This window comes from Panicum virgatum, chromosome 4N (assembly GCF_016808335.1).
Source record: "Panicum virgatum strain AP13 chromosome 4N, P.virgatum_v5, whole genome shotgun sequence".
Lineage (NCBI taxonomy): Eukaryota > Viridiplantae > Streptophyta > Magnoliopsida > Poales > Poaceae > Panicum > Panicum virgatum.
In genome coordinates this window covers 40743396-40813902 of record NC_053148.1, presented here as the reverse complement: position 1 = coordinate 40813902, position 70507 = coordinate 40743396, and the positions used below count along the sequence as shown (strand labels likewise).

The window sequence follows — 70507 nt, the reverse complement described above, 5'->3', positions numbered from 1 at the left end:
AGTAGCCCAAGTGAGGGTTAGTGTCATCCATGGTAAGCACATCGAACTCCCTTTTTGCAATGTTCGACATGACTGCACAATTAATGCATAGCACTAATATAGGTTGATCACCTGTAATCTTCAGGTTTACAGTTATGTATAGTCTTCAGGACTACACAATACTTTTTCTAGGTGTAATCTTCAGGATTACCTTTGATTGAATAAAATAAAATGCAACAAAATAAATCTACAGAATTTAAATAAATGCAATAGAAAAATTGCAATAAATAAATTATAGTAAATAAATAAAAGAAATATAGTTTGTGCATCTGATCTGAAATAGACCTTAGGGTTGGGTAAAAACCCTAACCCTAGTTTCTCATTTTTTTCTCTCAGCTCCACCCCCACGAGCAGGAGGCGGCGGCGGCTGCCCCTGGCCGGCTGCACGCCCACGCGTGGCCTTCCTTGGCACTCGCCGAAGGCCAGGGGCCGGCGCCCGGGGTTCGCACCCGCACCCGCACCAAGGATCGGTGATAGGGTGTCGCGCCTGCACCCGCGCCAAGGGCCGGCGGCCAGGGTGCCACGTGCCAGGGCCGGGGGGTGCCGGTGTCGGGGGCCGCGCCCGTGTGCCTGCATCCGAGGCACCAGTTGCACCGTGGCCAGGGCGGCGGCTGGTCACCCTGGGCACGAAAAACCAAAAACCGAAAATCGAATCGAATTTATCGAGAACCGAACCGAGTTTACGGAAACCGAAAAAATCGGTTCCAGGTTCGGTTCCGACTTCTCAGGTATCAATATTACCGAGGTATTTTCGGTTCTGGACCTCAGTAAACCAAAGTACCGAGCTGTTACTGAATTTATCTAGCAGCCTGGCAGCCCACAAAGCCCATCAACAAAATAATAGGCCCACAGCCCACTCGCTCGCTGACAAACCCTGAAACCCTAGCTTTGCGCCTTGCCCCTCGCGTCTCTCACCTAGTCACCCCTCACCACAGCCGCTGACGCCGCCTCTCTCGCGGACTCGCGCACGCGCAGGTGCGCAACCGACCGGCGACCTCTCGATGCCCCCCCCCCCCGCCCATCTCCGCCTCCACGGCTTCACGGTCCGCGGCACGCCGTTCGCCCCTCCCCCAAGCGGCTAAGCCCCAGGTCCCAGCCCCAGCCGGCCGCGCCGTCCGGCGTCCCCCACGCGGGCACGCATCGTCCGGCATCCGGCGTCCCCCACACGGCCGCGCCGTCGTCGAGTTGTTGCCCGGCCGAGCAAGGACCCGCGAAGATGGCTACTTCCATTGATTCCTGCAATGTAAGTCAGATTTAGTGATTTCAGTGTTTGATTGATTTTTAACAGAGCAATTTGGTCCTCTTTATTTTGACTTCACTTCCAATATTCCACAGATGTCTCAGTCGGAGGAAGACATTGTACCTGTTCGGTGGTTTCGGTAAATACAGAACCGAACCGAATTTACCGATACTGAATTTTCTAGGTACCGAGTTTTTATAGGAACCGATCGGTACCGACATGTTTAGGAACCGAATTTGCATGGGTACTGAGGAACCGAACCGATTGTTTCGGTAATACCGAACGCCCAGGGTGAGCGGCTGGGCACACGTTTGCGCTGCAACCCGTGTCGATCTGTTCGCTTGTCTTCAAGACAGTGGTGATCCGGTTCAGTGCAATGTGTTTGTGTGTGTTCTTGTTCAAAGCAAATTAGCATAGTGTATGAACAACTATTATCGCCATGTTTAGCTAGCTTGTCAGCCAGCCAGCCAGCAGTTTTTTCTCTCACACCAAACAGCATCAGCCAGCAACAAGCCAGCAGTACTTTTCTCTTACAACAAATCAGCACCAACTACCAGCCGCAACCAACTGAAGAGAGCATTACTGATTCTTGCTGTGAAAAGAAACTGATTTCTCACCTTCTTACCCTTATCTCGGTAGAACTCATGCTGATAACGAGTTAGAAATCGAATTCTTTTGTTGGACACAAACACACAATAGGAAAAACACTGATGTCGAGAGGAAGAGCTGCTTGTATTGCTTTCACTTTCTCTGAGTTACAGCTGAGGAAAGGGACATCTTATTTATGGATGGAGAGGTTCATATGAGTATAATATTTATAGTGTATGAACATTTGAATCTCTTTCCGTCTCTTCGTTGACTTGGCCACCATTTCAGAGTCACTTTCATATACTGTTTTGGACATTGACTTTGAATTACAACACCAGTGAGGCTGGTGGATCGGCGATGTGGGGCACGTACCGAATTAGAGGGCGACTCCCGTTTCGACCGGAAGAAGTGAACAGGGGATTATAGTATTCTTCGACTTGCACGGGACGGGAGGTGGCGCCGGCAGATCGGGGAGGAAGAAGAGTGCTCATCTGCAATTCTGCAAGTAAATAGCTAAGGGTTTATGTAAAATAATTGATCGTGGCCATCCATTGCGACGCAATGTCAGACCTGAGGCGGCGCTGCCGCATGTGAACCACCGTGATCGTTGCTAATCAAGTAGGTATAGCAGCCCAATTCAAACGCTTGACAAACACGGCGCTCATTTCTAGGGCCCGACCCCAGATGCAGCTTACCCCGGATCAATGCAACCATACCAAACAGCTGTTGAAAATGCATCTTCATCATCCTTGACAACTATATAAACATGGATACTGGTACTGCTGAAAACAACACGCTGCGCACAATCGAGAGATCGAGATCGAGAGAGTGAGAGAGAGATGGCCCAGAAGGAGGACACCATTAGCCACTTCTCCCACCCAGGGCACGAGCTCGTGAAGCGGCACTACATCGGGCCGTCGTTCCTCTGCGACATGTGCTGGGAGCACCTGTCCGGCCCCGGCTACGGCTGCAGCGCCGGCTGCGACTTCGGCATCCACGAGTCATGCGCCGGCCACCCGCAGACGCACAGCTCCCAGGCGCACCACGCGCACCCGCTCGTGCTCGTCCAGACCCGCCGCGACGTCGTGGCTCACATCTGCGACGTCTGTGCCGGGCGCTGCGCCGCGGGCTGCTTCCTCTACCGCTGCCCGCCGTGCGGGTTCGACATGCACCCGCGCTGCGCGCGGCTGCCCCAGGTCGTGCGCAGCTCGCGGCACTCGCAGCACGACCTCACGCTGGTCGTCGCCGACGGCCGCTGTGCCGCCGCGTGCGGCGGCGGCGCGGGGCGCGCGTGGTACTACCGCTGCACCGCGTGCAACGTCGACTTCCACGTGTCGTGTGCGGCGACCGCCGGCGACAACAACGATGGCGCTCGTCAAGACGCCGACACCGTTGTTGAGCAGATACATCAGGCAAGTGCGGCGCAAATGAGAATTCAGGCTGCGATGATGCAAGCAAGGCTCCGAGTGCAGGGTTCCAGAAACGCGTTGGACCTAGTCAGCCCTTCCTGTAAGTTCCCCTCTTGCATCCGTATTTTGACTAATAACGTTGCATTTCTTCATAGATTTCAGCATATTCATTGTGTTCTTGGAGGAGCCTGTTGCTTATAATGTTTCTAATATTTTTTCCATTGACCGTGCAGATCCTGAGTCGTATACGATACGGAGAGACTACTTCTTCTAGATCCGAAACTCTCGACGCATTTGCTTGGAAAAGCCGACGTGAATAAAGTGCTTCAGCAACATTTCGTCACAAAATCTATAGCATGCATGCAGAGGCGGAGCCAGGAATTTGTTTTTTTTCATTATTAGGGGGCTCAACCATGCTAATTTATATAAAAATTTAATCAAAATTCAAATGTTCAATACAAATTTGGGAACCATAACGGGGCCACGCCCCTGCCCCCGTCTCCGCCCCTGCATGCATGTATCAGATTGGGTGTGTTTATTATGTTTACAGCTTGAGGCGTCATTGTTCTCTGTCTGTCTACGTGCGTGTTTCTTTTCTCATTGAAATTGTAACCCCCTCTGTTCTTTCCCCCTGTCATGTTGTAATCCTAGTTAATCATGAATGTTAAACGTCTCAATTATTTAATTTTCTGTTGGAATGTTCGCGGCCTGGGTTCTTCCTGGAAATGTGATGACATCCGAGATGCTATTGCCTCCTCCCCACACATTGCCTGCCTGCAGGAAAAACCAAACTCCGTGACATCTCCCCCAGCGCCACCCACCTTTCCTCCCTCCCTCTCTTGACGGCCACTTGGCCATCTCGGCTGATGGTTCGCGCGGCGGGATCATCACAGCGTGGAACACCAGTTTTTTCAAAAAAAACAGAGCTACATCACTCGTCGCTACTCCCTCACCATCTCACTTGCCTCCACCACGTCCGACCTCTCTTTCACCTTGACTAATGTCTATGCCCCTGCCGATCACGGCTTCACCGCAGCCTTCCTGCATGAGCTCCAGGAACTTTCAACCCACGTGACTGGCGCCTGGATCCTCCTTGGCGACTTCAACCTCCTGCGGGTCGCCTCTGACAAAAATAACACCCTGTTCAACCAGTCGCTGGCCGACTCTTTCAACTCCTGCATCAACTCCCTCGCTCTCCTTGAACTCCCCCTCCTCGATCGCCAATTCACCTAGAGCAATAATCGGCAGGAACCCACACTCGCTCGGTGCTTTCAGCTCCCTATTCCCGTCCAGCACGCTAACCTCTCGCATCCGCTCCACGTCTGACCATGTCCCTTTGCTTGTCACACTCGCCACTGATATCCCTAAGCCAAACCTCTTCCACTTCGAAAACGCCTGGCTCAAGCATCCCCTTTTTCTGGCCACTACTCTACCTGCCTGGTCGGCAACTCAACCACGAGCGGATGCAGCCTGCAACCTAGTTGCCCGCGCCAAAGCTTTCCGGCAGGTGGCAAAGGTATGGAACAAACAACAGAGAAACGCACCCATCATTTACCACAACTGCTGATTCCTTATTTTGCTTCTCGACCTTTTGGAAGAATTTCGCTCCCTGTGTGCAGGCGAACAACTCCTCTCACACAGGCGAACAACTCCTCTGCACCCTCTGCCAAAGCCGCCTTGCCCTGTTCGTACAACAACGTGCTGCCTACTGGAAACAACGAGGCAAATTCCGATCCATCAAAGGAGGAGACGCCAACACAAATTTCTTTCATGCCCGTGCTTCTCAGCGGCTGCGCAGGAACAAAATCCAAGTCATTGAGATGGATGGCATGCGGCATGTAACTCATGAAGCTAAGGCTGCAACTCTGACTCTCTACTACACCAACCAGCTGGGCAATGCTGTAGTCACATCGTGGGCGTTTGATGTTCAGCATCTGTATGCCCAGCGTCCACAATCACAAGGCCAACCCCTGACTGCACCTTTCTCTGAAGAAGAAGCCAGGCAAGCAATGTCCGCTATGAATGACAACAACGCGCCTGGACTTGACGGTATCGGTCCAGAATTTTACAAGGCCGCTTGGCACGCAGTGAAGGGGGACATCATGAAATTTCTCGCTGATTTTCATACTGGCTCCGTCGATCTCGAGAGCATAAACAGGGCCCTCATTGTGCTGTTGCCAAAGAAAGCTGGCGCCACTGCTCCTGCCGACTTCCGCCCAATATCCCTGCAAAATTGCCCAGTGAAGATACTCACCAAGATCCTTACCACCCGGCTGCAAAACCAGATTCAATCTCTTGTTGACATTGACCAGACCGGCTTCATCCGTGGGAGGTCCATCTCGGAGAACTTTGTCTACGCAACTGAGTTGGTCCTGTGCTGCCATCGACGTCGCCAACCAACAATTGTTCTCAAACTTGCTTCGCGAAGGCCTTTGACTCTGTCAATTGGAACAGCCTACTTCAAATCTTGGATGCGCGCGGTTTCCCGCCGCCCTAGTAGAACTGGATGCTGCAGATACTTAGTCCTCCCGTTTGGCCGTCCTCATTGAAAGCGATCGGGTGCTCTAGCTTAAGAGGAAGAGGAGGTGAATTAGCCACTATTAAAACCTAAACCTATGGCTCCAACTAGTTTGCACAAAAGTTAAACTAAAACAAGCTAACTAGATGTGCAACTACGGCTCACCTTAGTGTGTAACTCTCATCCCAAAAGAGTTTTGCAACCTATAGTCAATCCTAGCAAGATACTACACTAAGAAAGTAAAGGCACACAAGTTACAAAATGAAATGCGAAAGCTTAAAGAGAGGGATGAGAGGAAACGAACTCTCGACACAAGGATTTATTCCGTGGTTCGGATTGCTACAAAGGCGCCCCTACGTCCACGTTGTTGAAGCACTCACGAAGAGTATCGCTTCCCGGCAATCAAGTCTCTTCCGTGAACACAATCATGGTCACTTTGATCCCGATCTTCACTAAGAGAGATTTCCCACGAAGGAGGGGTCTCCGTCTCCCGCACAATGTCGTCGACGCCACTCCACACCAAGCCGGAGGGTCGTTGACTTGCCGGCGAGCCACCAATTGCTCCAAGGGGCCGGCGCACCGTAATACAAGTGTGGTTCACTCTATAACCAGCCACAAGGATCTCAACCTTGCTTGTTCACTCACTCAAGAGCTAATCTAGCACTCACACTTTACAAAGCTAGTGCTAAAACCTAAGGATATGATCAATGAGCTCTTGTATGGCTTGGAGGTGTTCTTGGGTGTGTATGAGATGTCTTGAGACTCCAGCTATCTTCAAATGGCAGGGAGGAACACATATATATAGGCCACCAACTCAAGAGAGCCGTTACTAGCCGTTAGCCAGTTTCTGCGTAGGCATCGGAACTTCCGATGCATAGGGCACCGGTTCTTCCGGTCACTCTGCGCTCTAAAGTAGCCATTGGCAACTCTGACACTTCTGCAGTTGAGTTGGCAACCACCAGTTTAACCGATGACTTAGTGTCGGTTCAACCGGTGCCTCTTGATCTCCATGTAGCCATTGGCAACTCTGACGTCATTGCACCGACGCCTTGCTCCGATGTACCATCGGTTGAAACGGTGCTGAAGGCTTGGCTCCTGTGTGCTTGACATCATCTCTGGAACATAGTATATCCAATGCACCGATGCCTAACTTTACGCCGTCGGTTCAACTGGTGACGTGGCAGTCTTGACTTGGTCTTCGCTTGATCTCCATTTGGTGCTCAGACTTGCACCGATGCCAGGGCGTCGGAACTTCCGACAACCATCGGATGCACCGATGCTACAGGCATCGGTTCTTCCGGTGCTGCTGTTTTCTGCAGAACTCATCCAATTCAGCATTTCTTTGAGTTCTTTCTTCGTGTATTGCTTTGCATGGCCTTTTTACTTCATCCCGGGGATCTAGAAATGTTCACTTAACAAAACTATTAGTCCCATTGATTGCGTTGTCATACGATCACCAAAATCATTCGAAATAGCATAAATGGTGCCATGTTCGTTACACTCATCAATGGTTCAGCTGGTCCCAGGTTTGCCTGTAAGTAGGGCATGCGGCAGGGCGATGCCCTGTCGCCCTATCTCTTCCTCCTTGTAGCAGATGTGCTGCAATGCTTAATCAAAGATTGTGCCACGGTCAGACACCCCTTGGTCGACGCCCCGTGCCCGGTGCTCCAATATGCCGACACCACTCTCATCCTGGTGCGTGCTGCATCTGAGGATGTCATTAATCTCAAGTCCATCTTGGACTCCTCCTATGCTACCAGGCTTCGAATCAACTACCACAAAAAGCACTGCTATTCCGATGCACGTACCTGAAGCAAAACTCTGTCGTCTACTGAAAGTCCTCCAATGCCAGCAAGCTCAGTTCCCCTAGGTATACTTAGGTCTGCCTCTGTCCAATGTGAAGCTCAACCTCAACGCTTTCGCCCCACTGATTGCCAAAGTTGATCGGCAACTATCCGGATGGAAAGCTCTCCTACTGAACCATGCAGGTCGCCTGGTCTTGATCAACTCTGTCCTCGATGGCCTGCCAGCTCACCTCATGTCTATCGTGCTCCTCACAGCCAGCACTGTCGATGCCTTGGTCAAGCAGAGAAGGGCTTTCCTCTGGTCTGGTCAAACTGATGTTAGCGGCGCACAGTGCCTGGTTGCCTGGGACAAAGCCTGCCTCTCCAAGCTTGAGGGCAGGCTCGGCATCAAGTAACTTTCTGTCCAGAACTCGTGCTTGATGCTCAAGCTGCTCCACCATCTTCACCATCCGGAACACTCCTCTTGGGCTACCTGGGTACGCCAACTTGTCGATCTTCACACCCTGCAGGGTAATGTTGATGGTGCTCACTGGGATGGCTTCCATTCCCTGCTACAAGCATACCATCAGATCACCGCAGTCACCGCTAACAATGGCTCAACCACTGCATTCTGGGAGGACAGATGGCATGACGACGAACCACTGTGTTCCCTCTATCCAAACCTCTACAGCCATGTTGCACGACACGAGGCGTCAGTACAAGAAACAGCAAATCGTGGCCTGGCTTCGTTCCTTGTTCCTCGGCTAAGCCGTCAAGCTCGGACTGAACTTGCTGCTGTTGGCGCCGAATCAGGGCCAACACATGATTGCGCTCGAACATGCGGCGCGAGGAGCAGCTCGTTGCAGCTCTCCTACACAGGGCAGTCAGACAGGCCAATAGGACCGATCAGACCGGTCGCCGGTGAGGATCGGCGACGACCGACGAACGCTCGTCCGGGAGGGATCCTATCAGGACAAACGCACGCAGGGTGGGACCCTTTATATTTATAGGGTTGGATAAACTTATCCTGCAAGGAATCCCTTTTACAGATCTGGATCTACAAAAAGGCTAATTCTACTCGGACTTCTCTTGGACCGGTCAGACCGGTCGGGCTCCTGCCGGATAGGTCACAGTACCAGACCGGTCAGACCGCTTGGTTAGACCGGTCAGACCGGTCACGACCAATTTTGGTCGTCAACATATGCCTCTCTATTTTTTGATAAAGCTTGCTTGCCAAAAAAATAACCTGCTGGACCAAAATTGTCTAAGGACGATGATTAACATGCATCGGCCATATTTTGTTCTAAGGGCGATAAACTCTATCGACAATATCTTGCTTCTTCTTCAAGCTGATGACGAAACAACTCGCTTAGGCCTCCATACCTGCTTCACGGCCGCCGACCTTGCTGGTATAACCTCCACTTGTTGTTCCATGGACTTCTTCTTGCGCATCCGTTGCAGCCTTCTCTTTTGGGTATGAGACAAGCATGAAGGACACTACTTCGGCTGTAAATACTTTGAGTCTTGTTTTGCGCCTTTCTCATCCGCTTTGCTGCAATCAATATCCCGTTTGACCAGATCGTTACTAGAAACAACCGGTCTTTGTGGTAAAGCATAATTTGGATACATAGGAGGATATTGAATATAATATGATTGCATATGAATCCTACTATAATCCATAGGCATACAAGAGTAAGGAAACCAACAATATTACGGAGTAATCGGTCCATTGGATGGCGCATCACCTTGTCTTGGATGAGAATCTGATTGCTCCTGATGTTTCGATGAGGGCTTCATATATTTGACTTTGCTTGATCGTCCTTTCTGGGTAATCTCCTCCTTCTCATATTTGGCCAAGTGTTCCTTAAAACTCGGCATTGTCTTGCTTCTGGAGGAATTCCCAGACTTACTGGGCGCACTGGTCAGACCGGTCCTAGAACCGGTCAGACCGGTCGGGCCGCTATCTGCACCGGTCAGACCGGTCGACTTACTGTCGGACCCTTTTTCCTTGTCCTGCCCCCCCCCCCCCCGAGCGTTGAAGCTTTTGCTGGGGGCATATGATGATTTTGAAAAATACCAGCAACACTAGACATAGGAGCACTACTATCATTGGCCAAGGGTTGCTTTCCTAATGACTTATCAATCATGTTTTGGACAGTAGCAACCATCTTTTCTTGACCATCAACTGGTAATTGAGTAAATCCAAAATAGCAGGTGATGCTGAAGTACTTACATTATTATTTGTTTTGGCTTGTTCTTCTTCATCCGAAAGAATGACCACCTCCTTGTCCTTGGAGACTTCACCCTTCTGGTTCCTGGAGAAGTGAGATAAGAACCACCGACACTTCTCTTCGATTTCTTTCTCTTTGCGCCGTTGGTTCTCCTCTTCACACTCCTTGATGAAGGCTTCATAAGCTTGACGATCTTCAGCCGACAATTCATCAACAGACGGCCTAACAATGTTGCTGGCATCAACGTCACCACTTGACAGCTTCACCATGGTAGTAGATGGAGTAGATTAGATTGGTTTTTAATAACCAAGATCTTTCTTCCCCAGCGGAGTTGCCAAAATATGTTGGCGCCGAATCAGGGCCAACACACGATTGCGCTCGAACGCGCGGCGCGAGGAGCAGCTCGTTGCATCTCTCCTACGCAGGGCGGTTAGACCGGCCAATAGGACCGGTCAGACCGGTCGCCGGTGAGGATCGGCGACGACCGACAAACGCTCGCCCGGGAGGGACCCCGTCAGGGCAAGCGCGCGCAGGGTTATTCTAGGATCGGCAGATCACCTAGAACACCTTCAGACGTCGCGGAGACGCAAGAAAAACAGCAGATGGAGATTGGAAAAGCTAATATTTGAGAAAGACAAAAAGTAATGCAAAATAACAAAAAATAATGTATTGATATATTTTTGATCGATTGGATATCCTCAATCGGCCGTGACTCTTTATATTTATAGGGTGTGATGGACTTATCCCGCAAAAAATTCTTTTTACAGATCTGGATCTACAAAAAGTCTAATTCTACTCGAACTCCTCTTGAACCGGTCAGACCGGTCGAGCTCCTGCCGGACAGGTCACAATACCAGACCGGTCAGATCGCTTGGTCCGACCGGTCACGACCAATTTTTGTCGTCAACAGCTGCCGTGCAAACTATCCTGGAGAACTGGGAGCCAAAAGCCGGTAATGATGAACGCCACAACAAGTCGCAGCGAGCAGACAACCGGCTGGCTACAAGCAAAATTTACAAGCTCACAACCTCCTCATAGATCACCTGGGAATCATACGGGTTCGTCTGGAAGAACTACGCCCCACCAAAGGTCAAGTTCTTTGCTTGGCTACTCGTCCAAAATTGTATTCAGTGCAGCTCAAACCTGAAGAATAAGAACGTCTTGGATCATGATACTTGTGCGCTCTGCTCACTTTCCGCCGAGACCGCTGATCACCTGATCACGGGCTGCTCCTTTGCACAAAGTTTTTGGAGGCACATCGGTTGGAACCCAGCACGCATCCCGCCTGTCACCGACCTCTGGCAGCTAAAGGCTCAAGTAGGAGCTCCCCAGCAATCACTGCACACAATGTTTCTGCTCTGCTGCTAGCACCTCTGGAACCGCCGCCACGACGTGGTCTTCCGTCGCTCCCCGCGGAACCTGTACCGCCTCCTTGCTGCCTGCCACGAAGCTGCTGATCTTTGGCACCGGCGCCTGCCCGTTCCCCTGCGCGGCGATGTAGACTACTGGAGCAACAAATTTGTCATGTAATCTCCCCCTCTACTCTGTTTTATTGTGTGTGGTAGTTCTATACTCCCCCCCCCCCCTGTTCCCCCCTCAAAAAGAAAAAGTATGGCCTTGTTTAGATCCAAAAACCCAAAATTCAAAATTTTTGTAAATCATTTGCATGGTGTACTAAATGTAGTCAAAAAATAAATCGTATTACACAAATGGAATATAAATCGCGAGACGAATCTAATGAGCCTAATTAAGATGTGATTAGACACTAAATTGCTACAGTAATGCTACAATAAACATGCTCTAATGATGAATTAATTAGGCTCATTAAATTCGTCTCGTAGTTTACAGACGAGATTTGTAATTAGTTTTGTGGTTAGTCTACATTTAATACTTCCAATGTTGAAGATTCTCTTCCAAAAATCCAAAAATGCAAAATGCAAAGTGTGCCTATGTTTACAGCTTCACATGTGTGTTTCTTTAACTGTCTCAAACGGTATGGTTTAATTTGAATACTATGCTCTGAATTTGTATGATCTGAATTATTCATTCTAGCCTTGGCCGGCAGCAGAAAAAGGCTGACAATAATTGAAGTACATTCCATTGCATGTTGAAAAGTGGGGAACGAAATTAGCATTGAAATGAGCTGCTCGAAACTTTGTGAAACAGCGTATCGGTGTGTAAAACTATGCTTCTCTGGTTCCTCTCAACAACAAAAAAAACCTATGCTTCTCTGTTTTAGAAATGATAACACTCAGACAGGAGAAGCCAGTTGATTTTTAGTTCATTCCGGCGGTGGGGAACGACAGGAATTTAAACGGAGACAGTAAAGTGTAGTACTCCCTCCATCCTTTAAATTAATGATGATTTTAATAAAAGGTCGAAGCTCTTGCCTTGTGGGTCTGGTCTGTTCGAGCTTCTGATGAAACACTTCCTCGCGTCTTATGAAAGGGTGTGCAGGTCAGCAGTCAAAGAACGAGGGAAGCTTCTGTTAAATCAAGCAAACCAGAGTCTTTATCCCATCGAAATTTCTTGTTGATTCCTTGCTCTCTCGCCTCGAACCTGAAATTTTTTTACAGTACCCTGTACTAGTAAAAATTAACCCTAGTAAAAATTAACTAAGCCTAGAGGAGTACTATTGAGCATTGCTGCGTGGGATTTGTCAAGCCACGTCGGGTTATAGGATTCGACTGAAATGGACCAAATTTCACCGAAACATTACTACACTATTCTTTTCAGAGATGGTTAAAAATCATTTTCAGATGCGGGCAAGTGTAAGCGCCTCAAAGCTAACGCCTCTGTTAATGAGGCATTTTTAGAGGTGGTTTCGTGCCCGCCTCTGTTAATAGAACAGAGAAAACAAAAAAGTGAGCCCGTCAAGCCAATCACGGGCCCGGCGAACCCATCACGAGCCTCCGCGCGCCGCCGCCGGCAGCCACTGCCTCTACGCCCCGCCGCCCCCGGCCTGCCGCCGCTCCAAGGCCTGCCGCCCCGTCCTCCGCTCTACCCCACGGCCTCCGCGCCCCGCCGCTGCTCCGAGGCCTGCCGCCACATCCGCCTTCGGGCCCCCCGCTCGTCCGCCACCCCGGCCGTTCGCGAATCTGGATGGCGACGCGGGGGGTGGGGCTGATCTGGCCGGCGCCACATGGAGGGGGCCCGCGCGTCTAGCCGTCACACAGGGAGGGGGCACCGCACCGGCGGCCGTCGCGGCACCCCGGTCGCCGCGCATGGGAGAGAGAGGGAGGGGAGGAGAGGGGGTGGTTTGGCCGGCCGCCGCGCGTTTGAGAGAGAGGGAGGGGAAGATAGAGAGGGGGGAGGAGAGTGAGAAGAAAATCATAAGTGTGTATATATATACTTGGAGTTCTTTATGAGACTGAGTCGGGCTTGAGCAGGCTGGGCTGTTTAACTGACGCGAGCTTCTTACAAATAACCACCTCTGAAAATAGTAGTATTAACTGAGGCGGTCACTTTAACATTGACCGCCTCTGTTAATCAATTTTGAGAGATGATTTCTTTAACCGCCTCAGTTAATAAAAGATGACTGCCTCTGTTAATGCTAGGCATTAACTGAGACGGTTATTTTCTATACCCGCCTCAGAGGGGTTTTCAAAAGGCCCCTGTAAATGATTTTTTGTAATAGTGAAATTCGCCCATCTTAGAAGGGTTAGAAATGAATTTAGCGTTTCAACTTTCAAATTTCGAATATTCCTCGGAATCTATCCAAAACCTTATCGAAATTGATCGAAATTTGCCCTTTTCGTCCGAGATTGAATTGTTTCCCATGCGTCAACCTCGCTCAGGAAAGCAACACCAAGCGAACCACTGAAAAAATCGTGTCGGTTTTTAATTGCCAAACCCACTGAGGGATACCCCTGAGGTGGTAAGATGTAGGCAGGGACTCGTTGAAATTTGAACTCGAAGGTGCAAGAAACAAAAATTTTAGGTAGGTTCAGACTGCCGAGAGCGTAATACCCTATGTTCTTTTTATTGGTTTGTATTGCCTTAGATGATTGTATATTTTGGAGGAGTCCCTGTTCGCCCTTATATAGTCTGGGGGGTAGGGTTACATAGAAATCCTACCCAAATACATGTTAGTAGTCATACTCGAGCCCGGTCAAGTAGTTTCCTTCTATTGCGACTAGTCCTAATGTTAATCGAGTTGGTACAAGAGTATAAGGTATGTGTCAGATCAGGGGCAATGGGACTGCAATGGGACCCGCAACATCTGTACCTCATGTTGCGCATGGATTCTAATTTGATGAGATGCTGGACATTGTAAGTGTCTACAAACTTTGAAGTATGTTTATATAGATACTTGATTTTGTTTGTAACCTAATTATTTTTACAATTATAGGTACATGTATCAAGAAGTCAGAGTCTATGACGCACCAATCGGATTTTTGGACCCATGCACAATCTTCCAAACATACCTACGCTCAAAGCCAAAAGCTATTGAAAAATGTTAGACTGATGTCATGTATCATAGCCAAAAGAAGAGTCACATAATTGGAGCCTACAACTTTAAGTGAGTGTTTCCGATATTTACCTATTTGATCTAGATCAAGAACTAGTACTGCTAGTTAATGCTTGTTAGCTGTCTAAAAGTTTGTATGCAGTGACCACTGGATACTAGTAGTTTTAAGATCTTTGGATGGCCACATGATATTTTGAACCCCTTGGACTACAATCGTGAGGACTACCAAGAATTTATAGATATAATCCAGAAGTAATTCAAATTCCTTTCTATATTGACTTAAAGCATTATATGGCAATGTTGATTAAAGCTTTTCATAATTACTTTTTTATGTTCAGAGCTTATAACAGATACGTTAGGGAAGGTGGGCTGCATGAGAAACAAAGAAAAGGTTGGCTGCATGACAAACAAAAGAAAGAGACGGTCCATTTTCCGGTAAATGTTCACTTATATACGCTTGTGATTTTAAGTGATCAATGCTACTCTGTGATAATTATGTAACTTTTTTTAGTGCCACAAGGAACCCCTTACACAGTAGTATGCGGCAATTATGTCTGCCATTACATGAGGAAATTTGTGGAAGACCCTGGTTTTGAATCTAAGGTTTGTCACTATATAACCTATCATATGGGTTGGGAATTCAAAAAAGGGATGCTAAAGATAGATAAACTATGTTACTTCTTATGCTTACTTCAACTCTTACCTTGTAGTGGGGATTTATTTTCATAACTGTTTCATGGATTCATGGCAAACCAACTGACTAGATAAGTTCAGACATACCATTAGAAAATATGGCCATCGAGTGGTCTGGAATTTATCAAGTCAGCTATATTTTGATGATTGAAATCACTGGGCTGTTAAGGATCCTATTTCATGTGGGCTGGAAGCCTGGAAAGGACTGGAGACATAGCTGAAATTATAACTAGGCATTATGCAATCTGAATATAGCAGCGAGGGTGTGGTGAGTGATATTTACTTGAGTTTCTAATTGCAATCAGTTAGTAGTTCACATGCACAATAAATAAGTTTATTGAGTGAGTTAAACAGCTCACCTGCTTTGGTGTTTTTTCATTACTGATGTGATGCTATTGGTTTTTTGTTGAGCCTCACATTGGCTATCATCTATTTACCTTTGTTCTGGAACTTAATACAGAATATTATGTTCTTGTATTCTTGCTTCTTTTCAGCAATAATGCTTTGCTTATCCGCATTCCTGTAGTTCCTGAAAATCTTTTTGCATGTTTACAGTGCGAGACCCGCTCGAATCAAAATGCACTTCCTCAGTCTGAGCTCACCAAAATCAGAGGCGAGCTATGCTTCTTCCGGATAAGTTAGATCATCAAGAAAACTGGTGAGTTTTATGATAGTAGCTGAACATGATTTATTTTGAGTGTTGTAACTTAAATGAGCAAATAGAACTCTTGTAACTTTCTGAAATCTATCTGACTGCACCTTAATATATTCTGCATGTGAACTGTGGTCATGTATTTCTGTTGCGTGTGCCAAATCTATATGTGTGCCTAATTGAAATAGCGCCTAGACTTTTTACAGGTGGTTGTTGACCAGAATTTTGCTAGACGTAATATGATTTTTACTGGAGGTTCATGTTGAAAACATCAGATATAGATACCATTATAATGGAGGTTCGTGTTGCAAACCTCGGGTATAAATACCATTTTTAATGGAGGTTCTTTACAATACCCACCAGTGATAATGAATTAACACCGGCGGTTCCGAAACCGATAGCGCTAAGTGCTATTTCTACAGTCACACGCATAATGGAGGTTTGAAAACCTCCACTAAAAAAGCCTCTAGAACCGCTAGGAATTATACCTTTTGTAGTAGTGCTGGAGCAGAAGAACGGTAGATAGTTGGAATTTTCACACTCCTGCCTATCTATGTGGAAATATTTTGGCTACTGTGAACTGTGGAATTCACTCATAACCCCTTTGGAAAGGAATGTTGATCAGCCCCTATATGAGCTGTCTTTACGGAGTTGAGTTGCATATTCTGACCTGAAACTAATAATCCTATAAAGTCAGAGATTCTTGCAAGTAGGTAGCTGACCAATTCAAACGCTCGACGAACCAGTACTCGATATTCTACAGTTTATGCTCATTTCTAGGGGCGATCAGTTGGCTAATTAAGTATAGAAGATACCTTTTTTCTCATCCTCAGCATCTTCTGTAGGGAAACGGGTAGGCTACGCTAGCATCACTATCGCATAAACCCAAGATACTTGCGAGTAGAAGATCATAGATCGTTACCACTAGACGCGCAGCGCAGCGGAAGAAGTCGCGCGTTGATGTAGAGGAAGTAGTCGATCACGTCCCACGAACCGAGCTCCTCGTACTTGATCCCAGCAGCCGATCAGCGCAGCAGTCGCAGCAGTCGCAGCAACGCCTCCACGGAGTCCACACGTACGGGGATGAAACGCCGGGCGTCGGTGTGCTAGCACCGCACGCACGGCAAGGGCGGCGGCCGAGAGAGAGGGAGGGGCGGCGGCTAGGGAGGTGGCGCGGCTCAGGTCATCGCCCCCTAGCCCCTCCCTCATATATATATAGGGCGTACTAATGGGCTTCTATCTCATAGGCCCATTAGTAAACCTAATCCCTCTTGGATCAATATCCACTTGGGCCTTTAAACCGTATTGTGATGATGGGCTCTTGGGCATATCACCAACAATCTCCCACTTGCACTAGAGACAATCATACATGCAAGCTTTCCAACATTCCAAACCCCTTAAGTGTGTGACCCGTTAGGTTCATGTGTAGGTGGTCGTGATCGGAAATCATTTCCGAATCACAAGTCAATAGCGGCACCTAGCAGGGCATAGTGACTCACAAATACACATAAAGATCATATCGGCCGAACCATAGATATACTCATACACCGATCCCTTTGCCACACGATACCAGTCAAGCTCAAACCGAGATGCGTGCCACCTTTGTGATAGCTCGACCATTCTCTCGATCTAATAGTGGATTCTATTCATAACTAACCTTTAGTCATCATGATTAACTCTTTAATCACTTTGGCATGGCCATGCACTTTCAAATCCAACTATCTCGAGGGGCCCAGAGATATCTCTCCCGTTATCTAGGAGGGGCAAATTCCATCTTGATCCGCTCACATCTCATTCCATGTTTCATGACATACCTGTAAGCTGTTTTTGTAACTACCCAGTCACGGAGTAGCGTTTAGCAGCCCCAAGATGCACCACTACACACAGTGAGAAACAATGGCGATCTCAGGTCTAAGGATTCAGTAGGTATAACACTCAAGAACAACTGATGGCACATACAAAATAACAATCCCAACATTGTCTTGGAGTGGGTCAATCCAACACCATGTTCACCAACATGTGTCCACATCATTAATCCGATATCTCCATATCCATGATCCGTGAAACATGATCATCAATTAATGCATGTGCTAGTCTCAACGTCGTTGTTGTCCCACACAACGACATAAACTAGGGATAATTTAGAATCATATCATTTTCAACAAAGAGTTTCACGAACAAGTCACATACTTGATAATCAATGTAAAATAATCATCCATGGAATAAATAACAATTATTTATCATTACATAAACATACTCATGACACAAAATCTCCCACGCACACTAGAATCACTGATGTAAGTATCTAATACCCATAGATCTCATGTGCGCCTCATGCTTTGATTGTGGGAGAGGCTTCGTCAACGGATCAGCAACGTTTGAATCCGTGTGCACCTTGCAAACCTTCACATCACCTCTCTCAACAAAGTTACGGATGAGGTGATACTTTCGCAGTATATGTCTGGACTTCTTAGTTGTTCTAGGCTCCTTTGCTAGTGCAACGGCACCACTATTATCACAATAGAGGTCCACTGGACTGGACGCACTAGGAACAACACCCAAGTCAGAAACAAACTTTCTGATCCAAACAGCTTCTTTTGCAGCTTCGGAAGCTGCAATATACTCGGCCTCTGTCGTCGAATCAGCCACCGTATCTTGCTTGGAACTCTTCCAGCTCACTGCCCCACCATTGAGGCAGAAAACAAAACCGGATTGCGATTTGGAGTCATCTTTGTCTGTTTGAAAACTAGCATCGGTGTAACCCTTTACAAGGAGCTCATCTTCGCCTTCAAATATTAGGAACATATCCTTAGTTCTTCTCATGTACTTAAGGATACTCTTTACAATTGTCCAGTGAGGTTCACCGAAATCTGACTGATATCTGCTCGTAACACTTAGAGCAAAGGAAACATCTGGGCGCGTGCAAAGCATAGCATACATGATCGACCCTATGGCTGAAGCATAAGGAATCGTACTCATCCTCTTTTGCTCATCAGGTGTCGTAGCACACTGACTCTTGCTTAGAGTAATGCCATGTGACATTGGCAAGAAACCTTTCTTGGAATCTTGCATATTGAACCGATTCAATATCTTGTCAATGTACGTGTCTTGGCTCAATCCAATTAGCCTTTTTTAATACCCAGAATATAAGCCGCCTCTCCTAAATCCTTCATCGAAAAACTCTTTTTCAATGAGGTTTTAACGGCTTCAAGCATTGGAATATCATTTCCGATCAGTAATATGTCATCCACATATAGGACCAGAAACACAAGTGCGCTCCCACTAGCCTTTTTGTAAACACAAGGCTCATCTTCATTCTTGATGAAGCCAAACCCTTTGACTACTTTATCAAAACGAATATTCCAACTCCGAGATGCTTGCTTCAATCCATAGATGGACCTCTGAAGCTTACATATTTTCTCAGCATTTTTAGGATCGACAAAACCTTCAGGCTATGTCATATACACATCCTCACTTAGATGTCCATTAAGGAAAGCGGTTTTGACATCCATTTGCCATATCTCATAGTCATAATATGCGGCAATTGCTAGGAGAATCCGAACAGACTTTAGCATTGCGACGGGCGAAAAGGTTTCCTCATAGTCAACACCTTGAATTTGTCGAAAACCTTTCGCCACCAATCGTGCCTTATAGATGTGAACATTTCCATCCATGTCTAATTTTTTCTTAAAAATCCACTTACAATCGACAGGTCTTACACTGTCAATCTGATCGACCAAGTTCCAAACTTGATTATCATGCATGGATTTTAACTCGGATTCCATGGCTTCAAGCCATTTGTCGGAGTCGGGTCCCATCATTGCTTCTTTGTAGGTCAAGGGCTCATCATTTTCCATCAATAATACATGGCGCTCCTCCGTAATAAGGAGGTTGAGCTTGTCAGTAGCGCGACGTGCCCTTATAGACCTTCGTGGGGCTGGTGCCTCAACTACGGGTTGTGCAACATCTTGCACATCCCGTGGATCTTCAGTGGGTGCTGAAACAGTTTCGGGTGTTTCCTGAATTTCTTCAAGTTGCACCTTGCTCCCACTAAATCCTTTTGAGAGAAACTCCTTTTCTAAGAAAACACCATTGCGAGCGACAAACACTTTGCCTTCCGCCTTATTGTAAAAATAATATCCTTTGGTTTCCCTAGGATACCCCACAAAGAAACATTTGTCTGACTTTGGAGTGAGCTTATCTGACATCAAACGTTTGACATAAGCCTCACATCCCCAAACTTTGAGAAAAGATAATCCGGGATGCTTCCCAGTCCGTATCTCATATGGTGTCTTCTCAACAGACTTACTTGGAACCCTATTCAATGTGAACGCAGCAGTTTCAAGAGCATAACCCCAAAATGACAATGGAAGATCAGCTTGGCTCATCATGGACCTAACCATGTCCAACAAGGTTCGGTTCCTCCGTTCGGATACCCCATTCCATTGAGGCGTTCCGGGCGGAGTTAGCTGCGGAATAATTCCACATTGCTTCAAATGATCACCAAATTCAAGGCTCAAATATTCTCCTCCACTGATCAGATCGCAGAAATTTAATTGTCTTGCCTAATTGATTTTGTACTTCATTCTGAAATTCTTTGAACTTTTCAAACGATTCAAACTTGTGCCTCATTAAGTAGATATAGCCATGTCTACTAAAGTCATCAGTGAAAGTAATGAAGTACTGAAAACCACCTCTGGCTATTGAGCTCATTGGTCCACATACATCGGTATGTACAAGTCCCAACAAGTCACTCGCCCTCTCACTCTGACCAGTGAAAGGCGCTTTGGTCATCTTTCCAAGCAAACAAGACTCACATGTGTCAAATGATTCAAAATCAAATGAGATTAACAATCCATCTTTATGGAGTTGTTCAATGCGCTTCTCATTTATATGACCTAAGCGACAATGCCAAATAAAAGTGGGATTCAAATGATTTGGTCTAAGCCTCTTAGTATTAATGTTACAGACAGATTTATCCTCAAGATCAAGAACATATAATCCATTCACCAATGGACAATGAGCATAAAAAATACCATTGCAAAAGATAGAACAACGTTTGTTCTCAATTACAATCTTAAAATCACCAACTTCTTCCAAACATGAAGAAGAAATAATGTTCTTGCTCAAAGCAGGAATGCAATAACAATTATTTAATTCCAAAACTAATCCGGAGGGTAGAGACAAGTGGTAGGTGCCGACCGCCAACACCGCAACCTTTGCGCCATTGCCGACCCGAACGTCCAACTCGCCTCTTGCAAATCTTCTAGTCTCACTTAGACCCTGCAACGATTTGCAAGTGTGAATCATCGATCCAGTATCAAATACCCATGATTCACTAGAAGATAATACAATATTTATTTCTATAACATTTATACCTGAAGTGAAAGTCTCACTTCCCTTCTTCTTCTTCTTCTTTTCTTCCAAGTACTTCTTGCAGTTCCTAGACCAATGTCACTTTTCATGACAGTGGAAGCATTCATTCTCAGAAGTAGGGCCAGATTTGGCCTTAGGTGCTGGCTTTAGCTTAGAGCCCGAGGACTCACCACCGGAACTCTTTTCCTTGCCTTTACCTTTGGGATTAGGAGGTGTCCAACGCTTCCTCTTTTTGTTCCCCTTCTGAATCATCATCACATGATTGGGATTCTTCTTAATGCTCTCCTCTGCTGTCTTTAGCATCCCATGCAACTCACTCAATGTTTTATCCAAGCCATTCATCTGAAAGTTCATGATAAAAGGCTCATAGCTCGCCGGGAGCGACTGGAGAATAACATCAGTAGCCAAGTCTTGGTGAAGTTCAGAACCAAGTCTGTCCAAAGTCTTAATGTAACCAATCATTTTGATCACATGAGGACTGACCGGGCTACCTTCTGCCAGCTTGCACGCAAACAAGGACTTTGAGATATTGAACCTCTCAGTCCTGGCTTGGTTCTGAAACATCCCACGCAGCCCCTCGATCATGGTATGAGCATCCGCATGCTCATACTGCTTCTGTAGATCAGGGGACATGGTGGCGAGCATCAGACAGCTGACATCAAGTGAGTCATTGCATTGCTTCTCATAAGCTCTGCGATCAGCAGCAGTTGCATTGTTAGGGAGATCATCAGGATATGGCTGCTCAAGAACATACTCCTTTTTCTCTTGTCTGAGAACAATTCTTAGATTGCGGTACCAATCAATAAAGTTTGTTCCATTCAACTTTTCTTTCTCAAGAACAGAACGCAAATTAAAAGCAGAATTGTTACTGGCAGACATGATCTACAACATTAAATTAAAGCAAGATTTCAGCACTAAATTTATGTAAAGACTTTCATTAACTGATTTAACAAAAGACAACATACTATATCAAAGTCATCTTCCCTCTAATGATATATAGTAGTTCAAGATCCATAATCACTAAAATTCTAGTGAGCTTTAGCATCACGGCTAGAAAAGTAGTGATACAGGTAAGTAACAAATTACTAATCACATCTCTATGCGACTCTTGTTTGTTGGGTGGCATCCAATGCCCCGGCCCCAACCCTATGCCTTAAAGCCCAAAACTGTTTTGATAGCTTTGCTGAGTAAACCAATACTATGCTTGTGAATGTCCGACATCCACCCTATACAAAAGTGATAGATGAGGGTACTCTACTTTGGTAAACCTACCACACAACGATCAAAATTTATAGGTGCAGCTATTGGTAAAAGGCATCAAAAACTCAATCTTTTCTGAGGGAAGCTATTCTATCATGATTAAAGCATCCACCATATGTAAAAGCATGAAAGAATAGTATGACAGGAAAATAATCATCACAGGCATATAATCATATTATATTGTGAATAGTATGGCCTCTTGCATCACAATGGGCTCCATCGCCATGGCTCCAAGGTGACCTTCATTGCCATCCGTCCTGTCTTGTGGTGATCATCATCGCCATCATGATTGAAACCTCCATGAAAAGATACTAAGCTACTACATCTAATAGCTAGTGAAATAATTACATGAGGATTCAAACATCACAAGTCGACACGCAGGTCGTTATACAATAATGGTGCAACCTCAACCCGGTTGTGTTAACTTGCGACACGCAGGCCGCACAAATCATCACATACATCATCACATGACATTGAGGCCATACCATTCACATCACACCCTGCAAAAACAAGTTAGGCGTACGACGTGTTCTACCAAAGTAGCGCTTGGGAAGCCGCTACAGCGAGAAACCTCACGGAATTACACAGATCGCATCTATGGAATCCCTATGAAAATCTCATCAGAGTGATCGCATCATCTCAAATCCGAGCCATTCATAATGCCTCAATTTTCACTAGGTCAATCACTTTGACCGTGCAAACTTTGCACTTGAGAAGACTGCATCTACACATGACCTTGATCTGTTGGTTCAATCTGCTGACTATGCACACAGTTAGTCCCGATGGTGATTCCAGCCGGTAGGGACATGTCGTATGCATAACAGAGAAAGAACACAAACTAATCTTTTGTCACATGACGCGCAGTCAACTCGCTCCAGTTTTAACCCCTTATGACCAATTGATCTAATCAAACCATGCAAAAGTAATAGATCCAATCTACTACAACAACATATCACATATATGCAAAAGATCCAGACCAAAAACTACGCAAGATGGCTCTGGTACCACTGTAGGGAAACGGGTAGGCTACGCTAGCATCACTACCGCATAAACCCAAGATACTTGCGAGTAGAAGATCATAGATCGTTACCACTAGACGCGCAGCGCAGCGGAAGAAGTCGCGCGTCGATGTAGAGGAAGTAGTCGATCACGTCCCACAAACCGAGCTCCTCGTACTTGATCCCAGCAGCCGATCAGCGCAGCAGTCGCAACAGCGCCTCCACGGAGTCCACACGTACGGGGATGAAACGCCTGGGCGTCGGTGTGCTAGCACCGCACGCACGGCAAGGGCGGCGGCCGAGAGAGAGGGAGGGGCGGCGGCTAGGGAGGTGGCGCGGCTCAGGTCATCGCCCCCTAGCCCCTCCCTCATATATATATATATATATAGGGCGTACTAATGGGCTTCTATCTCATAGGCCCATTAGTAACCCTAATCCCTCTTGGATCAATATCCACTTGGGCCTTTAAACCGTATTGTGATGATGGGCTCTTGGGCATATCACCAACATCTTCTTCATCCTTGAGAACTATAAACATGGATGGATGGATGCACTCACGTAGTCCCAGTACTGGTACTGCCGAAAACAACACGGTGCACACAATCGAGAGATCGAGATCGAGATCCAGAGAGAGAGATGGCCCAGCCACTACTACAAAACAGCTCATTTATCCCGGTTTACAACCCCTTTTAGTCCCGGTTTTTCAACCGGGACAAGCCATCCGGGACAAATAGGTCTCAACCTTTTGTCCCGGCACCTTCCGAACCGGGAATGATGTAAATTTTGGCAAACAAAAAAAAGCTAGCTAGCTCCCGCGTTCCGGAGCTCGGAGCGGGAACCAGATTCATGCACAAAAATTTAATGACAATTATAATCTCAAAATCAATCACAACTATGAGTCAATCACAACAACGAACAAATGATGCACAAATCAATTTCCTCACATATACATATTTGGGGGAAAAAAGAGAACAAAGCTCAGCGCTGCGCCGCCGGCCGCCGTCTCCTGGCGGAGCTGCCCCCGCCGACCTGGACGCACCGCTCCCGCCGGCACCCGCCGAGGCCGAGCCGAGCTGCTGCCGCCGCCGGGGCTAGCCGGCCGCGCCTCTCGCCGGAGCCGGCCAGAGCCGGCCGCGCCGGGGCCGCTGGGCCTGGCCGCTTCTCCTGCGGCTCGTCGGGCACCCGCCCGCGCCGCAGGCCCTGCCTGCGCCGGTGCCTGGTGGCGACGCACCAGCCCGCGCCAGCGGCGGCTCGCCGGCCGGCCGCACTGGCGGCAGTGCCCGCGAAAGCTAAGGGAGGGAGGGAGAGTGAGGGAGGAAGGGGATGAGGGAGCGGGAGGGAGGAAGGGGATGGATCACGGAGAGGAATGAAGCAGGCGGAGAGATCTAAGAGGGAGAAGAAGAGACTGATGAGAGAGAGGAAGTGAGCGGTGGAGATTAATAAATGCTGGACGCAGCTTTTGTCCTGGGTGAAGACTTCACCCGGGATAAAAAGTCTCATTTAGTCCCGAGTGGAGTCATCAACCAGAACAAAAAAACATGCGCGGTCTTTTGTCCTGGTTGGAGCCACCAACCGGGACAAAAGGCCCACCCTTTTATCCTGGTTGGTGGCTCCAACCGGGACAAAAGGCCCATGTTCCCTCCACTGGCCCGGCTAGCCGTTGAACCCGGGACAAAAGCCACCTATTGTCCCGGGCCCAAAGGCTGTCGGGACAAATGACCTGAAATAAAGACTTGTTTTGTAGTAGTGAGCAGGAGGACACCATTAGCCACTTCTCCCACCCAGGGCACGAGCTCGTGAAGCGGCACTACATCGGGCCGTCGTTCCTCTGCGACATGTGCTGGGAGCACCTGTCCGGCCCCGGCTACGGCTGCAGCGCCGGCTGCGACTTCGGCATCCACGAGTCATGCGCCGGCCACCCGCAGACGCTCAGCTCCCAGGAGCACCACGCGCACCCGCTCGTGCTCGTCCAGACCCACCGCGACGTCGTGGCTCACATGTGCGACGTCTGTGCCGGGCGCTGCGCCGCGGGCTGCTTCCTCTACCGCTGCCCGCCGTGCGGGTTCGACATGCACCCGAGCTGCGCGCGGCTGCCACAGGTCGGGCGCAGCGCGCGGCACTCGCAGCACGACCTTACGCTGCTGGTCGTCGCCGACGGCCCCTGTGCCGCCGCGTGCGGCGGCGCGGGGCGCGCGTGGTACTACCGCTGCACCGCGTGCAACGTCGACTTCCACGTGCCGTGTGCGGCGACCGCCGGCGGCAACAACGATGGCGCTCGTCAAGCTGGCCACGACGCCGACACCGCTGTTGAACTGATACATCAGGCAAGTGCGGCGCAAATGAAAATTCAGGCTGCGATGATGCAAGAAAGGATCGCGGCGCAGGGTTTCAGAAACGCGTTGGACCCAGTCAGCCCTTCCTGTAAGTTCCCCTTGCATCCGTAGACTCGACTGGGGTTGATTCCTGCAGCCTCCATACTTTGACTAACGTTGCATTTCTTCATAGATTTCGGCATGTACATTGTGTACTGGGAGCCCTGTTGCTTATAATGTTTCTAATATTTTTTCCATTGTCTGTGCCGATCCTGAGTCGTATACGTATACGGTCCGGAGAGACTACTTCTAGATCTGAAACTCTTGACGCATTTGCTTGGAAAAGGCGACGTGAATAAAGTGCTTCAGCAACATTTTGTCACAAACACTACTAGAAAACAAGCCTTAGGTTCACCCTAAAAGTACGGGTATGGAGATGAACCGGTACCTACCGGTACTTTTTGGGTGGATGGAATTTATGAATGAGCCTTAGGTACCGGGTGGTAAATTTTATATTAGTACCGGGTGGTACCACCAACCGGTACCTATAGACGAGCCTTAGGTACCGGTTGGTGTTACCAACCAGTACTTTAGGAGTCTTGGGTACCGGGTGGTACCACCAACCGGTACCTTAGGCTCATCCATTGGTTACTTTAAAAGGAAAATATCTCCTTCTTGATCAGAACAACTGTGTAGCTGAGATGGTAAAGAAGCAACATGTAAGGCTAGAGGTCACGAGTTCAAGTCCCAACCAAAGAGAATATTTTGCGTGAATTTTGAAGACTTAGGCACCGGTTGTTTTACCCGGTACCAAAGACTCAGCCTTTGGTACCACTTTGGGGGTACCGGTTCAAAAAACCGGTACCAAAGGCCCTTTGCAACCGGTGCCTTAGGCCGATTTTCTAGTAGTGAAAATCTATAGCATGCATGTGTCAGATTGGGTGTGTTTATGTTTACAACTACACTTTTTTTAGAGTTTCATTTGCTACTTCACATTTGTGTTTGTTTCACTCACTCACATCGAGTGGTTTAATTTGAATACTGCGTACTGAATTATTTGTATGCACTGAATCATTCTAGCCACGACGTAAGAAAGGTCCTAAGGTGACGCGTAGATGACGTGTTGTTGTTGCATGTCACCTTTGCGATATAGGTGACGCACGAAGATGATGCACGTCATCTTTGACATCTTGGGGCCTCCCTAAAATATTGCCCATCATCTTTCTTATGACATAGGTGACGTGCAACATCAAAGCACGTCACCTATCAGTTTCATATAAGTGACAGACAATGTTAAAGCACGTCGCCTATAAAGTTAGTATATGTGACGGATTTTGACAAGTCAAAGGTGACTGGCATCGTCAAAGCGCATCACCTTTGTGATGACATAGGTGACGTGCAACATCAAAATACGTCACCTTTTGAATTTTTATAATATTTGAACACGCGATTTTTGAAAAATTAAAATTGTCTTAGATTAGAAAATAATTTATAAAAAAGTTGTAGGTCTCAACCCGATCTACAATTTTGTAGTTGAAATTTTTTTTCAATCGAGGTTGTTATGGCACCAAATACATGGTTTAAATTTTGAATTTCAAAATTTAATAATTTTTAAATGACCTCATATGAAAAAAAAAAGTATATATGAAAGTTGTAGGTCGCAACCGGATCTACAACTTTGTAGTTGAAAAGATTTTCATTTGAGATCGTTATAGCTGTGAAATAGGTTATATAAGATATTTGAAACTGACCGGTATGAGTATAGCCCAGTGGTAGGGAAGGGTACGTGCGAGGCTGAGGTTGTGTGTTCGAATCCGGTGGAAAATCGCGCGACTAAAAATATTTTTTTATTCTCATTGAAAATATTTATTTAACATATAAAAGAATAATATCTGTCACCTATGTATTAATATAGGTAACGGGGTAAGACTACCATAGGTGACGGGCTATATTGATATCCGTTACTTTTGTGGTGGCATAGGTAATGGGTTTTAGGTCGTCACTTTTGAGTAGTAATCAGTGATGTGATAAAATTGACGGATATAACATCCGTCACTTCGTCTAACTGGTGAAATAACATAATCGGAATCGGTCAAGTAGACGAAAATAGCATGTCAGACTAAATTTAATTTTTCTACCATTTTAATAAATTTCGTGTGCCGGGCTGGCAAAGAAATACCCGATCCTATATTTTCGTGCACCAGCATGACGAAATTGTTTTATTTTTCCTCCGCCCCGACGCCTGCAGCTCGTGCCAGCGCCGCCCCACCCGCTGCTCGCTAGTCGCTAGCCCATGCACCCTACAGGCAAGCCGCTGCTGCCACCGCCCGCCCGTGCTGCTGGGGCCAGAGCTGCGGGACAGCGTGAGCTGCCTGGAGTGGAGGCCTTGGACGGGTACTGCACTCACCCGTGCAACCAACCGATGGAAGGAAATTGACCGCCGGCGAGCAGAGCAACAACTGCTGAACTGCCTAGAGCCTTGGACTCGTAGTGCATTCACCCGTACCTTATCTCCGAAAATGAAATTGTCTTATGAACTCGTCATCTTTGACCAACCTTATCTCCAAATCCTTTTGACCAAATGCATACGCGCCTTTTGCAAAAGTTGTAGCACTTAAAATTTTGAGCGACGTTGCTGAATGCTGAGGAAGGATGTAGAAGTCTAAGGAGATGCCTCTACCACAGAGAAATTGCTGAACAAGACCAGGCGTCGATTCTGATGCAAATCGATGGGGGTGGCAACCTGATATGCTCAAGAAATTGCTCAAGACCTGCCTTATTGGCTTAACCAAAAAGAGTTGTTAAAATGTTTGATGTAAGTCTGTAACCTGCTGGCTGCTGGATGCTTAGTTTCTTAGAACTGCCGGCCGCGAAGCTGAACTGGCTAGCTGGCTCAGTAGCACCCCCTGTCTGCCGGTCGGGATTCGATCCCCTTCGGGGGCGGACTTTCCGGTAGGTAGTGCAGGGGTAAAAAAATCTCTTCTGTCTGTCCCATGTTCAAAGTATAGTCTGGGTCAGATCTAACTCATAAGGCGACGGACCACTATGTATGGGTGGAGATAGAGGTTTGAGGATTTTTTTTAACCTATGTGAGAAGATCTTCTTAATACGCAGGTCAAGTTTTTTTTAGAACGGCCAGCCGCACGGGACGAGCCTACCGGCGGCGGGGCACGCAGGCCACGCGGGTGCGTGAGGCCCATAGTGTGGCACTCGGCCCAGCCAGGGTGCGGGTGCACGGGCCGTGACAGGTTGCCGGCCAGCCGAAGCACTAGGTCCAGGCAGCTAGCAGCAGCAGCACCAGGCCCAAGGAGCTGGAGCATGAATTGGCTCCCGAGAGATGATGACTTGCTTTGTCCTCAACCGAGCACCAGGACAAACCCACCACAAAAAGTGAGCGAACTCATCGTTGCGACTATGACTTCATGGGATAAACAGAAGCTACAATTATTCTTTACTCCGATGGATGTGGAGGTTATACGAAATATTCCTCTCAGCATGAGAAGACAACAGGACTTTTGGGCCTGGCATTACGAAAAGAGGGGGATTTTTTCGGTTCGATCGGCATAAAAAATGCTGGTGAATGCCAAGCAGCGAACGAGAGCTTGGTTGGAGCACAGATCGGGCACATCTGACACGAGAGCAACAGAAAAAGAATGGCTCGCAATCTGAAAGGTTAGTGTACCTGCAAAAATCCGGGTGTTCCTATGGCGACTAGCTCGTCATTCCCTTTCATCGGGTGATGTTCTTCATCATAGGAACATGGCGACACATAACTCGTGTGGGATCACTGGGGAACCTGACTCATGAAAGCATGCACTTCTGGAGTGTAATCTCGCAAGATGCGTTTGGGCTCTTGAACGCGAAGAGATAGTGGAGAACATATGTTCCATCCAAGAGATGAACGCAAGGGGCTGGCTGAAGGAAGTACTCTCAGTCTTATCAGCCATCAGGTGATGATGTTACAAGAGCAATGGTTACTATGTGGGCAATCTGGTATGCCAGACGGAAAGCCGTGCATGAAAATATTTTCAAAAGCCCTTTATCTACTCATAGTTTTGTTGATAGATTTATGGCCGATCTAGACCTGTCCGTGCCTCCAAGAGAGAAAGGTAACAAGTGCCAAGCAGTAACAGATGGTGGCTTCCTCCTCCACCTGGTATTGCCAAGATTAATGTTGATGCGGCAGTGTCTAAGAATTTGAGCCTCGGTTCAGTGGCGGCAGTTGCAAGAGACTCTGATGGAGGTTTCTTGGGCGCTTCATCGCTAACAATAGAGGGTATGACGGAGCCGGAGATGCTGGAAGCAGTGGCATGCAGAGAGTGACTGGCCTTGGCAAATGATCTTCTTCTGCAAGGGGTCAGGATGGCGAGTGATTGCAACAATGTTGTGAGAAGCTTCAAGGAGGAAGCGATGGGGAGTTATGCCCATGTGATCCGGGACATCAGAGTGAGGCAGGAAGAACTTCTCTTTTTCGAGCCCGTCCATGAGCACCGGAGTTCCAACGTAGATGCACATAGGCTAGCTAGAAGCTCTCTTTACGCTAGCCTGGGAAGACATGTTTGGTTTATCGAGCCGCCTGATGGCGTTTGTAAAAAATACTCCAGCGATGGCCTTTAGTTAGGCTCGGCTTGTATCTCAAAAAAAAAAGTTAAGCTAGGGGTGGGCATTCAGTCTAACCGAGAAGAACTAGAACTGAACCGAACCGAGAATTTTGGTTCCCTAAAAACTGGAATAGATCGGTTCCCACAGATTTTGGGAATCGACCAAATTCGGTCTTGGTTAGTTCAGTTCGGTTTTGGTCCAAACTGAACTAACTGAGATGCCTTGGGGGAACCTGCCGTGTCGTCGCCGTGGGAAGCTGTCGTCACTGTCGCGCACCCGCCGGCCGCCGTCGCGCATCGCTAGCTGAGCGCTGCTACCGGCGCCTCACCCTCATGCGGCCGCGCTCTGCCGCCGGCGTCCTGCCTCCACGGCCGCACACGTCCGAGCATTGGGAGCTAGGTGTCGCCACGCGCCCAGCCGCGAGCAGCGAGCGGCCGAGCGTTGGCCGACGGTGGGGTCGGGGGTGGCGGGGTGGAGAGGGGCAGGGGCGGCGGGGTTGGGATGCGGACTGGTGAGGGGGCAGCATGGTCGGGGTTGGGAATGGCGAGGGGGCAGGGTCGAGGTGTTGGTGTTTAGCCGCTAAGTCTGCTCAGGGATACCCCAAGCAGTAGGGTTGTAGATAGGGTTTCGCTGAGGTCTGGAACCGATTGTTCAAGGAACACAAAGGTTTAGATAGGTTCGGGCCGCGAGATACGTAATACCCTACGTCATGTGTGTGGTTTGTATTGTCTTAGATGAGATTGTATGTTTCGAGAGGGTCCCTGCCCGCCCTTATATAGTCTGGGGGGACAGGGTTACATGAAAATCCTAGCCAAATACTACTCAAGGAGTTGTTCCTAATGTCTATCGGGTAGTTTCCTTCTGTTCGACTTGTTCTACTTTTGTACGAGTATTACAACCAAGATAAGATATATGCCATGTGTTATCTCTTATTCTAGAATATTCCATGTCTGTGAGTAGTCCCGCTGCCCTGTGTCTGACAAGGGATGGGCTAGGGTTAGAGTGCTTGCTGGCTAGTGGCTTGGGCCACTTAGCTTGGATTTTGTGGGGTTAATTGCATATGGTCCCGGTTCCTCGGTTAAGCGGGTCCAAGAACCGAACCGAATTGAAGATTTTGGTTCCTGAGAATTGGGAACCGAACAGAGAACTGAAATCCTCGATTCCAGTTCTGGTTCGGTTCTCGATTAGTTCGGTTCGATCCTCAGTTCTCGATTAAATTTGCCAAGCTCTAGATAAGCATCGACTGCTCGGCTCTTATGTGCAGGTAAGCAATAAAGAGGAGGTTCATGTTTTATGTAAAATGTTGCTTTTACACTACAGGAACAATGATTAAGCAATCATTACTTGATGAATTTGTTATTCGTTTAAGCTCTGCATGATTCCTGCGGCTTGTATCTCGGCGTAGTTCTTTTTGTTCTCATGTTGTTCAAAGCTATCTGATTGCTCCTTTGCAGGTGCTTTTGGAACTAGTGATGCAACTGTTAGCTCCATTGTTTAGTACTTGCTCGAACTAGTATCTTGTGGAAATTTGCTTGCTTAGCAAAGAGATCTTAGTTCTTGCATGCTTAGTGGAAGCAAGCGAAAAACAATCGACTCGAGCAAGGTACCACAATAGATGCATCTGTTCTCCTGTAAGAACAATGTATTTGCACAATAGATGCATCTGTTCTGCATGTAGAAGAGTTTGATCACCGTTAAAAACATAAAAACATTTTGTTCGTGATATGGAAGCATTTGTTCTCATGTAGAATTATTTATTCGCGCGTGGAGCTACTATATTAAATTTTGTAGACTAAATTATTCACGATATTAGATATATATCATTTGTTTCAGACATTCAGTCCATAATTTTTATCGCAAACAAACCAAATATCCATAATATTTAATTTTTTAATATTATTCTACTATTTGTGTGTCATGTTTAATCTATTTTTTGAGAAACAATCTTTTCATGCATTTGTTAACTATTTAATAATATATTTCATCGCATCTTATCTAGCTGCGTAATAACTTTGATCATCAATATAAAAGCTTTTACAAGATTAACAATGAACAATATATGTTAGTAAATTTACGATGAAAACTAATTTAAATATATTTAACTACCATTATTTCAAACATCACACTTTTATTGGAAATATTAGTTAATGGTTTGTCAAGTAGATCGTGTGATTGTCCTATGCAACATGCATTTTTTTTATCAAAGGGAACACATATGTTTTTTATAGAAGTATTTGGGGTCAAAATGTCCTTTAGAAATTTTTTTATTGAACATGTTTTTAAAATTCTTTGTTAAAACGGATTGACATAATTCTTTTAATAATAGATGATATACTGATGAAATTTTGGACTTGGCCTATTATAAAATTCAAAAATTCCAAATAAATCTCAAAGACCCGTATGTATGTGCATAAGTGAGCTAGTGGTGCAATCCTTTAGTCCCACTTTGCTTGTGTAAGGTGAGAATTGCTAATTTAAATAGTGAGGCTATTCTTATCTCTTCGAGCTATGTGCGTGGAAGAGAAAGAAAGCTCCCACGCGCTCGCCTCGCCGGGCGGGGCGGGCAAAATACGCAGGCGCATGATATCCGCGTGAATGGTCCGCCGAAATCCGGCTCCTCGCCTTGCGGAGGCGCAACTTCCTTTTGCGGTTTTTATTTTTGGTGACTTGTGCTCTAAGTCTACGAGATATGGAAATCTAAACCGACTTGAACTCCAAGTTTGCGAGATATGGAAATTCAAATCAAGACTGGTTTGTCTTCTCTCTATATATATATATATATGTGACCAGTCGGCTTTCACCAGAAATATATCAACTCGAGTTAGAGTTTTGTTTTCTTCTTGCTGCTGCATCACCTTCGTAGTCTGCACCATCCCGAGCGCCGGCGTGCACCGACGAACGGGAGAGCAGGTCTCCGGAACCTCTGTCCTCGCGATCCTGCAACAGGAGAGGGCAAATAAGATTTTTGGGAAGCGTCCAGCGCGACTACTCAAAGATCTTCATCACGGCTCGTCCTACGTCCAAGTCATGTGCTGCGACGAATCGTCGTCTGTGACATCAGCTGATGCGCTCCGTCAACAGGATCGTCTTCGTTAGGTCAACTCCGTTCGTCTTCCCGAAAGCCAAGGCTCAGTACATACACTGTTTTTCATCCAGTTCTTAATCATGTTTTCAGAATTTATGATTCTGTTGTGTCTTGTTACTAGTATGATAGAGCTGTTCATGCTATTTGAGAATTTAATCATGCAGTTGCCTAATAATTTAACATGTACTCCCACCTTCGGACATATCCTCTTTCCGGAATACATTAGATCATAGTAATTATTAAAAAAAGTAAGACCGCTACAATGTTAGGCAAAAGTTCCAAGAAACATGTATGTAAGACACTAAAGTAAAAATTAGAGCTTTTTTACAATAATTGTAAAGTACCAATGGGTACTTTTAGGTGCTTTTACCTTGAACTTTTTTCTAGCTGTTGATCTATGGAAAGTATTTATAAAAATTAAATTAAATTAGTATTCGGTCCCACTTTTTGGTACTTGGTCCCATATTTTAGAAGTATCAGGTACTTTATCCTAGATACTTCTAGATACTTCTTACCTTCACCACCCACTACAACACAGATCTAATGTAGAGACACTTCTGTATACACATTTTACAATTTGTCTTTACAAATATGTCATAATGTATTGTAGAGACATTTTTTGTGGTACTTTTAAAAGTGTCACATGTATGGAGACAATATTCGAGACATTTTAAATCATAGAGACACTTTTTCAAGTCATTTCATAAAATGTCAATACAGATTATTAGTGGCAAGTTTGAGACACTTTGATTTTTGACCTTAGCCCCATAGAGGCATTGTTTGAATCATTCCGTTTAATATCTTGAGACACTATTTAGATCATTGAGACACTATTTAGATCATTTAGATCATTTAGACACTACGACATAGTAAAAAATGACTCTACTATTACGATGAGACAACCTAAATTGTCTCTACAAGCTGAAAATAATATCTCTACTTACATGTTTTTGATGTAGTGACCGTAGGATTTTATCAGATAGACGACTCCTATTTTTTTTAATCATTGTAAAATTTCTCAAGTAAAAAAAATATATTTTTGTGACTTAAGCAATTAATCAATGGCTTAAAATGGACTTGTACCAAAATGGATTCTCATCAGGCGATCAAAAGAGAAATCTTACAATCTCATACAAGACAGCAGCAGTGATATAAACTCTTAGTCTTCTTGAACGTACGCTTAATATACTCTCAGTAATTTGTCGTCCATATCATCCAATGTTTCATTGGACGCAAATGGTACCTTTCTTTCATCTGATTCATCCAGCGTTTCATAAGTTTTTACATAAACACGGTACGGTGGAAGGATAGATCTCCACACCAGTGCATCAAATTTCTTGCTAGTGGGCGCTACCTTCGGACGACACCCAAGGCTCATAACATCATGGACTGTTAGTTCAGGCAGCTTCCCATTAACAACATCCATACGGCTTCTTCTGAAGACGCATGAATGACTTGCTTCAGTACCACCAACTGTGTAGATAGAAACGGCCTTATAACGGGGTCCATAGTGTGCATCTCCCTTTTGTGCCTTTTTCGCGAAGCTCAAGAGAAGAGACCAAGTATGAACGTCAAGGTTCTCCCTTAGAACACCTCCATACCATTGGCCACGAGGGAAGCCTCCATCGATGGCAGCATTTATCTGCATTCCTATAGAGAGTAGCCTTGGGTGTTCCTTTGGATTTGTGCTACCAAAGGCAATGGCTTTGAAGAAATACCAGAACTGCTCAGGTTCTAGATTCCTGAGAATCATAGGACTTTTTGTGCCCAATTTTTCAGCCTCTCTCAGTGAACTAATGATCACAATCTTGCTACCCGATCCCTTCATGAGGTTGCTGGCTCGACGATAGAACATGCCCCATGATTCCTGGTCCACGTTTAAGGCGAAATCAACTATAAATAAGCATCTCCTTAGCTGCAAATCATGGTTTGTGATCAGCATCCCTTCCCCCCTGGACGTAATCGTTGTTTCAAGCATCTCACCCTCCAGATCATCTCCATCCAGGAAGGAAATCCAGGAGAAGTGGCCGCGCACCCTCTCATCTCTGCAAACACTCTCCATGAGGGTTTTCTTGCCAGACCTATGGCGGCCTATATGATGGGTAGAACACTCAAGGCTTGAGTAGTATCAGTACTGTCATCATCTTGCTCAAGCAAAAAATTGATGATTTGTTCCTTCTCGGCATGGCGACCAAAGAGACAATTGCTGATGTACAGATAGGTGTCGTAAGGCCGACGAGGATAGCCACTCACAAGCGTGTTGAACGCTAGCACATTTGCATCGACGTCTTCCAACAAGCAGATCATCTCCTGCAACTTGCTCATGTCCTTGTCTCCTAGGAGCATGCTCCTGAAAACGTTGGACATCCTTCGTATGCGTTTGCAAGGATTGAATGAGGAAATGGAGTAGAGATGATTCCTCTTCGCATCCTGATCGCCCTCTGCTGTCTTGGTATCCTGATCACCCTCTGTCTCCGTAGCTCTGCTCTCGAACGTGTCGAGCAGGTAGTAGCCCTGGCACATGGCTTCTCTGAACACCTTGAGCTGCAGCAAGATCAGCTGGTTCGTGATGAACCGTTGCTCCGCCTCATCGATGGAAGCATGGATCTTGAGCAGCATCAGGTGTAGCTTCCTGAGCTTCTGCCCAACATGCTCCCGCTCTTGGTATGTGTGGACTAGTTTGGAGACTAGTCGGCACACGAGATCACTGACGACTACTGGAACAATCACCTCCATGTTCATTTAGTTCACTGTGCTGAGGCCAAGTTTGATAAAGTGAAGCGATATTATTAGCATGTATCTGTGTATATGTATATAGCCCTAGGCCCCTAGCTAATTGAGATCAGTCCTCTTCCAAACAAGTCTTGACAAAAATTATTAAATTACAGATCTCCTTTATTTCTTTCTTCCATACATTCTGAGAATGCTCTAGGCCTTCATAGGCTGGAGTGCACTAAAGATCATCTTGAGGAAAGAATCCATTGGATACGACACCATACTGACGGACTTATCCATGAATGATGAACAGGAACAAGTTGCAAAAAAAAAGAATGATGAACAATGGAACATATATATTTGGCAGGATGCTGTAAATTAAAATTTCTGCTTTTCACGGCCAGTGTCTTTCATTCGGTTAGAACGAGTCAGCAGGCTGAGAACACCAAGCGCTACCGATGATGAAAACAACAAAGACTGCCACAAGCCACCATGGAAGCCAAGAAAAATCTATATCCAGACGGCAGCAGCTCTGTTTAAATTTTTCAGGAAACTCCAAGACAAAATTGCCGGCTTGGGTATATACATACGTGCTAGGCGTGGCACCTCGCATCAACACTAGCGAAAGAAAAGCGGGTATAGATGTTTGAGGTGATTTATATATTAATATGTTCAGTTTTAATATCAATACTAAAATAATACGTATATAATATTCTAGTTAATAAATTAACAATGAATATAGCAACAAAATAGTGATAATTGTATTTCCAAGAATTACATATGTATATATAAGGTATAGATGGCATATCATGGATCAAAGCACGAAAGGTCCTTTGATTCAGGGGCGGAGCCACCACTAGGGTGAGTCAGGGCGGCCGCCCTAGGTCCCTCTAGGAGATGTTCAGAGCATATCTGTAGCATATATGTTAACAGCAGAGAAGGATCATAGAAAGGATAGAGGAGAACATAGATCGAATTGCCTTTCGGAGGACAAATTACTCTTGAGAAAGGAGTAAGAGTTTATACAAGTTATTCGATACCCTTCTTTATTGCACACACTAAGTATTTAACCAGCGACTCTCTTGCATTTACATGGTTTGGGCATGATACGTACGCGCAGGCACATCTAGCGTCGCTGCTGTCAAAACAGACACTAAGATTCCTGGTGTGGTGGCCCATAGTAATAGATGCTTCTTCTGGTTCGTGGGTGCTGACAATATCCTCCGTTCTCAACTCTGGCAGGGGCTCATGACTGTGCGGCGGTGCCCTCCAAACATAAGGACGACGGTCCTCTACTGTCGAGGGTCGCGAGACTCATATTGGGCCATTGGGGCATTAGGCAAGAGGACTTCGTGGTCTCGTGGACTCTTAAGCGGTTCAGCTTCGCTCCCCAGCCCAACACTACATCTTCTTGCCACCAGACGCCGCTGGCGACTTCGGCAGTTTACCATCCACCCCCCACTTGCAGTCTCGCTCAAGCGCTCATGCCGGCGCGTCGTAGCCGTTATGTGACGGCGCTCCGCACCCATCTGTGTGGCAGCCCCACCTCAGCACCCGCCAGTCGCGCCAGCGGATCTCGTGCGCCTCCGCCGCGGGTGCTTGCAGCCGGGCAGCAAGCCTCGGTGCGTCTCTCTGGCCGTGCAAAAATTTCATCGTAGCGCCCTAGGTCATTTTCTGAACTGGCTTCGCCACTACTTTGATTATCATTTTGGCCCACCGGATTAAGACAGGATAAACGCCAAAATCCTGACGGTAGGCCACCGGATCATCCGGTCCTCAATATTTTCCATGGACCAGATTAATTCACTGCACAGTCGAGGTTCGAGAAGAAAGTGTCTCTTGCACCGGACGGTTCGTTGCTCAAAATGTTTTGGCATCGGATGATACGGTCCGTAATATGTTTGCGCATCACCTCTGGTTCTTGTTGGTGCCGGCGGCGATGGTTCGCATCACAACCGGAATGTCCTTGGACCAAGCGGTGATGAGCTTTGGATAAAAGAGCGTGCGCGCCTCTCCCCTCCCAAGATTTTAGACTCCCCATGGCGCCGCTCCTCCGTCCATGCCACTACTCCTCTCCTCTGTTCACGATTTGAACATGCATGATGTTCTACTAGAGACTGTCGATATCAGAGTACCCCTCTATAGTGTTAAAGTGTGAAATTTCACCCCTGTGACTCCTAGATTGGGAAGCTTGCGGTCATATGTAACATCAGCTCAACTATTGTTTGTTTTTAGAATGTTGTATGCCTTGCAAGTATTTAATTTCGTCTTCAGTTCGTTATGTCAATTTTATCAATATCATACTCACTCTTGCTTAATTACCTTTTGCAGCTTATAGCCATGCACTGAGCTAGGAGGAAAGGGACGCGATTAGTTGTAGCTATTAGCTGTAGTTTTGAATCTTTGTTTCTCATCACGTAAAATATCTTTTAATAATGTAAGATGTACTCAAAACATGATTCAATAAAGGAGAATGGTTTTCGATCCACTTCTCTCGTGTTTCAAACTCACCTTGCATTATTTTTTGGAAGTACATGTATAAGGTCTCACAATTTCTTAAGTACAGCCAACAATAACTCAAGCTTCCACATCCACCAGACGCCCTTGTAAATTACAAGCTCATCGCATTTTCCCAAAATTGTACCGCAAGGATCAGTAAATGCTGGAAGTAATGAACTGCTGACATATAAACATAGATTTATACTGTTATATATTTCACGATCGATGATCTCACGTTTTCCATGAAAGCAACAGCATCATCCTGCAAAGTAGACAAACGAAAATACAAAAATTAGGAGACATGCAAGACTAAATCATCAAACATCTGCAGCATTGCTATCTACACCGTAAACTTCATAAAGATCAGACATCGCATCACCTGATTACTTGTCTTTGCACTTGCTATATTCTCATCAAGAAGTGTTAGTATGGAAATGCTCAGCTCATTCCGCTCAACCATTTCAAGCAACTGTGTAAGATCAGTTAATTAACAACAGTAAAAAATTAATAGGTGCGTGAAATAAGTTACCAATGAAAAAGATTAAAAGATTCCTTTAGCTTTTCATGGATCTTACAGTCGCTTTTCTGTCACTGGATTGCAGAATCTTCATTAGCCGCTCCTTCGCTGTCACAAGATCATTCTGCAACTTGTCGTATGCCTCTGCAAGAGTTGTTACACTTAAACACAGTCGTATATATTCAGGTGACACCTTGGTAGGTAGGTCAATATCATTGCAGGATTTAGTCATTTAACTGACCGACTCCCTCGAGAAGAACCTTCTGCATTGCTTCCAACTCAATCAATCTGTCTTCCATCTCCTGTGGCACCGTACACAAACTGATGTCAGTAGAGATGCATTTTCGTTTCACCAAGCTAGTCAATTTCGCAGGTTGAGGACACAGTACCGCCGTTCTGGTGACCGCGAATTTGATCTGTGCTATCTCCCTCGAGATATGGTTGAAGAAGGCCTCGTTCAGCCTTGGCCGGAGCCGGCCTATCTCGACCTCGATCTCGCGCGCCTCCGTGTCGAGGAAGAACTCCACCAGGCCGGCGTCCGTGTCCGGGATCACCCGCGCCTATCCTAGCAGCAGGCGGAAACCACGCGCGCATTCAAGACTGGGAAAGCACAGTACAGCCTCGTGCCCGGAACCTGTTCGAGGGAAAGCCCTGGAGCACGGCTGCTCGGCTCACCTCGCGCTCGCTGCGGCGGCGCTCCTTCTCCTCGCGCACCTGGCGCTCGAACGCCTCGCGCGCCTCGGAGTCCCTCTCGAGGCGGCGGCGGAACTCGAGGCGCGCGATGTGCCCGCCCTGCGGCGCGCCCAGGATGCCCTCCGGGTCCTGCCGCCGGCGCCGCCCGAGCCAACGAACCACCAGTTAAGTGTTAAGAAACGAGGGGCAGGTGGTCGGCGTGGACTCGTAGTCCCGCCGCGAGAGGGGGCGGGGCAAAATAGGGAGAGCAGAGCACGTACCCATCCGATGCAGGAGATCTTGGCCGGGACGGCGCAGCGCCTCGCCGTGGGCGCGCGGCGGACGGCGGGGCGAGGCGCGAGGAGGGGGCTCCGGAGGCTGGCGCCACGGAGGGAGGCGGACGAAGCCATGGCCGGAGCAGAGCACGTTATCCGCTGCTGCATTACAGAGAAAATGGATCGGCTGCGTCCTATATGGAGGGCCTGACTGGGCCTGATACCTTCTTTTCTTGAAAATTATGGGCCTGGTACTAAGTTTCGGCCCAGACCGGCTACTGGGCCTGGTTCGTTCAGCTTCTGAAAAATTGGATTCGAATGAAAAACCCTGTGCAATTCAGACAGGGAGAGACGACTGTGTGCCAATTTATATTATAGTGCACCATCTGACAGTCGTATTTGTAGACATGATAATCTTCAACGCTGATCACCGACCGCTTAGCGGATTCGGGCGATTAATTGGGGTTATTCAGGAAGGTCCACCGGCGAGCCGGATCAGCAAGCTCCGGGGACGAACCCGACGACCTTCCTGCCGAGGTCGTGGAGCACGCCGTACGTCTTCTGCTGCGTGTTCCCGATGATGGCGACGCCGGCGTCATCGTCGTTGGCGGCGAACGCCAGGCACGCCTGCGACACGTCCGCGACGTACAGGATCCCCGACGCGTCCACGTACGTCCAGGCACGCGCCGCCCTTGAACACCAGCGACACCGCCGGCAGCGCGACGCTCCCCTGGTACCCCGTCAGGTCGTAGCAGGTGTCCAGGATCGAGAACGCGGGGGCCTTCCTGTACCCCAGCGCGTCCATGCCCCTGGCGAACGCCGACCGCAGCGGCTCGTACGCCGACGGCGGCAGGCGCGTTATCACCGTGCCGGAGTCCACGAGCGCGCCGGCGGCGGAGAAGACGGCCTCCGGGATGGGGAGCAGGTGCCCGCCCACCTTGATGCCTGTCAACCCCACGTAGTAGAACGTCGGCCCGTTGTCGGTCAGCATCGGCGTCAGCCGCGCGTTCGCCGCCGGCGCGCCGGGGCCCAGGTCCAGGAACCCCGTCGTCCCCGACGGCGTCGCCGGGAGGCAGTACGCGAACACGCCGCCGTACTTGTCGTACGCCTGCACCGTCAGCGACGTCTTGCCGCGGCCGAGCCCCATCAGCCCCGCCGACCGCCCGAACAGCCCGCGGTTCTTCTCGCCGCACCCGAACCGGAACTCCTTGACGACGTCGTAGGAGAGCTTGAGGGTGTCCTGGGCGTAGAAGCCGACGGTCTGGGAGCCGTCGCCGTACTGGACGGCGTAGAGGCAGTGGCCGCCGTCGCAGCCGCTGACGTAGAGGTCGTCGCAGTAGGACGACGAGCACGAGATGTTGGCGTAGGTGGACGACTTGGCCGGGCTGAAGAGCGGCTCCTTCTGCCGGTAGCAGTAGGCCACGCACGGCTGGCACTGCACCCACGTCGTGTCGCTGCCGGTGTCGAACACCACCGTGAACCGCGCCGACGGCGTGCCGAGCCCGATGGTCACCACGTAGTTGCCCGTGCCCAGCGCGCGCCCGGACGACGCCGGGAGGTTCGCCGACTTCGCGTAGGGCGAGGCCGACGCCGGAGTTGCCGCCGTCGACGGCGCGCCGGGCTGGAGGTGGACCGCCGGTGCCGCGGCGCGCTTCGGCCTCACCCGGCCGGTAGTCTCAGACACGCGGCGGTGGATGTACTCGACGCGGCGCTGGTCCGCGGCGAGGATCTCCGCGTGGGACGGCGCCTTCTCGCGCTTGCCGGCCAGCGGCGAGCACGGACCGTGCTGGTGCACGACAGGCATCCGCGTGCCCGTGGCGGCACCATGCTGTTCCTCTGAATTTAAAGACAGACGGACGTTCAGTTCGATTTGGGAATTCAGAATCATGTTCAGAACATTCAGTTGCAACTATACAGAAACTTTTGAAAACCGTCCTTGTTCTGAGAAAAAAAAAATCTTGAGTGGACAGCTTATTAGGAAACTTGGCAATTTATTATCCCGTCGAAAATTTGTGGATATTTCAGTTTTAATAGACAAAAAAATGGTAAAGAAAAACACACACATCATTTTCAGACATGAAAGATGTTCTTGTATGTAGTAACGAGTTACTATCATTGTTTGTCCGGGCATAGCTATTGCGTTAGCTTCTAGCGGCCCATTTCGACCAAAGGACCCCTGTTTCAGCACAAAATCTGTGAACCTTGCAAGTCATGCAGTAGACGACTCCCTGTTACATCCCCTAGTAGTAGGATGGTCAAAAGTCAAAACTAAGTACTCCGAAAGATACTGTCAGAGTGCAGTGAACTTTTCACGTACATAACAAAAAAGATGCCCTGTTATGTTATCGAGTATTTCTATGTTCATTCACAAATCACAAATGCTTTTTTTCCTGCTTCCACTACTGTTCACTCAGTTTTTTTTACGAGTTTCCTATCCATGCATGGTGAATATATACAGTGTAGATAGCAGAAACCGGTTCATCCAAAATACGAAGGTTCCAAAAACAATACACGAATCCAAGACAGAAGCATGAGAATATGAGATGCAGCAGGGTACATAAACAGCTATTAAACACACCAATCACGGACAGAAAATGAACCAGTAGTGAAACTGAAACCTTTTGGTGTGAGGCAAGACGAGCCCGCGGCAGGGAGAAGGGACTCCGCACTCAGCTGGACATGGGAGGAGCTCCCTGCCGCGCCAAGAGCATGCGCAGCGGCGGCAGCAAGCAGCAGGAGGAGGAAGCAGAAGCTTACATGGCTGTGGCGGCAAGAGGCGGCCATGGGGACGCCGTCAAGTGGCTGTGAGGAGTGGGGCGGCCGGCCGGCTGGGCGAGCAGTGGAGGGAGCACATGCGCCTCTTGTCTCGTTACCGCCATCATGTATATATAGGCCGCCTGGAGATTTTTTTTGGTCATATGGTCCGTGCACAGTAGATGATTGATCCATTCTGGAGAGCTCTTGCTAGTTGCATTGTCCTTCAGTCAGGGCTGCCGGCGTCTGCAGGGCAGATCGATCGGCTTTGCAGGTTGCGAGTTCAATCTGACAGACGACGCTTCAACAACAACAACGATCTATCAAACCTCGCGTTTCTGACGGGTTTGTTCAGGACTGTTTTCTGAAGAAAGTTCAGGCATGGCGTTCTTAGCATGTCATTGACAGAGGAACGGCAGTTTTGGAAGTCTGAATCGTTTGGGAAGAAACTTGTACGGATGGGCGTCCCTCCCTTCGATGGCGCCGATGCTGTCAGCGAAAGGATGTCGTTGCTTGGACGCTCGCTGCAGATCAGGCGTCGTCTCGTCTGTCTCGCGTGTCCACTTGACGATTCTAATTTGCAGCAGTCGCAGTCGATATTTGTTTTAGTAAATGGTTTAGCCCACTGATGATAGGCGGCCCTGACGCTTGCCCATCACCACTTCTGAGTGCAGACATTACAATGCAAGTTGGTTAAGCGTGTAGATTAGAGCATAAACTTCACTGTCCATGGGCGTCCCTGTCGAGCTAGGACCGCCACATCGTCAGCTGGATAGACAGCATCATCATCTGCCCAATCGTTCCAGTGCAAGAACCTGATGAGGTGCATCTCTGCCCGTGCATTGTAGAGGCTGTCTCCAAGCAGCAATTTCTTTTTTCTTTTTCTTTTTTTGGTATAAAAGTTCAGCTTCAGTGGCAACTGAAATGTTTCCCTATGTTCCAACAAAAATAGATATTTTATCCGTTTCGAATTGTAAGTCATTTCAGCTTTTTTGAAGAGTCAAACTATTCTTATATTTGACTAAAATTATAAAAAAAGTTACGAAGATTTATAACACCGAATAAATATACTATTAAAGTATATTTAATAAAGAATATAATGATACTTATTTGGTATTATAAATATTAGTAATTTATTGTATAAACTTGGTCAAATTTAAAATGTTTGACTCTCCAGAAAAAATTGGAATGACTTACAATTTGGAATGCGTGGAGTAGGTTAACTCTCAAGCAGGAATCGTACAGTTTTATTTTTTTTCTTCTTTAGACAATATCATCTGCTTTTATGTGCTTGTAATTTGTCAATCATTTGTAGGCTAGCTTGTAGGAATGTCAAGAATTTTCGGAGATGTTCCGTACGCAGAGCAGGTGAACACCCTCGTAAAAGAGAATTATCGGTATGACTTGCAAGTATATGCATCATTCTTGTACATACTTAAATGCAAAGCCAGAGCACCTGTCACACTTGTTCCAAAAAAAAAGTATAGTATGCGCCATTGTCTCTCGTACTCTCCACAGCTGGGTTCCGACTATGGCATGGAAGGTATTGACTCTGGTCATGTTTAGTTCCCAAAAATTTTCTACATATCCGTTATATCGATTCTTTGGACATATACATGGAGCATTAAATGCAGTTGAAAAAATAAATAATTACACAGTTTAACTGTTTTATACGAGATAAATCTTTTAAGTCTAATTAGTTTATAATTGGAATTAATTGTCAAATAACAACGAAATGTGTTACAGTACCAAAACCCAAATTTTTTCGCGAACTAAACAAGACCTAAATATGCACTCCGTCTGTTGTTACCAAAATCATTTTTAAAGACAAACAAAATTATCTATTTTAAACTAATTACTTCCTTTCTGAGTATGGAGGTAGTGCACCATAAACGAACTTTCGAGATGCATTTTCCAGAGGGCCGCCCTCCTCCTCTGGACTGGTCATGGAAATGTATTTTTATGTTGGGTCAACTAATTAAGCAAGGTGGATCAAGGCAGGGGCGGAGCTGCATGGAGGCACCGGGGTCGTCGGACCCGACGGATTTCGTCAAATTCAAGGGGAAATCACTATTTAATACTGTTGATATGTGTGGTGGACCCCGGCGCCGAATGCATCGGACTCCGATGCCAAAAATTTTTGGCTTCGCCCCTGGATCAAGGTGTGGGCTGGAGGGGCCTCGGCCAAGATTTGGCTCAAACACTTTTACCTGATTTTTTTTATATCTATCCTTATTTATTACTAACAGAAAAAATAGCTACTAACTTACTTTTTACGTACAACAATTGATAATTGAATTGAGAAGAAAGAAGTAAAAATTACTTTATTTATAAAATTAGATTAACTTATTCATTAAAATATCTTAAAAATCAAAACAGTTATATTGAGCCACATCTCCTAACTAGAAATTCTTTATTTAGCACCGCAAGAAACTGACCCTTAAAATATACCGTTATTTCTAACGTCTCCTCGACCACGAAGGACAGGCATGGAAGACTCGGTGGCATGGAAGCATGGAGGGAGGGCAAGCAATGCCAATGGCCACAATATGCTCACTGAGCTTTCAGCCAGCTCGCTAAGCTTTTGCCTTTGTGCGCGACTCCATGAATCCAAGTCTCGCGCACTAGACCACATGTCTAGAAGAACGCTACCCATATGCTGGCTAGTAGATAAGTCAAGTTTTTGTCAAAAGGCAAGCTCAGCTGCTCAGTACACATGAGAGCATGTAAATGAATGCACCATGCGTAGGCATGAATGTTTACGTGATTAATGCATGCGTCTTATTATTATCATTATTATTAGCACGGCTTGAAGGCAACCTTAAGAACCATCCTCTCGGGGTCTATTTGGCAGAGCTTCCAAAGCAGCTTTTAGGTTGAACTAGAAGGAGCTCCGCTAAAGAGAAGTAATTTTATACTGATTCTATGAAGTTATTCTCTGAAATGAACTAAGGAGCTGAGAATTGAAAAAAAAAACTAGTTTCTCCTGATTCACTTCTCACGCGGAATCTCTATTTTTATTAAATTTATGATATAAAATCATAAAAATCATTTCTTACATAGAGTCAGCTTTCATAGAGAATCAGGAGGGTGGAGGTCAATCTACCATACACATCAAACCCGGTTCATATATAATTGGAAAAAAAGATAGATTCATGTCTAAAAACCTCCATTGTAGATAGGATATATGCATTTTAGGTATATATATAGATTTCCAAGTCCTCAGTGGCCATTATACTAGAAGCAGTATGGCCGCCGGTGGTGGTGGTGGCGGCGGCGCCGGCTGGCCGGCCGGCCGGCCGTCCTATTGCGCCACTACGCGCCGGTCAGTGCGTGCGTGCATGCGCGCGGTACGGTGAGGGTTAGCAGGTTAGGCAGGTGGTTTCGGAGCCATGTTGGGGGAGCATTCATTCATTCAATAATATATATACATCCTCTGCCGATTGGTTTGGTCCGAATGTTTGGCCGTTACTTGCGTGACGCTGGCCGGGAGGCACACTGTGTTATCGTGTGTAGAGTGGTGGCGTGCTGGCTGCTGCTGGAGTGTTAGTGGGTGGTTACTAGCATTATAGGAGTATTGTTTGTGTTGTCGTAAAGTGTGTGAACTTTTTTTCTAGATCAGTGTATGCCGCACTATCTTCTGTACTGTCTCCGTTCCAAATTGTAAATTATTTTGGCAGATCTAGATATATAATTTTTATTATGTATATATCTAGATGTATAGCAAAAACTATATTTTTAGATTTGCTCAAACAACTTACAATTCGGAATGGAGGAAGTGATCCTAAGCAAGATTGAGAATCATATACTACCTCTATTTTTATTATATAATATTATTGATTGAATCAATATTATTAGTTAAAGTTTGAAAAAATAATAGTATCATATATTTATATTTAAGATCAATATAGTATAACTAGAGTGGGCTCATCTTTTTTTAGGGGTAGAGGGGGCTCAATTAAAGGGGACTAAGAGGGATGGTGACCCTACTTTAGATGTACCTCCAACTCTCGATCTTTAGTTCAAATATTTGTGGTATTTCTTCAAAATAGGATCAATATTAGAAAAGTAGTGCAAATATTTAAAAAGGGTTAGATGTGCACCTAAGGATCATCCATTTGCATCCGTAGGGAGTATAACAACATAACAATCGGTTGTTATCTCGTTGTCTTTGTCACTCTGAGTTTTGTATCCATGTGGGGAAAGCGAAATTGGATGAGACAAATATCAATTTCAATCGGACCTGAGAAGTAGGAGAACACATAAAAAATTGACTGAAAATAGAAGCTGAAACAATCGAAAACAGCTTTGCTCGGCCAGGCTTAGCTTGGTCCTCCGTCTTCCTCCAGTACCATTGTGAACAATTGAGCATGCAAAAAGGAGTAGCACCACAAACTAGCAAAACGGAATCAGTCTTCTCTATCTCATCGAGGCTGACCATTGCCGGTTTTGGCCATAAGCCCATAGCTGGCTCTGTAGATAACACATGAAGATATTATTGATCCTGTAGATAACATGATCCTTCGTGTGAAAATGTGAAGATAGGGTGAAAAAGCTCATGGGGCAATGATGAACGAAAACTAAAACTTACCTTGATCTTATAAAATAATACAACTAAGAAGTGACACCCGGTGAAGCAAAAGTCAAACAAAAATGAATATGAATCGAAATAGAATTTTATGCATGAAAACACATAGAACGGTATTTCAAATTGGCAAAAATAGAATTGAGATAAGATAATACATTTATACAATTGGAATCTTTAAAGATACTTTGAGCTCCACTGGTTTATCAATGTCTTGGGCATCAACGAATCCATAAACCAATGCATTGTCTATGCCAAAAAAATGATTGCATTTATCGAAACAAGAAAAATTAAAATCTCATTATTCAAATAGGATTCTACAACTAAGAGTGGAGTAAAAATCTAGTGGCCTAAAATTAAAAACACCGTAACAAAAATGCTAGTTCGTGAGTTACAAGCGTAAAACAAAAGTTCAATATAGAGCCACTGTCTATAATTAGTTAATTACTACACGCAGAAAGAAAAATAGAACACAAAATCCACCTTCTCAATCACGAATACCGACTACAATATTCAATTGTTACACAATAAAATAGGCACAAAGAAAAACATTGACTAGTACTTAGCACATAACACTAATTCTCTGCCTCCTTATTCCCTAATAAAATCTAGCTGAAATAAATGAGGCACGTGAAAATCACATCGGAAGCACGAAGCAAAATTAACATAGACAACACGGCTTAAAAAGTTGATTGACGAAGCAAAATGATAATCATGATGGTTAGGAATTCCGTATGCGCACCACAAGGACTCAAGGAAGGAGAGCGGGCGGTTTCGTTCTCCAAGATTAAATACGGAGCGAGTGGGCCAAATCATGGGCCAAGGGGCAGATCAGAATCGAGTCGTGGGCCGAGCGAATTCCGACTGGGCCGTAACTTTTCGACACAGCAAAACAGCGAACCCGGCCTGCAGCGAATGGGCACCTGACGCAACACGCGCCGCCACCACCTCGTGACGTGGGAGGTAGCCGTTGCCGACTTGCCGTGGCATCGGGGGAGGTGGCCGGCGGCCGAAGCAAAGCAGCTTGGCCTGCTGCCCCCCTACCCCCTAGTCCCCTACCCACAGAGCGAGCACGGGATGGAATCCGGCAGGTGGCTGCGCGAGGGAGGCAACCGAAGGGTCGCAGCCCGGCACGCCGATTCCTTCCTTGCCGCCGCCGCGCGCGCCCCACCCCTTTAACCGCGCGCCTTTCGCCAGCCGGCCAATGGTTGGGCTGCAGCGAGCGGGAGGCAGGCAGCGGCGGCGGCGACAGCATCCGAAGCAGCGGCGGGCGGCGGCGGCGGCGGAGGGCCCATGGGGGAGGAGGCGTCGCTCGAGCACACGCCCACCTGGGTGGTGGCCACCGTCTGCCTCGTCATCGTATCCGTCTCCCTCGCCGCCGAGCGCTTCCTCCATTACCTCGGCAAGGTACGCCCTCCCTCTGTTGATGCGGCGCTTATGTTCGGCCTGCTCATGACGGGTTCTGAAGTTGGGGCGAATCAATGTGGTATCCAGCCTAACCAGTGCGGTTGCTTTACATCTGATGCTCCACTATTTCTATAGGGAGTTTACTGTTTGAAGCCTACCTTTGAGGAGAATTATGAACTAGGAGTTCAAATTTGGCCATCCACCCACCTCTCACCAGTTCACCACGTCGTTGTTCCTTTCGGCAAAGACAATTCCATTATCTTCTAATTAAATTTACCTTCCAAATACCAACTGACTCAATTAGCTTCACTCACTTTTTCGTTTTTGTTTTAGTAAATTACATCTGATTAGATGGAAAGTTATGTTAATGAAACCTTCCAAAGTTGATTTGTTGGCTGCTCTTTTGGGTTGGAAGTCTCAGATATATTTATTATGAAAAATCCATTGAACGACATAGATGGCAGCAGTCAACTCTGATCTCTGCACATTCGAAAAGCACATAGTATATCATAAATGTTTCAACAATAATTTGAATCTTCAACGAATTTGTTTGACTTACTCGTGCAGTATCTGAAACATAAGGAGCAAAAAGCATTGTATTCAGCTCTTCAGAGACTAAAAGAAGGTACCATTCTGGGGTGAACTTCAATGAACATTGATCAAAATGCCATAGAGTCATCCATGGATCATCAAGTTTTGTGCCTTATCAACATTATAACACTGAATAAAAGCATTTTCCCAGTATAGCTTGGTATTTTTGTTAGTTGATAATAATAAAGAAAAATGTTTTCATGAAAAATGTGGTACAATTTCTCAATTTGTTATTTTGCACAGTTCTTTTTGTCTAATGCAGTTCTATGGTTATGCTTGCAGAGCTAATGCTTCTTGGATTCATTTCCTTCGTCCTGAGTCTCTCCCAGGGTTTTATTGTTAACATTTGCATTCCAGAAAATGCTACAGATTTCATGCTTCCATGCAAGAGACAGAACCACACAGTTGCAGAAGAAGGTTCCAGAATTTGCAAGAAAAAGGTTAGAGTACACCACATTTTCATCTATTAAGGTCCCATTTTCTTGGAACTGAATGTCCTGTTGAGTCTGATAGGTGAATATAATTGTTTGCTATGTTCGGTAACAGCAAAATGTGCTGGATAGTAAAGTGTTTGTAACACTTATTTGTCACATGCAATGTTAAGCTGTTTCATGAAAAAATATTTTCGAGAAGGATAACGTGAAGCATTAAATAAGCTTGCTCTGTTTTCAGGGTGATGTTCCCTTGCTATCAGTGGAGGCATTACATCAGCTGCACATCTTCATATTTGTACTTGGTTTAGTCCATGTTGTGTTCTGCGCCACAACAATATTACTTGGTGGGGCGAAGGTATATCTCTGAAGATGGATTTCTCTTGCATGTTGTAATGTTTGTGGGAAATAAACTTACAGTGGCTAAATTTTAGTAGATGCGAAAGTGGAAGCATTGGGAGACAGAAATTCACCGAGAAATAAGGGAGAAATGTGTGCTATTACCCTATCCTCTTGTTTCCTTTATTTATTATTAAGAAGTGCTTTGCAGACTCCCTATATTATGTTACACAGCACTACAGGTTTTAATGACCTTCTATGCATCTAAGTGGACCCTCATATGGCAATCTTAAGACTCTTTTCTTTTTCCTGAAAAAAGGTGTTTGCACCTCTGCACAGATGATCTCTCAATTCCACTACCCAGAACTCATCCAAGTCTTTCAATGCATTCAATATGTGAATTATTCATTTTTATCTATTTTTCTCCTCATGTCATTTCTTCAATATCTTGCAATGATTTTGTGAATCTCATTGTCGTGGGCTTTTGGGGTACCCACAGCCGGGTGGCGGAACGCACCCGCCTATTCCCCGAGGGGGAGTACTCGGGAAAGTGCCAAGCTATTAGGCTAATCTAGCTCAGGGGCAAGAGCGCAAGAACACACGGATTTAGAGTGGTTCAGGCCGCCGGAGCGTAATACCCTACATCCACTGTGAGATGAATTGCTCTTAGTATGAATGAGTCTATCCTCTGCCCAGCTGGGTCTTGAGTCATTCTCTAGCGGGCGTTCCCCTTTTATAGTGCAAGGAGGACGCGTACCCAGTCGTTGGCCCCTGACAGGTGGGCCCAACAAGGATGTATACTATACTAAATAGACACTAATGGTGCTTCAGTGATGAAAAATCTCTTGCCGGATACGCTTCACCGTCCTGTCGACTCTCTGACCGAGGGGTCTTCTCCTTTACCATCGGTGAGGCGTCCGTTGAGGCAGTGTAGGTTGCGGCGTAGACTGTTGGGTCTACCGCGTAGCCGTTAGGATACTCCGTCGCCGGGTTGTCGTGTCTAACTGGCGTAGCAGACTGACGCGCGTGGCGTAAGTGGCGCCGGCGGCTGTACAGGGCACCTTGGTAACGTGCGACCAACAGTACAGCCTGGCAAAAGTCTCCTCGGGCTCTGCTACGGCAGAGCGCACTAAACGTCTCCCGCATTGAATGCGGTAGGTGGGTAAGTTTTCCAGAGGAAGCTTGGCAGCCGCGCGCGTACCTGCGCCTGCGGACACGTGGCGGCTCCGGACCCCCCTAGGCAGGGTGTCTGTTCCCTCCCTGCTGAGGGGTCCGGATAGCATATGGGTCCGGAGCCGGCAGGGGTCTGGGACTCCCTGGGGATCCGGGGGCCCCAGCTGTTTTGGCTGAGGGCTACCTCCTCTGGGATACGTGGCGTCACCGGACCCTCCCCAGGCGGGGAGCGGGTCCGGGGCCGCCCTGCCGGGAGAGCAGGGCTCAGGACCACAGGGGTCCGGCTGCTTGGCCGTCAGGGCGTAGTTAAGGATAACTACGAGACTCTTGCCTAGACACAGCAAGGGGGTACCCCAGTCCTGGGGTACCGACACTCATCACTGTCTATTCTGTTAGTTCCAATGTTCTACATTCATAATCCAAAAAAAAACGAGCCAGTGTTGCATGAGCCTGTGATATCTTAGAACAAGTACCATCTCATGAAAGTTAATTGAGCACCCAGTTTTTTCATATACTCTGAATGACATCAATGGATTACTGTCCTATTAGGCCAGTCCAATTAATCTTTTTTTCTCAATCTCTTGGCAGCCTACCCCAACTTGTTTGGGAAAAAAGGCTATGTTGTTGTTGTTGTCTCAATCTCTTGGTAAAAGTGTTGGAGTATATTGAGCCCATGTATAGAGGCCCATCTAGAGGCCCATGTATAGGATCTATATATCCCACCCATCTAGGGTTTGGAGGAATAGGTTCTCCTTCCTCTAGCCGCCGCCGCCGCCATGGCTGGCTGGCCACCGGCGCCTCCTTCCCTTCCTCCCCTTGCTGCTGCTCCCTTTCCCGGCGGCGCCGCTGGCCCCATGGCCGGCTGGCCGGGCCCTTCCCCTCTCCCCTTCCCTCCCTCTACCTGCTGCTGCCACCATGGGGGCAGGTGCCGCGGGCACCGCGGCCCACCTCGCGGCCGGCCTCCAACCTCCTCCTACCCTGGCGCCGGCCCCGACCGCGGGATCTACCGCTGCAGGGTGCGCCGTGCCCGCCGCCCTTGACTCCTCTGCTCGGCCTCACGCCGCCGCCGCCGCCCACGCCGCGGGCGCGGCTGGCGTGGCCGGCGGAGGCTACGAGGTGGGAGTCGAGGAGCGCGAGGATGCCGTCGCAGATGCGGGCGAGCTCGGCCTCGATCTTGGAGCGGTAGGCGCGGATGGAGGCGGCAAGGGCCTCGTTCCCGCGGCCCTCCTTCTGCTCGATGGAGGAGATGATCCGCCACGAGGCCCTGCAGGCGCCGATGACGTTCTTGTAGGCGACGGACAGCAGGTTCCGCTCCTCGACGGAGAGCTCCTCCCCGCCGCCGGCGCCGCCCGCCGAGCGCGCCACGCGCTCTATGAACTCCACCACCTCCGTACAACCGCGTCTGCGTCCTCTGTCCCAGCTACCGCCGTGGCCGCTGGAGGTGCTGCCGCCGTCAGGGCTGGCGCCCCTTCCCCTGGATCCGCTTCCTGGGCAGGGGGTGCCGCCACCACCGTGCTGGCCGTCGTCCCTGGCGGCACAGGCGCTGGGGGCACGGCCGCAGCGGGGCAGGACGCGGGCACGGGCGCGGTCCCTGCCCCTGGCCCCGCCCAGCTGGCTGCTGCTGCCCCCTGGCCTGCCGCCGCCGCCTCTGCTCACGGCGTGGCGTGGCCCCAGGGCACGTGTGCCTCCGCTGGCCACGCGCTGCCCCCTGGCGCTAGATCCACGGCCTCTGCCGCCGCTCCTCTGTTCCCGGGCGTGGGGGCCGCCCCTCCTCTATTCCAGGCCGCCGCCCAGGCGCCTCCTCTGCTCCAGGGCGCGGGCCGCGCCACGCAAGCCGCCGCCGCCGCCTTTGTGGCCGCCGTCGCGCCCGCCGCGCACGCTGCGCAGGTCGCGCGGGCCGCCGTCTCCCTCGCTGCCGCGCACGCCGCCCAGGCCGTCGCGCACAGGGACCCCACGCGGGCTGCTGCCTCCCTCGCCGCTGCGCAGGCCGTCGCGCCCGCCGCCCAGGGGGTGGGCCCTCGTCCTCTGCCCCAGCCGGCGGCCATGCTCGCCGATGCTGCCCCTCTGTTCGCGCCGTTCTGGCTCCCGCCCGCTCCACCCAGCCAGCAGCCGACCTGGCCTGGGGGTGGGACCAGGCCGCACTGGCGCCGTCCTTGAGCGCCACGGGGCGGACGCAGCCGATTAGCACCGAGTGGATCGCCGACTCGGGTGCCTCCTTCCACACCACCCCACATGCCGGTATCCTCTCTTCTGTCCGACCCTCACACCCCTCTTGCCCTTCTTCCATCATGGTTGGTGATGGGTCTTGCCTTCCTGTCACCGCCGTGGGTTTTGCTCCTGGTCTCCTGGTCGTCCAAGCGGCAGCCGGTTGTCTCCCGCTCCAGTGCTGAGGCGGAGTACCGGGCTGTCGCTAACGGCATGGCGGAGGCGTCCTGGCTACGACAGCTCTTGGCGGAGCTCCACAGCCCGCTCGCCAAGAGCACTCTCGTCTACTGCGACAACGTCAGCGCCGTGTATCAGCGGACGAAGCACATGGAGATCGACCTACACTTCATGCGCGACAGAGTTGCGATCGGCGATGTTCGGGTACTTCATGTCCCGACTACCTCTCAGTTTGCTGACATCTTCACCAAGGGGCTGCCCTCCTCGATCTTCTCGGAGTTTCGATCCAGGCTCAACGTAGCTGGTGGCTAGTTATGGCTGCGGGGGGTATTTGCCCTTTGTACCCTGTTGTACTCTCTTCTTGTACAGTCTTGAACACCGCTGCGCCGGTAGTTCAAACTGCGGGGGGTGTTAGCTTTCTTGTTGTCCAGTCTTGAACACCGCTGCGCCGGTAGTTCAGACTGCGGGGGGGGGGGGGGTGTTGGAGTATATTGAGCCCATGTATAGAGGCTCATCTAGAGACCCATGTATAAGATCTATATATCCCACTCTTCTAGGGTTTGGAGGAATACAAGTCATTATTCTCTCCTATTTTCTCTCTCACAAAAAGGGTTGTGTTCATTTGGACTTGCTATTGACTAGAAAGTTCTGCATCAAAGAACATCACTTTCACATTCTAAGCCCTCTGTTTTTGTTTTTGCTACGGTGAAAATTGCTTGCAGTACAGCATGCACAAATTGAAAGAAAATCGACTCCATTGAGTGCTGTGCTACATCGAAATCATCAAGGTGAATTTGTTCGTGAGCGAACAAAGGGATTTTGGATGAAGCTGGCTGTTGTAAGCTGGATAGTAAGTCATCTGTTTATCCAATCAACAATCATGTTGCTCAATTCAGTTAAAAAGTCTGCAAACACAAGTGCTCACTGTTTATCTCAAAGCATGCGGTTCTGCATGATGCTTTTGACTACAATGCATGCCCTTTCATTCGCATATTATGCAGAAGTACTGAAGACAGAACTGTAATTTCTATTAACAGGCAATTGAACAACAAAACGCTAGTATATTATAGTACGGAAATAGTTGTTAGGACTACCGACTAACATATTGAGTTTGTTTTTTAGTTTGAATTTGGGGAAATGAATACATCAGAAACCACGCTGTTGCCTGCCAAGATGCACTTGGCCTTTTTTTTTTGAGCAACAGATACACTTGGCCCTAAGAGTATGTAGAATGCATGCATAAAATGCATTCCCATGCTATATTTGAATTTGCTCCTGTTCAAATTTTTAGAATCGATGGGCATTCTGGTATAATATTTCTTTTTAGTCTATTGTGATGAACTGCTTCCTGCAAGATTGTCTTCTCAAGATGTCATACTATGTGTATGTGTATGTGTTTAGCACTGCGCAATATTTTTTTTTGGCGGTTCTGAAGCATCAGTATTGTTGATCTGTCTTTGATTAGCATGTCACTTTATATACAACTTACGGAGAAAGTTTTATCCAACATGTTGCAGACTGCATTCTTGAAGCAATTTCACAATTCTGTTAGTAAATCAGATTATGAAGCGCTTCGATCAGCATTTGGGTTGGTATGATGATAATCTTCCTTTTAGTTTCCTTGGTGCTTGTTAGTCTTCATGCATTGCCTCAATTTCTGTTGAAGCTGATTGGGCACATATCTTTTTTTTTTTCATTCAGATACACTACCCAAGAAGACCAGACTTTGATTTTCACAAATATATGATCAATGCTCTTGAATATGAGTTTAAGAGGGTTGTTGGTATCAGGTTGGTTTCTTACGAGAAGAAGTCCATGTTTGCTTAAATATATAAGTGATCTTATGTTTGTTACTTGCGTGCAGCTGGTATCTGTGGCTTTTTGTCATCATCTTCCTGTTGCTGAATATAAATGGTACTACCTAACGTATAGTTTTCTTCTTGTCTTAAAATCATTGGATTAGAAACACTCATTATATTGAGCACCTTTTCTTGTGGCTTCTACTTCCGTGCTGTAATTTGTATAACTACTACTATTATTTTGCGTAACTTGAACCATTGACGTGTGTGGAATAAGATTAGTTGCTCCATGCGTATCAACATGTATCATTGCTCTCACAGCAGCAGAGCATGATACGCATCTAACTAGCTATCTGACATGGTTTTACTTAGTCTTTATCTTTTCGTTTGCTGTCTAATGCAGGATGGCACACATACTTCTGGTTAGCTTTCTTGCCTCTCTTTGTAAGTATGAAGCATTTCCTTCTGCTTCGTGATGATTGAATTCAGACATTGAGCCTTTTCGCTTTTGAATTATAATTGTTACATCTTAACTGTAAACATGATGCTATTTGAATGAGAGCAATTTCTAAAGAAACGGTTAAATTGCAGCTCCTACTTATAGTTGGTGCCAAGCTAGAGCACATTATTACTCGATTGGCTCAAGAGGCAGCGGCATCACTATCCAATGAAACGGAGGAAGTTCCAAAAATAAAGCCATCCAAGGAACATTTCTGGTTCCATAAACCTGGACTTGTCCTTCATTTGATCCATTTCATTCTGTTTCAGAACTCGTTCGAGATCGGTTTTTTCTTCTGGATCTTGGTATTGCCCTTTACGTTCTCCCCCTTAAGCTTTTGAGGTGTAGGACCCGGGAGCTAACAGTTGCCACTCCATAGGTATCAGAAGGGTTCGGCTCGTGCATGATGGAAAGTAAGCCTTATACCATCTCCAGACTTGTTATCGGGTCAGTGAAAGTTTCAAATTGTCTGCAAGATTCACAGCTCTGTCCTCTGTCAATGTCATGTCTGCTTGTTAGAAAGATGGCGCAAATAACTCTCCTGCTAGAGTGCTAGTGAAAGTACTTACTTTTACGTTATTTGTTGCTTTTACGCTCGGACATTGAATCGTTTGGTGTTTTCCAGAGTGATCATCCAAGTCATTTGCAGCCATATCACTCTGCCATTATATGCCATCGTCACTCATGTAATTCTCCATGATATTTCCCTTGTGCCTCCTGAATCCTATATATTGTCACCAAAGAATGAACGTCGTTAATTTTATTGACGTTTGCTATAAGCTACCCTGGGCCCTGGTGTACTGACTCGTTGTTTCTAATGATAACTCAGATGGGCGGGGAGATCAAGCTGCACGGTTTCGGTTTCGGGTCCGACGTGCACGAGTCCGTCCACGGCTGGCTCACCGAGGCCCAGAGGAGGAAAACCTTATTGAAGAAGGCCGGAGGAGGCGATGGCGGCGACCCCGATTCGGGCGGGGAGGTGAAGGTGACCCGGGCGGCGGCGGCGGCCGACGAGCGGGCGGCTGGGACCTCGCGCGGCATGCTGATGACGGCGCACCCGCCGCCGCCCGATCTGGACGAGATCGTGACCGTGGACGGCGGCTACCACGGCCTCCGGACGAGGTGAAGGACGGACAGAGAGAGAGAGACGGCGGCAGGCTAGCCGCCGCGCCGGCCTGATCCCCCAGGTGCCGTGCGCGTCTGGTCGACGGGTAGGACGCTGCGGAAATTCCTCGTGTCGGGGGGTGGCGGTCGGCCGGGCCGGGGCCCGGCGCTGTGTAGGCGGCTAGGCGCGTGCGCGCTGCCTCTGACTGATCCCACGCTGTAACGTCAACGTCGTCTCGTGGTGTAACGGGACGGGCCGGACGGGACGGGACGGGACGCGTCGCCGGCCGGACGGCGCGCCGCTGCCGGCCGGCAGGCGTTGTGGCATGTCATGTGCGGCGTCGCAGCCCGACGCCGCGACGTCGTTGTAAGTGTGGCACGGCCGGCGTCGCCATGGCCCAGCTTGCCCCTGCTGGGCTGCTGGCTGCTGTCTGGTGGCCGGCCGTACTTTGTTTTTAGTATGGTTTTGGTCACATCGAATATTTGAACTTATAATGGAATATTAAATGAAGATTTTTTAGCACAAATATGTTGTAAATTGCGCGACGAATCTAATAAACATATTTAATTCATGATTTGCAACAGTAATGCTACAGTAACCATTTACTGATTATAGATTAATTAGACTTATTAAATTTGTCTCGCGATTTATAACTCATTCGAGCAAAAATTTTTATAAATAGACTTCATTTAATACTCTAAATTACTAAGGTTCTTTTCCAAAAATTTTTGACAAAATGATCTACACACGGTCTAAGTGTACTTAATCCATCAACCATCATGGATGTAAATAGTTATTACTACGCTGGAGGTGAAGCTAGCTGAACGGAGCATCTGAAGGGCGTGAGGGATGATGGAACGTGGAGGCTAGGACGACGACGCGCTGGATCCGTCGATCGATCTGACCATGCGTGTCCGGCCTGCGCTCGCCGCCAGCGTGTCGAGCCTATCTAGTAGCTAGCCTTGATGGAGGCGGCTCGCCGCCCTGGCCGCTGCCGTGTGCTTGCGTGCCCGTCGACGGGAGTGCGCCCGCGCCAATAATTGCCGACGCGACGCGGACGCAGTAGGGGGGCGGCATCTCATCGGCCCTTGCCGTCCGTTCGATTCCATCTGAATATCTGATGCCGCGCGCATCAGGGACGGACGAGACGACGCGTTTCCCACGCGCGCACGGCGCACGGCACACGCCCTCGGGGCCGCCGCCTGCGCGTGGACGACGGGTAGGGATAGATGATGGATCCGGGGGGATCTATCCCGTCAGAGCTAGCTAGGCTCCGTAGCCCTGGGCTACGGCTAGGCGGGGGTTTCTAAGAGCAAGGTTCAGCCCGTGTTTAGTTCGTTGTCATGTAAATCTAAATTTTTTTTCATAGAATTTTACTAATTTGAAGTACTAAATGAAGTCTATTTATAAAACTTTTTGTATGGATGGGCTGTAAATCGCGAAACGAATCTAATGAGCCTACTTAATTCATGATTTGCAACAGTGATGCTACAGTAACCATTCGCTAATTATTGATTAAATATGGATTAATTAGCATCATTAGATTCGTCTCGCGATTTACAACCTATCTATGCAAAAAGTTTTGCAAATAGATTTCATTTAGTACTTCAAATACCCTATTTACATCTTTACACAATTTTACAAAATGAACAAACACGCTTGAGCGGGCGATAAGTGGAACGTCCGCTCGCTTTTCTCTCCTCTCCTATCTCACCTCCACGGTAGACACCGCCGGCTCTCAACCTCCCCTAATACCTGCTCTAATTAGCGCGCCCTAGGACGGTTCCTGACAATGGATCCGACAGCGCGCCCTTCCACTGTCCGAAGTCCGAACCCCACCTTTCTTTCACTTTTTTTTTACAGATCAGACAATCAATCTAGAGCCTGCTTTGCTCCCCTCCGCGTACTGGTCCCTTGCGCAGCAGCTGCAGCGCAGACGAGTCCTCCCACGCACAGTCGACCAGTACGTGGACAACCGTCCGTAGTCCTCGTTCTCTTTCATCGTTTAACATAAAAAACTATATATGACACAAATTTATATAAATTAAATCATATACAAAATACATATGAATAAAATTATTATAACAAGTTATACTATTTCTCGCAAAAAAACAAGTTATACTACAAAATTACACACAAACTTAGATACAATATATCTATATAACAGCATAATTTATATTCATAAGTTATGCATAAAAAGCAAAATATTATGTGCAAAAAATACATGACAAAAAGATTTATGTGTATAATTTATACAATAATAAAATTTAGGTTGATAAATTATGCATAAATGTTTGGATAAAAGATCATGATAAAATATAGGGTAAAGTCTAAATTACAACCTTATACTTGTCATGGTAGTCTAAATTACAACCTAAAACCACAAAACCAGGCAAAACACACCCCTGTACTCTTAAATCCGTCTAAAACACAACCTTGGGTGGTTTTGTGGCCGGTTTTCGCTGACGTGGCACTGTGGGCCCACGTATCATCACTCACTGGTCTTGTTTAGTTGTGCTAGAAAACTAGCACGCACACTTCCCGAAAAAAGAATCTCGCATGCATGAAGCACTAAATGAAATCTATTTGCAAAACTTTTTTAGGGATGGGTGTAATTTTTCGCGACGAATCTAATGACTGTAATTAATCGATGATTTGCTACAGTGATGCTACAGTACCATCCTCTAATCGCGCAGTCAAAGAACTCATTAGATTCTTCAGGGTCACTAGTGCGGGGGTTCTGGAGTTGGTTTTATAAACTGACTTTGTTTGACACCGTAATAAGCGGTCAAAATTTACTATTCATTACCGGCCATCAAAACCAAACGGGGCCACTGACTTGTGGGCCCCACAGTGCCACGTCAGCGAAAACCGGCCACAAAACCACTCAAAGGTTGTGTTTTAGACAGATTTAAGAGTACAGGGGTGTGTTTTGCCTGGTTTTGTGGTTTTAGGTTGTAATTTAGACTACCATGACAAGTATAAGGTTGTAATTTAGACTTTACGTACAAGCAAAAATATTAAGATAGAAAGTTTTGAATAAAAATGTAAAAAAAATGATGCTGGCCGGGAAATCCACTGGCACTGACGTCCATGAGGGCCCTGCTATTCTGCGCGCGCGCAAGAAGCCCAACTAGCGCGAGATCTCCGACAACAGATTTCATTCCTTTTTCGGAAAAGTTTTTTATTCCCAATTTTTCTCTTTGGAAAGTCATAACTTGCAAACACAATGTTTGCACATAATTTTTGCACATGCTTTCTGAAAGAAATATTGTCATCATAACTTTTAAAAGTACATACAACTTTTAAGTATAAGTCTTTCCTACAACTTCTTGAAGAATTTTAGCACAACTTTTACGGTACATACAATTTTAATTAATATACATATATTCAAAAACTTGTGGAGCATAATCTTTTAGCACAACTTCTGTAAAGTTATTTTTGTTAGAAAGATTTCTCGCACAATTTTTTTACTTATAAGTTTTTCGTATAACTTTTAAGTACTACAATCCTTGGTAGTATATCTTTTTAGTATAATTTTTATAGAAAAATTGTCAAGAGAACTTCAAATATATGAAAAGTAAAAGGAAAAATCTGAAAAGAAATGGAAATAATACCACCTGTCATTAGCGAACGTAATAGGGAAATTCGAAATGGAAAGAGAAAGTCAAGGAATACTTAAGCCGCGAGAGGGTGAGTGGGGGAGACAGCTCACCGGTGCTGTCAAATCGTGCGCCAGGAAGGGCTCCAGCGGGCGAGCGCGCAAATAGGATTCGCGCGGCTAGGCACGGACGCGCCTAGACGGACCTGAGGCTCTGGTCTCGTGCTAGCTGCTGCGTGCCGGGTGTTCCGTGTTGGCAACGCAACGCCCCCCGTACCGTATGCAGCAGCGTCCAGTACGTACATCCGTGCTGCTACGTGCCGCTGCATTCTAGCTCCGATCCCTCTCTCTGTTAAACGACCTGGTCGTCCAGGGATAGCCGGCCCGGCCGGAACAGATCAAATCTACCAGAGGTATACGACACGACGTACGTGTCGTGAGTGGGTCATGTGATGTGAGACTGCCCGAGCTAGAGCCGTGGGTCGTCTCTGCTCATCCTCCTCCTAGCCCTCACGCCATTCTGTACTACGTGCGGGCGTGCGGCGCGCCTTATCTCTGGTCACGTACGTACGGGCGGTGAGGCATCACGCGGGCTGACATGCATATGATATACCAGAAGGAGAACCGGATAAAGAAAGTGGCGAAAGGTCGTAGCTACTGCATTACAGTTATTAGGCAATTGATCTCTTCGTAATTTCTTTTTCTCAAAAGTTTATCCAAAATAGAGGTCGTCTTAGTTTTAGGGCTTCTTTGGCAGAGCTCGACGGCCGGCTCCAAAGCCAGCTCCAGCCGGAGCCCTGCCAAAGGGTGGAAATTTGAGGTGCTCCAGGTCTGGAGCTGGACATGCAGCTGCAACCGGCTCCCGTAGCAGCGACGGAGCCAGGGAAAGAAGGCTTCTTGCGGCTCCGTCTTGAGGCCCACGGGTGTGCTCCCAATTTGCCCCACAACTTCCAATTAATTACACCAATTTTGCCACTGCCCTCGGGAAAAAAAGACGCTTCGGCGCGGCAGCCTCGCTCCCCAGTCCACGCGAAACAGAACGACGCTTCTCTCCCCAACTCGGAAACCAACCGGCGGCGCCCGATGAACCCCCTCCGCCGGCCGGCGGCGCGCCGGGAGGGCACTCAGGCGAGCGAAATCGACGGATCCACACCTGCAGAGCTCGATCCGGGCATTGGGGGCAGCGGAGGGTTCTCCTACGAGCCGGATGGCACTCTGCGCCCAGGAGGAGGCGTGACGGCCGGCCATGGCGCAGCGGCCGTGTAAGGATCACCGGGGTGTCCGACCCTAGAGGGGGAGGGGGTGAATAGGGTCGCTAATCGCTTTTCTATCCTAGGGCTCAATCTAATTGCATAAGATAAACCTAACACGTCCTACACATGCTAGTTATGACTAAGGTTTATCTATGCTACCCTCTACTTACCCTAAAAGACTTGCAACCTATAGCCAATCCTAATCAAACTAACTAGGAAAGTAAAGATAAGCAAAAAAGAGTAAATGCGGAAACGTAATGCGGTAAGTAAAGCGGTAAGGGAGAGGATATGCAAACTCCCGTGAAGACACCAAGACACACGATTTAACGTGGTTCGGTTAGGACACCAAAATCCCTCCCTACGTCCACGGCCACTTGCTCACAAAGAACAAGTGTGATGCCGAGTCTCTTCGCTTGATCACCGTCTTGCCACGCCTCCAAGGCTCCCGACAAGCAAAGGCTAAGTGACACCAAGTCACAAAGACGAGGTCACCGCCACCGTCTATCTCGAAGCGTCACCACGGCACCGTCTTCACTATCTTGGAGCTTTAACACCAAGTAGGGGCCTCCTTCCCCGCACAAAATGTCGTTGTCACTCCACACCAAGTCGGAGGGTCACACGACGAGTACACAAGTTGCTTGCCGCAGCAAGACTTTCTCTCAAGCTAGTTCTCTCAAGAACTAAGCCTAAACAAGCACTAAGCACTCTCAGAAGTGTGCTTAAGCCTATATGATGTACAATGAAGCTCTATGGTGGTTGGAGATGATCTTTAGCTCTTGTATACTTTCTTGAACTCCAGCACCTTCAAATGACCCGGCCTTGGGGGTATATATAGGCAGCCCAAGCAAATGTAGCCGTTGGAGAAAAGCTGCCAGAAAACTGCGTAACGCCGGTTAAACCGACGTACCCCAAAAGACATCATCGGTTTAACCGGTGTATGTAAACTGCTACTTGAAAAACTAGCCGTTAGCAATTAACCGGTGTATCGCCGGTTTAACCGATGCAATCAACTGGTGTATGTAAAATTAGCGTCGGTTTAACCGGTGACTGTAACTTCTTCACGTTCCTCCAAAAACCACCTCTCTGGACAACTGAACCGACGCAATTGACCGATGTATCGTCGGTTCAACCGGTGTATGTATTTTCATCGGTTTTCGTTTGGCAATGCACCGACATATGCATTTCCTTCAACGTCGGTTAATCCGGTGAGTGTATCTTCAGTTTCCAGCTTCTGGACAATTACACCGGCGTGTGTCTTTTCCTTAACATCGGTTCAACCGGTGTATTGAATTTCTTCACAGTCTCTTCGATTCTTGTCCTTTGGACCGAAGAGGTTTCAGGGCGCTGCCCTGAGACCCGCGAGGGGCGGAACCCCCGTAGGGGTGGCCCTTCGGGCCTAGCAATGCCTATCTTCTTTTTGTCATCACTTGAACCTAAAAGCCTGAGAATGATCATCTTAACACTCACATTAGTCCAAGTGTTGTGTTGTCTATATCAATCACCAAAACATTATATTGAAATATGGCATGAGAGGCCATTTTCGCTACAGGCCGGCCATGGCGCGGCGGCCGGCCAAGGTGCAGCGCGGGGGAGGAGCGCGGACGCGGCATGGCCGAACTACTCAGCGGCTGCCCCAACCGGGTTCCTGCCTAGCGTCGGCGTGCTTGGCGGAGGGGGGGGGGCCATGGCAGATGGGTTGCTGGATTGGTGGACCAACGCAGTGGCGGTGGCGGCACTCGGGCCAGAGTGGCTCGCTAACGTGTTGACTGCAGCGACGGCGCCGGCTTCGACATCCATCGGGAACCATGCAACCATAGGAGAAGCAGAGGCCGCTGAAGGAGTCCCTGCTCGCCGACGAGCAGGACGTGGTGGCCGTGCACCTAGGCCGCGGGCAGCGGCTCGTGCTGCCAATGCTACCGTCGACATTGATCTCATTGATCCAATGTAAGAACACTTCCCTTGCTAACAAATTTCTAGATAATATTGGAGTGCCGTATCATGCATTAGAATGTGAACATGGAACCCATTGTGTGCTTGCATTTTTTTCACAATGGAATGGGCAGTACTTCAAATGGATTGTGAGTGTGAGTAACTTGATGTAGTAACTTATGGTACTGAATTCTTGGCAGGTATGAACATTGGTTGTACTCACAAGCTCCATTACCCCGATATGTCCAGGAGACCACGTATCCCGTATCCGATATGTATTAGATACGGATACACCAGGGATATGCCGGGGATACATATCCATCGCGTATCGGCGTACTGGGCCGCAATGGGCCATGAAACTCAGGTTTGGATATGTATCTGTTGCCGTATCGGAGAGCAGAGAGAGGAGCGCGCGAGCTCGAGATCCGCCGCCGCTGGAGGGGGAGGGAGGAGGAAGGATGGAGGTGCGGGGCACCGGAGCCGAGCCGAGCTCGCCGCCCGCCGAGACCATCGAGGCCGCCGAGCTCGTCGCCCGCCGAGGCCGCCTGCCGGGGAGAGAGAGCCAGAGAGGGGCTCCGGCCGCCGCCGCCCCGAATCGAGGGAGGAGGAGGGAGCAGGGCCGTCCGCCGCCCCAAATCGAGGGAGGAGGAGGGAGCATGGCCGTCCCGCGCCTCCGCTACACCACGAACCGCGCCTCTGCCCCGTGCCGCGGCCGCCATGACCGTCGAGGGAGGGAGCAGGGAGGAGGGAGGGGGACCCAGCGCGACAAGGGAGGAGGGCCGCCGCGCCCCCGCCGTCGACCAGATCCGGTGGCCGCCCGCCGCGCCTGCCGCCATCTAGCCCGATGCCGGCGAGGGAGGCCGGAGGAGCGCCGCCGCTGGCTTGGGGAGAGTGAAGGGAGGAGAGAGAGAGAGTGGAGTGCGATGGGGTGGGGGGAGTGGGTGGATAAAAAATGAAGTGTATGATATGTGGGACCTGCAGTTAGTAGTTGATATGCTGGTGCCATATTTCTTATGAAATACCTAGGTACTAACATGAATTGGCTCCATTCTGGAGAAGCCATTATTATTATTAGTGGAGGAAATACTTTGTGGCGCTGCATTATTATTATTATTATTATTATTATTATTATTATTATTATTATTATTATTATATCTTTTAAATAGTAAACGTATCCGCGTATCGGGTTTTTTAGAAAATTGCCATATCCGCGTATCTGTATCCTTCCGATACCGATACACGTATCCGTATCCGTGCAACTTAGCTCACAAGTCTGCACATGTAAATTATTTGTAAGTAGCTCATATAATTTTTTTTACTTTATTTTAGGAAAATATTACGTTGTTGATGCTGGCTACCCAAATAGGCCTGGATACTTGGCACCATTCAAGGGTGCAAGGTATCATATTCCAGATCGGAAGAAAGGTCCTGCTCCAAGTGGTGAGCATGAACACTTTAACCATTTGCATTCAAGTATTCGCAATGCAGTAGAGCGTGCTTTTGGTGTGTTAAAAATGAAGTGGAGATTACTTCTCAAGATGCCTAGTTTCCCAATGGAAAAGCAAAAGATGATTGTTGCTGCAACCATGTGCCTCCATAACTTCATTCGTGAGAATAATGCGCAAGATAAACATTTTACTAAATGTGATCGGGATCCAGATTATGTGCCCACTATACCGGAAAGGTATAAAAAAAGTCGACTGATCCAAAATGCAGGAGATACATCAACTCCAGAATCTAGCGATTTGTCTATGGATAGATTCCGTGATGACCTTGCACGGACAATAACTAGATCATCATGAGCTTGTATTTGTATCCATGGTTATATGATTTATGTGACGATTGAGAAGATAAACTATTATTATGAGAAGACAAATTATTATTACCTAACTAATATTTCTATTTATTTATTTACCTATTTATTTATTTTCACATGACTTCAAGGTTTAAACTCGGTACAAACATATATAATTTAGTACACAAACATATCAAATAGCAAAGGGCATATTGGACATTTCACATGTTCTATCCATTCATAAAAATCAGCATGAAGCTGTTTTGCCAAACGCTTTACAAAACGGCTCCAGCTCCACTAGAGAAGCCGCTCCACCAGAGAAGCCGGAGCTGTTTTTGGTGGAGCCGGAGCCCTGCCAAACATGCCCTTATCCCAAGTCAAAATTCTTTTAACCTTTGATAAGATTTATAGAAAATTATGTTATTAGCATCGTCTACAATACAAAAAGCACTACAAGAAAAAAGCTCTATAGATACGCTTTAATTTTGTCATAGCTATGCTTTACTTCATCTCTAATGGAGTGTAGATACGTTTTAGCAAAGCGTATCTGCAGCGTCTCCGCATGGACCGTGTCAAGATTTGTAGAGACACTTGTTTAAACATGTCTAGAAATGATGAGACGCTTTGTAGCTACACTAGATGTGTGTCTACACATATAAACACGTTTAAGTACATGCATTTACATTGCGCATCTACCAATGTAGACACAATATGTAGTGACGTTCTATTGCGTGCTAAGAAACATAGATGTGCTTTTAGAACTGTGTTTACATCCGTATCTACTTATGTAGAGACGTTGTGCTTGAGTGTTTAGAAATAGTGGTCCACACTGATACATTGGCATATTGTGCTCGTATTAAAAATGAATATACCCTCAAACAATTTTTGACAAACATGGAGATTTGCAATAAATATTTCAGTATAGGTCCACAAAACATAAGGCCATTGCAGTCACTAGAGGCAATAAACTTGTATTACGAACAAGTGCATTTAATACAATCAAACATCCATCGAAATAAAGTATATACACAGTCATTTCAGGCTTGCATGATTTGTCAAGCAGCATAAATCTATCTAGAAACTATCCCTAGGTATGCATGAGTTTTCTTTACACAGAAAACAGTATAATAGCTGATCCACCATCTTCAGTCCATGAGATCTTTTGTCTGCAAAGTAAGAGAAAAAGGAGAGGAGATTATAACAATTTAAAGTGACGAAGAATCAAGCATAATAGGTTTTGTGGGAACAACCGAAGAATGCAAATCTCCAAGTTGTCATGCACGTCTTGGAGTTGAGATCTTAGGCCTTCTCACCTAAAAAATATGGAACCATTGAAATCAGTAACAAGATTTAGTAAAATTAATCAACTGGAGTGTACTTGATCAGTATGGAAATAAGCTTACACGTGATTTTGGCCAAGCAATAACATAGCCTATGGCATCTCTTACTGTGTGAATATTTTCAAATGGTCTAGGCAAATTCTCATCCCCAATGTCACTGACAACATGAACAGCAACAGCGACATATTCATTTCCAAGCATGTTTCCACCGACCACATGTGTGCTATCGGTAGCCACTAAATTTCCTTTGGCCACAGCTTTGTTTTCATGCCTCATTGACATCAAATAGACTTGCTTTTGTTCCTACCATATTGGAGACATTGCATTCTATTATTTATCTGAACATGTAACCACATTTGTTTAAAATAATAACAATGCAAATAGAATCATACGGATACTGGCCGACTATGATCCGCTACTTTTTTGTTTTGAGATCCCTGTAATAGAAATGAATCATCAACATGTAATTTTGTTGTCCATAGGAAGCTGTACTGTCAAGTTACTTCAAGTCATGCTCTGGACATACCTGTACTAGTTTTGTTAGGTACTCACGACGTAAAGCTAAACCTGCATAGCTCTTATTTCCTGTACTACGATTCTCAATATGCACAGGCTGCAATTAATGTTCAGATCAGTTGCATGCTTTAAAAAGTATTGTAAAAAGTTATTGGCATGGCCTATACTATGATAGAATATGTGCTAACATACCCTTGCAGCCATGCTCTCCTGTGAAGATGAATTAGCATAACCCTTGTTGGTTTTAGTGGCTTCAATATTACTCTGCAAACATGATGGTTGCATGTTGTAATTAACCATGATAGTTTCAAAACAATTAACAAGATCTTATATTTGATAGTTGTGGATAAAATACTAAATGAATTAGACACTGCATCACCTGCACAGTAGTTTTGGGAGGCTGAGCATTAGCACTGGATACTTCATGGTTGTCATTAGAATCATGCTCATCACTATCATTAGAATCATACTGGTTATCATTGTCACGCACTCTTTCAACCTAAAAAAATAGGGCACATCACTTAAAAAATAAGAATAAAGACAGAACACATGAAACATGGCACATAGCGCATAAATATATCTCAGTCATCTCTTCCAAAGGAAAGACATGGCACATGTGCTTACATTATCATTTTTTGATGCCACCATTTTGGTTATCCAATCCTCTCCAGGAAACTTTTGTTTCAAGAATGCATCTATGCGGTCCACCTTATCACTCATGTGTTCCATCTGATTTTTCACTCCTTTTATTTCGGAGTGATTGACTTCATTCACAGATTTCCCGATAAAAGCTAGACCTTGAGAGACCTTTACGTGGCTCCAATACTTATCATCATAGTACCCACGTGGTTTTGATTCCTTAGCAATGACATTATCAAACACCTCATCATAATCTTCAGCTAAAATATTGCCATTGTTCTTCTCTTTCCGTTTTGCTAGTTCTTCAAAAGAGGTATCCTGTTGAACATGAGCTCCACATTTGATATGCATGCTTTGAAAACAAAAATGCTAGAGAGCCCTAAAGAAGAGTTAATGGGGATAGCAAGACATAGCAGCAGCCAGCAGCCAAGGCAGCCTATAAATTAGATGGCTAATGCGAGTTTGCAGGACTATGGAGAAGCATGTGTGTAGTAACTGGTCAACTAATAGTTTGTGCTATCTTTAGTAATCCATCTTGAAATGAGCATATGCAGAGGCATTAAATTACAAAATTAATTTTAGATTCAATGCAGATAATAAGAAAGGAAAAAATACCATTACTATCTGCACATTGCGATTAGCATATCTGCCATCCTTTTTCATATGAGCTTTATCCCATAACTCAATCCTGTGGACCCTTCCTTTCTTTTGTTCTTCCTACAAAACATGGTAAGATGAAGTTCCAATAATTGTCAATTAGAAGACCCTCTTAAATTGTCATATAACAACAAAATTTACAAGAGAGCAGGTATCACCATCTCCTTTTTCAACCTAGCATGGCTTTTTCTTCCAGTTGTGTGTGGATTCTTCTGTTCATTTGCGCACCGAGAGTTCTTTGCACATAATCGCTGCAAATATAGTAAACTGAATCTGTAATTTCTATATCACAGGTATTGGAACACAATATAAATGGTAGATATTAAGGCTCACCATATGTTTTGCTTCACACCATATTCCAACAAGAGCACTCCATTGATGTTCATTGACATCTTCTGGCTTATCTTTCATTATTTCATCCAAGGACCTTTCTTGTGGATTGAAGTATTGTTTCCTCAACTTAGATTTGAATGCTCTCCATCTGTTGTTAACAGTTCGTAGGATCCAGTCCCTCGTAAGTTGTATTGTTTCAGCAGGATAGATAAATTTCTCCTTCAATAGAAATAGCAAACTGTTAGCACGTAGCACCCATATCAAACATAAGAATCACATGGGCAATAGGGATTTACCTCAATATATCTAATTATGCTCTGCTTATAACCACGGAATAGTTTATTGTCCCATCTTTCAATGTGCAATGGTGCAAAGTTTGGTTTCATTGCCAGGTCTCCAAGGTACTGACAAAAAATAGAAGCTGATCTTTCATTTGGCACCCCATTTTCATCAGTCCCCACCATTACCTTTCCTCCACGTGACCGCAACAAATCTGAAACTCTGAAATCCCCTAGAATTTGTTGCACCTCTCCATTTGGCCCTAATGCATGGAACATAATATGATCCTTAAATGTTAAACATCAAGGAAAGATAGTTGTGTGCAACAAAATATGTCAAACTTACAGATCATTTTAATAGGCCTTGCAGGTTGCTTAGGCAACCCAGGTAAAGCATTATCAACCATTGGAGGTCCCTGTAAATTGTCCTCATTGACATGCTCATTGCAGGCATTATTCCCTTGCATGAGTACTGCAGCATCAAGGTTCAAGTTTCGAACTCGTCGAGGCCCTCTCGCCATAATTTCTTTGGTAAAGAAAAACAATAGGAATCAATAGTGGATTAATGATAGTAGAACTTGTGCCCTGCCAAAGGACTGTTAAACACATTGGTTACAAAATTTCAATCATAACTAAGAACTGAAACCATATGAAATGTGTGCAACAAAAACCAATTAAATCAAGTACTTCATACACACAACATTGCCACCATTGGTCTAATACCACAGAAAATACAAAGACTAGGTTTGCAAGTTGCAGGTCTAGGTCAACCGATGCACCATTTATTATTTATAATGGTGTATATATGGAGACAAATGAGCATCCAGCACACATAACTAAATAACTTCTCGTCCCAGTCTTTCATGGCCATAATTACTTCCCAAGTGAGCTAACAGATATGATAGATACAGCAACCACGGCAGAAATTTGGCCTAGAGAGAGAGAGAGAGAGAGAGAGATGTCTCGATCTATATGGTGACACAAATATCAGAGATTAATGGTTCAACTTCAAGAGATGGGATTCATGTGGAGGTGCGGCAGAAGTAAAGGATGAGGATGCAAAAAAATCTGGAACAACCAACTAACTAGCCTATGATTAAGAAAACATCTGATTAATTCAATCTGAACTACGAAAGCAGACTTCTCAATCTAGGTAGGAGCACAG

General features: G+C 46.9%; 5 protein-coding genes and 1 long non-coding RNA gene across 8 annotated transcripts; 3 read left to right on the top strand and 3 right to left on the bottom strand.

Annotated features, from left to right (window-relative positions):
• The first annotated feature begins 2673 nt into the window (after positions 1-2673).
• On the top strand, positions 2674-3966 carry LOC120669728. The gene is made up of 2 exons (XM_039949563.1): positions 2674-3376; positions 3510-3966. The coding sequence occupies exons 1-2, from the start codon at positions 2707-2709 to the stop codon at positions 3548-3550; spliced, it is 711 nt and encodes a 236-aa protein (XP_039805497.1). The 5' UTR covers positions 2674-2706; the 3' UTR covers positions 3551-3966.
• Positions 3967-24625: 20659 nt separating this feature from the next.
• Positions 24626-25703, top strand: LOC120669402. The gene is made up of 2 exons (XM_039949162.1): positions 24626-24681; positions 25004-25703. The coding sequence occupies exons 1-2, from the start codon at positions 24626-24628 to the stop codon at positions 25701-25703; spliced, it is 756 nt and encodes a 251-aa protein (XP_039805096.1).
• A 12734-nt stretch (positions 25704-38437) lies between these two features.
• On the bottom strand, positions 38438-40436 carry LOC120669727. Its single transcript, XM_039949562.1, has 7 exons — positions 39943-40436; positions 39665-39811; positions 39379-39549; positions 39231-39291; positions 39048-39133; positions 38852-38941; positions 38438-38734 (listed from the first exon to the last, which is right to left on the bottom strand). Exons 1-7 carry the CDS (start codon positions 40102-40104, stop codon positions 38672-38674), a joined length of 780 nt encoding a protein of 259 aa, XP_039805496.1. The 5' UTR covers positions 40105-40436; the 3' UTR covers positions 38438-38671.
• LOC120669401 (aspartyl protease family protein At5g10770-like) lies at positions 40432-41740 on the bottom strand. The gene is made up of 2 exons (XM_039949161.1): positions 40610-41740; positions 40432-40563 (listed from the first exon to the last, which is right to left on the bottom strand). The coding sequence occupies exons 1-2, from the start codon at positions 41738-41740 to the stop codon at positions 40432-40434; spliced, it is 1263 nt and encodes a 420-aa protein (XP_039805095.1).
• A 6500-nt stretch (positions 41741-48240) lies between these two features.
• On the top strand, positions 48241-57519 carry LOC120669725 (MLO-like protein 13). Of its 3 annotated transcripts, none has more exons than XM_039949560.1 (14): positions 48241-48682; positions 49250-49307; positions 49556-49713; positions 49946-50062; positions 50142-50196; positions 54321-54448; positions 55116-55190; positions 55300-55388; positions 55463-55512; positions 55801-55841; positions 55989-56201; positions 56276-56343; positions 56522-56582; positions 56726-57519. In XM_039949560.1, exons 1-14 carry the CDS (start codon positions 48569-48571, stop codon positions 57020-57022), a joined length of 1524 nt encoding a protein of 507 aa, XP_039805494.1. In that variant the 5' UTR covers positions 48241-48568; the 3' UTR covers positions 57023-57519. The 3 variants fall into 3 exon arrangements, 2 of the variants coding, with proteins under 2 accessions (XP_039805494.1, XP_039805495.1); XR_005672766.1 differs by having other exon boundaries at positions 48242-48682; positions 56276-56309; positions 56726-56774; XM_039949561.1 differs by lacking the exon at positions 56522-56582 and having other exon boundaries at positions 48242-48682.
• A 9326-nt stretch (positions 57520-66845) lies between these two features.
• Positions 66846-68184, bottom strand: LOC120669724. The gene is made up of 4 exons (XR_005672765.1): positions 68060-68184; positions 67312-67532; positions 66983-67222; positions 66846-66892 (listed from the first exon to the last, which is right to left on the bottom strand). It is a non-coding gene; the product is annotated as an uncharacterized LOC120669724 (long non-coding RNA).
• Positions 68185-70507: the final 2323 nt, after the last annotated feature.

What these genes read in the sequence shown, in the direction of transcription:
- LOC120669401 (XM_039949161.1), bottom strand. Translation starts at nt 41,740, where the DNA reads ATGCCTGTCGTGCACCAGCACGGTCCGTGCTCGCCGCTGGCCGGCAAG. An exon ending in AGGGCGGCGCGTGCCTGGAC is followed by an intron (nt 40,564 to 40,609) that starts GTACGTGGACGC and finishes GACGTGTCGCAG; the next exon opens with GCGTGCCTGGCGTTCGCCGC.
- LOC120669728 (XM_039949563.1), top strand. Translation starts at nt 2,707, where the DNA reads ATGGCCCAGAAGGAGGACACCATTAGCCACTTCTCCCACCCAGGGCAC. An exon ending in GGACCTAGTCAGCCCTTCCT is followed by an intron (nt 3,377 to 3,509) that starts GTAAGTTCCCCT and finishes TTGACCGTGCAG; the next exon opens with ATCCTGAGTCGTATACGATA.
- LOC120669402 (XM_039949162.1), top strand. Translation starts at nt 24,626, where the DNA reads ATGAAGCAGGCGGAGAGATCTAAGAGGGAGAAGAAGAGACTGATGAGA. An exon ending in AGACTGATGAGAGAGAGGAA is followed by an intron (nt 24,682 to 25,003) that starts GTGAGCGGTGGA and finishes CTTGTTTTGTAG; the next exon opens with TAGTGAGCAGGAGGACACCA.
- LOC120669725 (XM_039949560.1), top strand. Translation starts at nt 48,569, where the DNA reads ATGGGGGAGGAGGCGTCGCTCGAGCACACGCCCACCTGGGTGGTGGCC. An exon ending in TATTACTTGGTGGGGCGAAG is followed by an intron (nt 50,063 to 50,141) that starts GTATATCTCTGA and finishes AAATTTTAGTAG; the next exon opens with ATGCGAAAGTGGAAGCATTG. An exon ending in AAGAGGGTTGTTGGTATCAG is followed by an intron (nt 55,389 to 55,462) that starts GTTGGTTTCTTA and finishes ACTTGCGTGCAG; the next exon opens with CTGGTATCTGTGGCTTTTTG.
- LOC120669727 (XM_039949562.1), bottom strand. Translation starts at nt 40,104, where the DNA reads ATGCAGCAGCGGATAACGTGCTCTGCTCCGGCCATGGCTTCGTCCGCC. An exon ending in AGATCTCCTGCATCGGATGG is followed by an intron (nt 39,812 to 39,942) that starts GTACGTGCTCTG and finishes CGCCGGCGGCAG; the next exon opens with GACCCGGAGGGCATCCTGGG. An exon ending in GCCGCCGCAGCGAGCGCGAG is followed by an intron (nt 39,550 to 39,664) that starts GTGAGCCGAGCA and finishes CTGCTAGGATAG; the next exon opens with GCGCGGGTGATCCCGGACAC.